Below are 68,437 nucleotides of genomic sequence, written 5' to 3'. Positions count from 1 at the left end.
AGCACCACCCACGTCCCTGTTGTTACAATACACCTGTTGATACAATACACATATAAGGCTCGGTCTGGGAATGGGTGAGCACTTATGAGGAAGATGGAACAGCACAGAACTGAAACGTTTTTGTCGCAAGCACAAAACACGAAGTGTCAGGCAGCGAACTTAACTCTGCTGACCTGCACTATTTGCCACCAACAGACCAATCTGGCAACCGGTTCACCAGAAATGTGATCCTCCGCTGCACACAATAGTCATGCGACATCAGTCTTTGGATGAGTCATACTGGCCTCATTCCATTTTGCTCCAGAGCAATATCCTCCAGTACAGCTATTCTGCAGTAAATGGTTTGAAACACATAGTATGATTTCCCCAACCTAATTTAAAAACAAAAACACAACTCAGAGTGAACTATGCAGTCAGGAGAAACAGAGGATCCAGATGTGCACTCCTAGATACTGGACTGGCCTTCAAACACAAAGTAATCTCAGATTTGATTTATTACAGTAACTTATATCACACCTTACTGTATTTCCATATGCTCCAAGCCAGGGGTAGGGAATTGGATCCAGCTAGAGGAACGGACCCAGAAGTGGCCAGCCCTCTGTGGGCAATTTTGATGGGTGGACAAGGCCATCCACCTGTCAGGCACCTGATGTGTCAGGTGATTTTAACTTCATTTTTTTTAAAATAATTTTTATTAAAGTTTTAAACAACAAAGAAAGAAAAGAAAAGCATACACAGTACATATAACAAAAACACACAAAAAAACCAAGATTCAACAATAAAAGAACAGAAAACATAACAATTAAAAACAATATCTCTTTTCCATTTCCGTTTTTTAGTTACTTATTTTCTGGACTTCCTCATACCTCCCTCTTTTGTATTCCAATCCAAATTACTTGTCCAGCAATTTCTTTTCCACTTTTTTAATCCCAATCTTTAGCTTTAATAAGATATTGAAATATATAACTTCAACTTCTTTAAACCTGATCTTTGGTCTTAGTATCATATAACGTTAAAATTTTCCCTCTTAATGTCAAATTTCCATTTCTTTAAACATCTTTAATCCTAATTTTTAATCTTAGTCTATCATTAACTTTAACCTGTACAGCTGGAAACCGCTTATTTTCAGTCCAACATCACTCTAACATTCTTTAATTTTGCAATGTTTCTGAAGATAGTCTTTGAATTTCTTCCAATCTTCCTCCATCGACTCTTCTCCCTGGTCACGGATTCTACCAGTCATTTCCACCAGTTCCATATAGTCCATTAATTTCATCTGCCATTCCTCCAGCGTGGGAAGTTCTTGTGTCTTCCAATACTTTGCGATGAGTGTTCTTGCTGCTGTTGTTGCATACATAAAGAAAGTTCTATCCTTTTTTAACACCATTTGGCCGACTATGCCCAGGAGAAAGGCCTCTGGTTTCTTAGGGAAGGTATATTTAAATACCTTTTTTAATTCATTATATATCATTTCCCAGAAAGCCTTAATCTTTGGGCACGTCCACCAAAGGTGAAAAAATGTACCTTCAATTTCTTTACATTTCCAACATTTGTTATCGGGCAAATGATAAATTTTTGCAAGCTTGACTGGGGTTATGTACCACCTGTATATCATTTTCATAATATTCTCTCTTAAGGCATTACATGCCGTAAATTTCATACCTGTGGTCCACAACTGTTCCCAGTCAGCAAACATAATGTTATGTCCAACGTCCTGTGCCCATTTAATCATAGCCGATTTTACCGTTTCATCCTGAGTATTCCATTTCAGCAGCAAGTTATACATTCTTGACAAATTCTTAGTTTTGGGTTCTAACAGTTCTGTTTCTAATTTGGATCTTTCCACCTGGAAGCCAATTTTCCTGTCCAATTTAAATGCCTCCATTATCTGATAATAATGAAGCCAGTCTCGCACTTTGTTTTTTAGTTTTTCAAAACTCTGCAATTTCAGTCTATCTCCGTCTTGTTCCAAAATTTCCCAATATTTCGGCCATTTGACCTCCATATTGACCTTTTTCAAGGCTTTCGCTTCCATTGGTGACAGCCACCTTGGGGTTTTGTTTTCTAGCAAATCCTTATATCTTAACCAAACATTAAATAACGCTTTCCTGACAATGTGGTTTCTAAATGCTTTATGTGCTTTGACCTTATCATACCATAGATATGCATGCCATCCAAATACATTATTAAAACCTTCCAAGTCCAAAATGTCAGTGTTTTCAAGAAGTAGCCATTCTTTCAACCAGCAAAAAGCTGCTGATTCATAGTAAAGTTTGAGGTCTGGCAGGGCAAATCCACCTCTTTCCTTTGCATCTGTTAGTATTTTAAATTTTATTCTGGGCTTCTTGCCCTGCCAGACAAATTTAGAAATATCTTTCTGCCACCTCTTGAAACAATCCATTTTGTCCACAATCTGCAAAGTTTGGAACAAAAACAACATTCTAGGCAATGCATTCATTTTTATCGCAGCAATACGGCCCAGCAGTGAAAGCTACAAATTTGACCAAATTTCTAAATCTTTTTTCACTTCAGACCAGCATTTTTCATAATTATCTTTAAATAAGTTCCCATTTTTTGCTGTCATGTTAATCCCCAAATATTTAACTTTCTTAACCACTGTTAAACCTGTCTCATTCTGAAACCTCTCTCTTTCAATCGGTGTTAAATTTTTCTCTAAAACCTTGGTTTTTGACTTATTCAATTTAAATCCTGCCACTTGACCAAATTCTTGAATCAGTTCTAAAACCCTTTTAGTACTAGATTCTGGCTCCTGTAACCTCAATACTAAGTCATCTGCAAATGCTCTCAATTTGTACTGTTTAGTTCCGACCTGTATACCTTTAACCAACTGGTCCCTTCTAATCATATTCAGCAAAACCTCCAGGACCGAAATAAAAAGAAGTGGGGAAATTGGGCAACCTTGTCGTGTCCCTTTTTCAATTTTAAGTTCTTCCGTCACAACATTATTTACAATTAGTTTAGCCTTTTGTTCTGAATAAATTGCACTTATACCATTCTCAAAACCTTGGCCTACCCCCATACCCTGTAGATTCTTCTTCATAAAATTCCAAGAAATGTTGTCAAAGGCTTTCTCCGCGTCTACAAATATCAACACTGCTTTAGTGTTTATATTCACTTCTAATTTTTCCAAGATATCAATTATATTCCTCAAATTGTCAGATAAATGTCTTCCTGGGAGAAAGCCCGCTTGGTCTTTGTGAATCTCTTCCATCAACATCTCTTAACCAAAATATCTGCAAAAATTTTGTAATCCACATTAAGTAATGATATAGGGCGGTAGTTCTTAAGCTGTGTCTTTTCAGTCTCTGTTTTTGTACAAGTGTAATATATGCTTCTTTCCACGACTCTGGTGCTCTCTTCCCCTCCATTATTTCGTTGCAGACCTCTTTCAATGGTTGAATTAACCATTCTTTTAAAGATCTATAGTATCTAGAGGTCAAGCCATCTGGTCCTGGAGATTTACCCAATTGCATGTTTTGAATGGCACCTTCTATTTCCTGTTCGGTTATTCTATGATTCAAAATTAGTTTATTTTCTTGAGATACTTTTTGTAATCCATTTGTTTTCAAAAATTGGTCTAGATCTGTTTCTTTCAATGGCCCTTGAGTATATAATCGTTTAAAGTACCTCTGGAAACAACTTCTGATCTCTGCAGGGTTCTGTATATTTCTTCCTTCCACTTCTAAGTTCGTAATCGTATTTAGTTTTTGTCTCTTTTTCATTTGCCATGCCAACAATTTGCCACATTTATTGGCCGACTCAAAAGTCTTTTGTCTCATTTGTTTAATTTTCCATTCTATTTCCTGATTCATCATTTTCATATATTGTACTTGATATAACTTTAACTCTCTCAAAATCTCTTGAGATTTGGAGTTTACTCTCAGTCTTTGTTCACATTCCTTTATTTTGTCCATTATTTTATCCTTCTTCTCATTTTGAGTTCTTTTCTTTATTGCATTCTGTTGTATTAAGAACCCTCTCATAACCGCTTTACTTGCGTCCCAGATTACTCTTTTCTCCACGTTGGTACTGAGGTGATTTTAACTTCAGTCCATGGCAGCAAAGGAAGAATCCTGTTCTTCCTTTGCTGCAGCTTGAACCTTTCTGGGACTCATGCCATCAATGACATCAGGTGCGGGGAAGGTGGGCGTGGCTTGGCAGGTCCAATTAGGTCCATGGGCTAGAGGTGCTTTAAGCTGCTCACAACAAAGCAACAAACAGTAATGCAGCATAAACAGTATGCCGGGGGTTAGAATGGATGGCCCTCAAGGTCTCTTTCACCTCCACAGTTCTGATTAAAGTGATGGTTTGACTGTGGACTAATAAGCAGAGGCTTAATCCAGACAATGGTCAACAGAAGAGTTGGTCCTGGCTTGGAAATTTGACATGTGTCAGCTGGGGCTGTACTCCCCTTAGGATCAGGTGGGCTGTTTGAGAGTGTTCCTGGACCCAGCCTTGTTCCTAGAAGTCCAGATGTGGCCAGGAGTGTCTTTGCACAGCCTTGGCTTGTGGACCAGTTATGCCCTTTCCTAGACCATGTAGATCCAGTCTTGCACTGGTTGCATCCAGATTTCATTCCTGGAACATGTTCTATGGGGAGTCACCCTTGAAAAGTGTTCAGAAACTCTTACCAGGTGTAAAATGCAGCTGACAGAGTGGTTTCTGGCGGTGCTTGCTTTTCAGAACACATTGCAGCAGTTCTTTTTCATCTGTGCTGGCTCCCATTTAACTTCCTAGTACAATTCAATAGTGCGGGTTATTTTCTATAAAGTCCTTAATAGCTTGTAACCTTGTCATCTGAATGACCACCTCCTCCCACGTGAAACTGCTCAGACATTGCATTCAATATACAATGCCTTGCTCCATGTTTCACCACATGTTCAGTATTTGGGGTGCATAAAAGAGGTAAGAAGGGGCTTGTGGTACGGAACAACTGCAAGGTTAAAGATCTTCAGCCCCGTAAGATGAAGGACAGTACTTCACATATTTCTGAAAGGAAAGCTTCCCCACCTTTCTATCTGTAAAGAAAGAAAAGCAGAGGGGTAGCTATCCATCTTTCCTAGTCAGAGGTATGGAAAGATTAAAGGGGATACCATATATCCAGCTTCTGAAAATATCTAGTTTATCAGAGACTGCAGATCTGATTTTATTTTATTTATTTATTTTTTCATCATATGGTTACTGCTACCATTTCAAAACTATTGAGGTTAAAAGCCCCACCCAGGGGAGCAAAGAACAACTAGAATATTAGCCTACCTTCAGAATAAAAATAGCTTTGTTCAAAGTGTCCCTAGGCAAATATCCATTTTTGAAAGCAATTTGTCTCATTTTACCCTTGAAGAGCAGCTCTGATAAAAGGCAACAGTCTGCCAAGGACAGTTTCTTATTTGGAACTACCACTGCAGATGTTTGAGTAGTCTTCCTTTTTTAAATGCACTTTAAAAGCTTCTGCATACTCATATATGTACAAGGTATCTGTGTGCAGCAATCAGTGGCCCATTGCTCGTTCTAATCAGGAATCATCTGGGCAGAAGCTAATGTCATGCAGGCTGGCATCTTTGTAAGTCAACCCAATAAGCCCCAGCCCAATTGCTTAGCTCTGGATTTCATCAGTGTACGAGAGGCATACAAATCTATGCCTTCACACAATGCCTTATAAGTTACTTAAAACATGTTAAACACCAGAAATGGTCATAATCAAGCCCTCTTCCAACCAAATAAAATCAGGCACGGGGAGAATTGCAGATACCCACCCAGCCAACATTACATTCTATTCCAAAGCCACTTCTGCAATTACCCCTGAAGCTGCATATACTGTAACCATCACATAAAAGGACACCACTGATATATTTGATCACATAAAGACAGTAGGCCAGATTCAACTAACCGGTCTCCCTAGCAGAAACCTATCCAAGGACAGCCAGCACAATGGGGTTTCCCCACCCCGCCCCTCCCAAATTGGCTGGTGGAGTTCAGGGGACCCCCATAACAGCATGTGGAGAGGGGAGGTTGTTCCATCAAGCAAGCAGAAATCTAAGCACTACATTACATTCCTCCTAATGGTCATAGTTACTATCCAGTGAAAACAAGCTGGTGGTGTAATAGTAAATTTAGAACTTCAGGAGTACAGAGGTATTGTTGGTTAGGAAGTCTAGGGTTAGCGTCACCTTCCTTCACCTGCACTCTTGAGCTGCCAAAAAAGTTTCCACTGCGCGAGGTTCTCTCTGTTTTCGTTGTAGGTATGCAATAACTTTTCCTTCTTTCCAAATCTATGGTTAACAAAGAGATACATTTCCCTCAGGCTCATTTCCATCGTTGCCTACTTATGCTAAGCGTTAAAGAGGAGATTAATTTTGTGAGGCAGCATGGCATGGGGAGCACAAAGATGATGGTTGACTTAAAAATAACAAATAGGGGTTGGTAGAAGAAAGCTCTTCGTTTCAGTTTCTGAGCATGCCAACTATCTTTTCCATTCTATAATAAAATCACCCCATCTATTCAGACCTCTTGATAGTACAGGGAAGAATCACAGCACCTTCCCTTCTGGTAGGTTCAATCATAACCCTGCATCCCTTCACAGCAATGCTCACCTCTAGCTCTACATCTTTTAGAAACAAGTTAAAAAGCACAGGTCCCAAAGTAATCCTTGGGGGACTTCACTATTGACATCTCTCCCTTCGGAGAACTATCCATTTATTCCTGCTCTCTGCTTGCTGCTACAGTAGTACCTCGGGTTACAGACGCTTCAGGTTACAGACTCCACTAACCCAGAAATAGTGCTTCAGGTTAAGAACTTTGCTTCAGGATGAGAACAGAAATCGTGCTGTGGTGGCGCAGCGGCAGCGGGAGGCCCCATTAGCTAAAGTGGTACCTCAGGTTAAGAACAGTTTCAGGTTGAGAACAGACCTCCGGAACAAGTTAAGTTCTTAACCCGAGGTACCACTGTACTTAAGCAATTTCTGATCCACAGGAGGATCCGTATGATTCCTTTTAGCCAATTCGGGCCCTGTTGAAAACATGGAAATGTTAATATGACATCGTACTCATCAGGGTCTCCTTTCGTACTAGCCAGTGGCGTAGCGTGGGGGGTGCAGGGGGGGCCGGCCGCACCGGGCGCAACATCTGGGGGTTAGGGTTAGGGGGCGCAAATCCACGGGTTAGGGGGCGCAAATTACTTGCCTTGCCCTGGGTGCTGACAACCCACGCTACGCCACTGGTACTAGCAAGAGGCACAGAGGTTATAAACCCTGGTCCAAATAATCTGTAGCGAAGGCTTGTTCTTGGCTTACTGATTATGATTCAAACAAACCGTGGTTCCCAGTTTGAATGCTAATATTAAGTCAGGGAGCATGGCTTCTTTCTTCCATATGGTAGCAGAGAGCAGCAAAGTAGGTGCCATCAACACATTCATAGTAGGTTAGTAACAATGGCTTATATTGAGATCCAAATGTACCAATATGGGAAGGAGTCCTTAAGGAGGCTCATTGGGGCAGAGGCTAATAACCCCTGGAAAACAGCCAAGGAGATTGTTCCAGCTTCTCTTTGTGTGGTAGCGCCCCTTAATGGCCACATCCTACTGCTATGGTCTTGAAAAGTGGTGTGAGCATTTTCCAAGTCAATTTCTTCTGTTACAATATGAAATTTTTTAAAATAATAATAGTTAGGATGGATTAGATTCAAGTAGTCCTCAACTTCTTCACAACTTCAGCTACCAGAAATTGGAATTTATCCCTCAGAAACACTGATTTCAGATTGTTAGCAAGTCTTGTGCTCATGTACTGCCTCATCCCTTTGACTGCTCCATTTCAATTAGTTACTACCTTTTCAGTTCAAACCTCAGTTTGTCATTACGCTTGAAGCAGAAAACTGGCTTGCACTTGCCTTCCAAGCTAATACTACCATGGTTTAGTGCTGAAATCCTATTGGGGGGTCTAAGCTCAAACTACAGCTCGCCAGTTCTAGCCCCAAAGTACCGGTAACTATAGCCTAAGGTTATAGGCTCACGACAGCTAAACCTCAAGACCTGCTTCTCCCCATATGAACTGACCTGAATCCTGCAATCATCAACAGAGGCTCTTCTTTGTGTGCCTCTTCTGCAAGAAGTCCAGAGGGCAGTAGCATGAGAACAGGCCTTTTCTGTGGTGGCTCCCTGTTTGTGGAATGCTCTCCCCAAGGGAGGCTCGCTTGGCACCTTCATTACATATCTTTAGGCACCAGTCAAAAACATTCCTCTTCTCCTAAGCCGATGGCTAATTAAACAAACCTATGGCCTTTTAAATTGGGGAGGGGTATTGTTTGTTTCTGTGCTATATTTTTGTAAACTGCCCTGTGATCCTCAGAAGGGCAGCACAGAAATTAAATTAAATTAATTAATTAATAATAATAATAATAATAATAATAATAATAATAATAATTCCTAGCAACCAGGATGCATCTTTCCTAAGATAAGTTGATCCGCTATCAAGATCTCCCTAGAAGTTAATTTCTGCAAATACTACTACACAATAAACGTGACTTACTTCTAGCTAAGTGGATATAGGATTATTCTATAACATATTAAAAGGCTGTTGGTTATCTTAGTAGTTTTGTCACTGGGGCAGAACATTGGAAAGGGAGAGCAGTTTTTATTTTTTTCACTGCTCAGTTAGGAAAAATAATGATGGTATGCTTTTCCTTACTATTTTACCTATTAAATGGGGGGTTTTTTGAAGTCACTTGTAAAATGAAATATTACTTTGTTATCTTAGGCTACAGGCCTAAGATAACTCCTCTTAGGAATCAATCACTTATGCACACTAACCTGGAAGTAGACTCAATGGAACTTAAGTGGAATTTATGCATCTAAAACACGCAATAATCAGGTCAAATGAAGATTGGTGGAAGCCTTGGAGCTGTGCTAATTTGCTGGGGAAATGCAGAAAAACATGGTCCTTTATACTACAAAGATGCTTTATTCTGGTTAAAGGAACCACGCTTTTATGCCTATGATACAAGCACTTAATCCCCTTTGGCAGCTATTGTATACTGCCTCCTATAGCCTCTGAACAGCCATGTGAGCTAGTTTAGGCTGAGAGTTGGTGACTGGAACAAGGTAGAAACTGAGCAAAAGCAAGGATGAATTAAGCAAGTTTATAATGTGAAACTCCACATGCTCAGAGCATATTTATTTATTATTTATCAAAGCTGGCAATATATATATTTTTTTGCAAACAAAAGAGTTATAAAACTACACATGCTCAAAACCTTTCTCGTGCCATAACAGATTGCTTTATTTAGTGGTATCTTATTTGATCCTTTTGAGGGGAAGGTGGTTCCAATTTTGGGAACTGCACCAGGGGTCCTCAACCACCTTAATCTGGCCTTGAGTACTGGGTGGAAAGAAAACCCATCTAGGCTGTTGATGTCAGCTGACAAACAAGTATATAGCATCTTATGTAGCTGCACTGTCAAAAAGGGCATGCTATATACTGTGCTTTCTGCAACACTGCCTGGTACCACAGCATTTCCTAGTTTCAGCAGCTACCATGTGCTCTGCTTCACACATTATAAGTGACCAATGTCCTGGCCAATCGTGGCTCTCTTGCAGCCATGGTACATGTATTTTACAACACTGTATAATTGTAAAACAACTCATGTTTGTAACATGCACAGACAAAACACTTAGTACAAGCAGCAGCCCCGTGTTAGAATAGTACTCACAGAAGATTTCAATAGCAAGTGTCACTTTGTATGAGCACTTGCAATCCTGAAATCTGTGCTGATGCTGGCAAGATAGATGGTATTATCCCCAGTTTGCCAGTGAATAGTACTGCAATAGACCATAAGAGGAAGCAAAGTCATCTCCCCCGAACTGGCACATTTTATAAACATTTCAGATGGCATATTACTTCCTGAAGTCACACCGTTCCAAGGCAGCGAGTTCCCAGTTCACCTGTGCCGATTTTCATCCTGGGCTTCTGCAGCTTGTTTCTGCGAGCTACAAGGATCTTCAGCAGCCCTTGCTGGCTTGGCTGCCTCCTCAGCGCAGCTTCTTTTGTGGGATTCCATCTGGCTGTGTTCAGTGCCAAGTGCCCAGATGCATTCCCCTGCCTCCTCCCCAATGCAGGCATCCTGGGCATATGGCAGAAAGTAAGCAGAAGGAATCAGTTATCAAACCACAAGATGATAACATAATGTCAGCAAACCTTTGGCTGGCCCCACAGGAGAAAAGGGAGGGAGGGTAGGCGGGAGAGAAAAGATCATTACTGAACCACAAAAAAGGCTACTATTAAAAACATCACTGGAAACTAAGCAGAATGAATGAACAGAAATCCTGGCATCAGAACTGGCAATATTGGGAAAACCAGCAAGAGCACATTTCAGTCTCCCGGGACACTCCATAATTGACCTTAAGGTGGCTATACAGTGGTACCTCAGGTTAAGTACTTAATTCGTTCCGGAGGTCCGTTCTTAACCTGAAACTGTTCTTAACCTGAAGCACCACTTTAGCTAATGGGGCCTCCTGCTGCTGCCGCACCGCCAGAGCACGATTTCTGTTCTCATCCTGAAGCAAAGTTCTTAACCCAAGGTACTATTTCTGGGTTAGCAGAGTCTGTAACCTGAAGCGTATGTAACCTGAAGCATATGTAACCCGAGGAACCACTGTATTGGAACTTCAAAGGGAGAATGCTACATGAAACAGATAAATTATGCCTCATCAGTAAGTTAGGTGCTATCACTTGTGGATAGAATGGACACAATGGATTTTTATCACACAATACAGTGGTACCTCAGGTTACATATGCTTCAGGTTACAGACTCCGCTAACCCAGAAATAGTGCTTCAGGTTAAGAACTTTGCTTCAGGATGAGAACAGAAATCATGCTCCGGCGGCGCGGCAGCAGCGGGAGGCCCCATTAGCTAAAGTGGTGCTTCAGGTTAAGAACAGTTTCAGGTTAAGTATGGACCTCCGGAACGAATTAAGTACTTAACCTGAGGTACCACTGTATATGCTAATTGATTTACCAATGCCAGAGCTTCTGTTAGCAACACAACTGTTAATAAGGTAATTATCACCATCTCTACTTTTCACATTTTATTTCCTTCTGACCTCACTGTTTACAACCCACACCAACTGTCTCTGCAACTAAGAGCAACACTGAATACACCTGATTATGTGAACTGTAATCTACGAAAAATTATGCCACAATAAATCTGTTAGTTTTTAAGGTGCCACAATAATTTGTTGTTTTTAGTAGAGATAGTAACCCAACAGAATCGGAGTTGATCCCAAGAAGCATGAAGATTCTATGGCACAGGACAGGAGGGTTCTATGTGATTTCTGCTTCATGGTTTCTGAAACCTATTCACAAACAAAACATAAAAGGGGTCTTATTTCTGAATAATTCATAACCATAACATTAGCTCGTATGGCTGACTGGTAGCTCTGGAACTCCTTCCACCTGGATGCTCAAAGTCCAAACCGGAAGCATTAAAAAACTTTACATAGGCTGGAAGTTCTGTTGACTGAGCCAATAGAGACGAAGCTTTCTTTCTTTTTACCTATATATTATGGGTCGAATTTGCACAGCAAACTGTGAAAATACACTCATACACAGAGGTTTTCACAGTATATGCTGCTAAGAGCCATGGGCGTAGCCAGGATTTTTGTTAGGGGGGCAGGACCGACTGTCAGTTAAGTATTTCTATTGTTTTACTTGATCTGGGGAAGGCAGCTGCCCCTCTGCCCCCGCTAGGCCATCGCCCGTGCTAAGAGCCAGAGCAAAATAGGTACCCCAAACTCCTGCTATCTCACAGTTTGTTATTACGGGATATAGGCTTTCATTCGACACGCTTATTAAATTCTAGAGAAAGAGAGGTCCAAGATTAAAGCGAAGCAACACACACCTCGCAAATATAATCGAAGCATAATCGAAGGCCACCAAAGCGCAAGCCTTGGGGCGGAGCAAGACAAGCAGCCGCATTTATACAGAGCATAGCGCCACCTGCAGGGTTCGTAAAGAGTGGGCGCAAAACAAGGCTCCGTTCTAACGACAACATGATCGAATTACGCTAAACTGCTGCTGGGAATGGAAAGGAGGGTGGCCTCTCTTCCTGGTTTCCTGTGCTGCATCATGCACGAACATCTCGCCTGTCAAAAAATTCATAGCGGTCAAGTCAAAAGCAGCCCTGGTGAGGGAACAGAGAAAACGGCAAATGCAGAAGGACTGGGGGTTTATCCGGCATTACTTGCAAGTTTATCACCGTCCCTAAAATTCATTGGTCTCTCTCTCTCTGTGCAGACAACCGGTTGAGAGATGCGTGTCTGGAATCAACTCTCACCCTTTCTTCTGTTCATAGCAGCCAACTCCTAGGGGCAGAGGTCCCTTCGCCCCCCCTAAAATATTTGAGCCCCCCCACCAAAGTTAATAGGCATTGCCATTCAAATAGAGTGCGTGTGGTCGATTACGCAGGGCGGGGCTTACCTGCCCCCCCAAAAATAATTATTCCAATTGGCACCCCTGCTTTTGTTATCCATTAAGCAAGAACGAGCGAGCCGCAGACACGAGTGTGTGAACGAGGGAGGGGACCCCTCCACTAACGACTCCGGTTGTGTGGAGCCACACGAGCGTGTCAGCTGCCCTCGTTCGCCAAAACAACAACAACAACAACAACAACAACGCCTGGCTGTTTATCTCGGCGGAGGCCCCGGCGGGGAGGCGGGCAGCAGCCTCCTTCGCTTGGGAAACTCCTGGCAGGGCCGTGCGGGGAGAGAGGGCGGGCCAGGCAGGCGGGCAGGCAGGCAGGCAGGCGGCAAGCGGGGCGGGGGGCAGAGCTGGGCGGCTTTCCAAGTGTCGCGAGCGAGGCAGGCGAGGAGGGAAGCAGGGCACTCGGGCAGTGGCCGCGGGGGAGCCGGGGGACGCGAAGCAGCCGAGGCCTTGCAGCGGAGGGCGCGAGCGGCACGCCAGGCCGGGGGAAGCCCCACGAAGGGCCTGCAGAGCAGCCAGCATGCCCGCCTCCGGAGGGGAGTAAGTTCGCCTCGCGCGGCAGGACCCAACTTCGCCTCCGCCGAGAGGACGGCGCGCGGCGAAGGGGCGGCTCGAGCTCGGCACTCCTCCCAACTCGCCGCAGCCGGGCGGGGGGGGGGGCTTCCACCTCTGGCCCGAGCGGGGCAGGACTCGGGGGGAGGCAGGCGGGAGAAGCCTCTCCTTGGGCCTCGCACTTGGAGGAAACTTCCCCCCAAGTTCGGAGCTCGCTCCCTCGCTTGAGCAGGTGCTGAAGGCCTTGGGCGCGTTTGTTTTGGTGTTGCTAATGCCTGTCTCTCCCTACTCTCGTGTCGTGTGAATAGCGGGGTCCCCCCCCCCCCCGTCCCCGAAGCCTAGCAGGAGCGGGCCCTTCGGTCTTCTCGTATTTCCCAAGTTGGTTGTTTTGGGAAGCCGGACTAGGGGGCAGCTGATGTTTATATCCGACAATGATCGCACCACATGGGCATGGCTGGACGGGGAGGGGAGCGTTGCTAGGGTATTTATAGGTTGTGGAATCCGACCGCGACGCGAGGCTGGAGGGGAAAACATGACCCCCCCTCCCCTCCCCTCCCCTCCCCTCTCCCTTCCTGGCCCTGCCTAGGTATTTGCGTTTCTGCTCTGTCGCTCAGCATCAGCTGTGCCGACAGAATGCAACAAAGAGTCTGGTGGCACCTTAGAGGCCTAGGGTTGCCATAGTTCAAAAAGTACAATTCCTGACACCAGCAGATTTGTTGTTGAGCTTTAGTTAGGAAGACCCCAAAATTGTTGAGCTTTTTGGGGGGAACCTCCCCTCAAAATAGTGATTTTTAAAAAAAGCTTTTGGAGCAGTTTCCGCTGCTTTTTCCGTTGCGTTGCCATACAACCGGGTTTTCCCAGACATTTTGCCAAAATTCCCCTTCACACCATTTTTACACCCGAAAACCAGGACAAGTCAGGAATTTTCTTGTCGTATGGCAAGCCTATAGAGGCCACAGTGTTTATTGTGGCATGAGCTTTTTGGGGGCGAGAGAGCTCACTTTGTCAGATGCATTGCTGAGAGGATTTTTGTCTGGATTCTCGTGATACAATAAATACAGGACACAAGATTCGGGTTGGTTTTGCTGCATCAGACTCAGTAACTGCTGTACCACCTCCACTACCCTGAATTTGCCACGGAAATGTTGTGTCTACTAGAGGACAATGGTGTAAGTTGATGAAGGCTGTTGTCCTGTCCATGCTTATCTGGGAGTAAGTTCCACTGAAGTTGACAGGGCATGTTTCTGAGTAGGCAACTTGCAGGAATTGCAGTGTGTATGAAGGAAGTTGCTCCCCCTAAAAACAAAAGAAACATCCAACAAAAATGTGCAAAAAAATTATTACTGTACTCATTTGTTGCAAAGGATTCAGATGTCTTTCCTCCAGATAGCTAATTTCTCCAGCCTTCAGGCCACCTATCCAAATACAGCTTCCAGTGCAATAAATAAGTGTTTCGTCTTGTGTCATGCCTACAATATCAGCAACAAGGATGTCATTTAGAGAGGGAAGCTCAGTTTTCTTCCTCAACAATTTCAGGGTGCCTTCATTGATGTAAAATAATTGCCAATTGTTATTCTTCAGGAAAAACTATATATTTATTATTATGAGATATAAAAACTATCCACAATAAATGCTCTTAAAATAATATTGTTTTGATGTTTTTTGTATTTATTTTAATAATTCCATCTGGAATGTATCCAAGACCAGGCCCTTGAAGTTTGCTGTGACTCGTGACTTGAAAGAGCACACCTTCTTCCACCAGTTCCCATTTAATTTTAAACGAGGGATGGGGAATGTCTCCAGCTGTTGTGCAACTGCATCTCGCACCATCCCTGATTATTGGCCATACTGCTTGGGGTTGATGGCAGTCAAAGTCCCAACAACTTCTAGATCCATTTGAGTCTGACTGAAGGCCTGGTTTTCAGGGTGAAAACAACCTTGGTCACCCTGACTGATGACTTAACAGGAGAGAGGGAGAACTGCAACCCTGTTGCTAGAAAAAAAGCTAGTAGCACACAGCCTGGGTTTCTGGTAGAAATGGAAACCTGCAAATGGCCATGATTCTCAGTGGATGTGGAGCTGCATTCCTGAATCTGGTGCCCTGCACATGTTTTGGACTACAACTCCTATCAACCCAACAAGGACTGATGGGAGCTGCATCCCAAAACATGGATTGCACCAAAGGCTGGTGTAAAGTGACATTACTGTATCTTCCTGCAATATCTACGATGAAACCCCTATACATTGTAGTCCTCCTCTCTTCTCTGAATCTTATCTCTATGTGAGCATCCACGCACCTGAGAGACCTCTTTGATGTTCTGTCCTGTAGCCCCAAGGGAGAGGATTATTCCACAGCCATCCTGCGCCAGAAACATCGTCCCAACCGCCTCATTGTAGATGAAGCGGCCAATGAAGACAACAGCATTGTGAGCCTGTCTCAGGTAACTATAAATCTACTGCTCACCTTTCCTGTCCATAGTGTCCTTTGCCCCACATTCCACAGTCAATTTAGCCGTTGTCACTGCTGCTTTATTCTAGACCATTGCCCTCTGCTCCTTAGCTAGTCTGGCCAGTCCATCTTCTCAAATCTTGCACCCAGTGAATATAATGACCCCATCTCACCATATAATGGCCAAGAACCAGTGCAGTACAGCATGGGGAGAAAGATAGTTCTACCATATAGTGGTGGGGAGGGGAAGTGGAATCAAGAGGAGGCTGTTGGGGTCAAGGGGTGCATGCGTCATGGTGCACATCCCCTGATCATAATCCTTTCTTGAATATAATCTTAGCTGTTAGGGGCTCGAGCAGGTCAATCCCCCAGCCCCTGCCACATTCCCCCTCACCCCCCCCCCGTGTCCCATGGCTCTTGGAAGGCAGTGAGCGCACTCAGTCTATGTTGGGCCATCCTTCCCCTTTCTTTTTAGCTTACAAACTAAATTTATGGGGAAACTTCTAAATATGTCAAGCCACTCTGTGTGTGTCTAACTTTTTGGGAAGAAGGGCAAGATATAAAATTCCAAATAACCAGTGGTAGTTTGGGGTTAGGTCATGTGTGTGTATTTATTTTTTTGTTATAACTGTTAATTATTTGGTTGGGTTAACTGATTTTAACCTATAAGATAAAGAAATATTGCTTATGTCCGTTAGACTAAAAAATGATTGCTCGTCTGCCTTTCCTAATCTATAGCTGAGAACTGCACGCATATATTTTGTGTCACAAACATGATGTGATTTGAATATTAACATAAAGAGCACACAGAGACTGTTGAGAAATATACATAAGCAACCCATGTGTGCAGAATTTTGCCAAGGCTGATGTGAGCAAATGATTTGAATTCAAACATATCTTAGATTTGCCAATATGCAACAGAGGTACCTAAGCGATGTTTTATTCTGTTTGATGTTTTATTCTATTTTTTAATCTGTTGGGAGCTGCCCAGCCAGAAGGGCAGGGTATGTATAAATAAATAAATAAATAAATACTAAAAAAAACACCCCATAGATTTGATTTTCTCCAGAGAGACAGGCAATAACACACACAATGGATATGCAAAAGTATACAATTTCCGTTCTCACAATGCCTTACAAAACACACATTGCAAATGCATCACAGGCATCCCACCTGCACAAACAGATGTGCCACATTTGACCCCGCAAGAACCACATCATGAAAACACACACAGCTGCATGTCATCTATTGGAAAGTGACCTTGCCTCATTCCCATTCTTGGTTCATCGCAGGCCAAGATGGAAGAGCTGCACTTGTTCCGGGGGGACACGGTGCTGCTGAAGGGGAAGAAGCGCCGGGAGACAGTCTGCATCGTCCTCACGGATGACTCCTGCCAGAACGAGAAGATCCGCATGAACCGCGTTACCCGCAACAACCTCCGTGTGCGCCTCGGAGACGTGGTCAGGTGAGGCCTGTCCAAATGGAACTAGGGGCAGGAAGGAAGCATAGGAAAGGGAGTTGTGCTGTGAGTGTGCTAGGGTGAGTGTGCGCTGCTACAGGGAGCACCAGAGGGCAAACTGTGCCACACAGTCAGCAAAGGCTCATAGTGGAGCTATTTTAAGCTTTTGGAGGGAATCAGCCCTTGTTATTGGTAATTTGCATGTGCACATCCATCTATATGTATACTTATTTGAAGTTGTCCAGCATGGAATCTGTTAAATTGGAATCTATTAAAATTGGGGGCAATGCTAGAGCTTGGGAACTGCTGCTGTGTTGCACACCCAGTATGTTGCATACCCAGTAGATCCAGCTTGTTCCTGAAGAGTGTGTTTGTGCATGTGTGCGCGCGCTCTGCTACATTACGGAAGCTAGCTGAGCCTTCCCTTGTCTAGTGTGCAGGCTTGTCCGGATGTGAAGTACGGAAAGCGGATCCACGTCCTGCCCATTGACGACACCATTGCAGGCTTGACTGGGAACCTCTTTGAAGTTTACCTCAAACCCTATTTCCTCGAGGCCTATCGACCTGTGCACAAAGGTGAGGAGGGGCAACACTAGGCCTGTCATAAGGAACAAGGCTAAATGGGAGGGAGGCAGTGCTGGAAAGAGGGGCCTTCGACCTGGAGGTGAAGGGGGCTGCAGTGAAGACAGCATCAGCACCCAGCGTGGTGGGGTAAATGCCAGGTTCCATGGGCCCCAGAGACCCCACCACAGCTGATGCCGACCTCTCTTTGTGCTCTTGCTCTCTCCCACAATTTCATTACAGTGGTACCTCGGGTTACATACGCTTCAGGTTACATACGCTTCAGGTTACAGACTCTGCTAACCCAGAAATATTACCTCAGGTTAAGAACTTTGCTTCAGGATGAGAACAGAAATCGTTCAGTGGCTGCACAGCGGCAGCAGGAGGCCCCATTACCTAAACTGGTGCTTCAGATTAAGAACAGTTTCAGGTTAAGAACAGACCTCAGGAATGAATTAAGTTCTTAACCTGAGGTACCACTGTATTGCTGTAAGATAAAGCGCTGGGCTAAGTAGCCGAGAGGATGCGGGTGGCGCTGTGGGTTAAACCACAGAGCCTAGGATTTGCTGATCAGAAGGTCGGCGGTTCGAATCCCCGTGACGGGGTGAGCTCCCGTTGCTCGGTCCCTGCTCCTGCCAACCTAGCAGTTCGAAAGCACGTCATGTGCAAGTAGATAAATAGGGACCGCTCCGGCGGGAAGGTAAATGGCGTTTCCGTGTGCTGCTCTGGTTTGCTAGAAGCGGCTTAGTCATGCTGGCCACATGACCCGGAAGTTGTCTGCGGACAAACGCCGGTTCCCTCGGCCTATAGAGCGAGATGAGCGCGCAACCCCAGAGTCAGTCACGACTGGACCTAATGGTCAGGGTTCCCTTTACCTTTACCTTTAAGTAGCCGAAGCCACTGCTACCTTGGTGATTTGTGTTTTATTTATTACTATCCTTATATCCCACTTTTCCTCCATGCAGCTCTAGGTGGCACCCATGGTTTTCTCCCTCCTCATTTTATCCTCAAAACAACCCTATAGGCTGAGAGTGAGTGAGTGGCCCAACGTCTCCCAGTAAGCTTTGTGGCTGAGTGGGAATCTGAACCCCCGTCTCCCAGGTCCTAGGAGTTTAGCTGCTGCACCACACTCACCTCCTCCACACTTCTGGGCCCCACCTTTGGCATGTGCCACTACAGGAGTGGAGCCTAGAGGCATTAGAGATAATAAAGATGGTGGCTGCTGCAGCTGCCTCACCCAAAGCTTATCTTTACAGCACCGAGCTGAGGGAGACCTGGCCAGCTGGACTAGTGCCACTGCCCATCCCTTCTGCCCCCGGAAAACTTTGGGGAGGGCTGACAGGAAGATGCCGGGGAGAGGAGCTTCTGGAGGGCACCATGCCAAGGGACTAACTTGGCACTGGTTCTACTTCTAAGCACCGGGGAGATTGTTTTCTCAGTCTGAGCACAGTTTGGGGCTGGGTTTGGCAACCCCACTGGGATTTATATTCCCAGTTCTCTTGTTTACTTGCAGGTGTTGCCTTTTCCTATTTTGCCCCAGAACTGTCACTTTCCAGCCTTTGTTGTGGGTCCTCAGGTTAGCATACCAAATTCGAAACCTTTGGAGCTAGCAAGGTGCTTCCTCTTGTCTTCCCAGGTGACATTTTCCTTGTGCGAGGCGGGATGAGGGCTGTGGAGTTCAAGGTGGTTGAGGTTGACCCCAGCCCCCACTGCATCGTTGCTCCTGACACCATCATCCACTGCGAGGGGGAGCCCATCAAGCGAGAGGTATGTATGGTCTGAAGAGATGCACCTCAGGGATGGGAGAGCAGGCAGCTGGATTATGGTTGGGCGATTATTACTAGAAGCCATTCAAGCCATTTGGATAGTGTAGAGGCACAGGATTTTGAGGGTGGGATATGCTGTACAAGATCAGCACTGTCCAGTTTGTTTGGTACATGCAAATAACTGTGGTCCTCAGTAAAATTTTATTTTTTAGAAAATAATTCTGTGGAAGATGCACCTCAACAAAATTGAAGAGAGGCGTAAGGGAAGCCTTCTGACCTCTCAATGTTGTTGGACTGCTACCTCCTATCACCTCTAACCAGCATGGCCAATGGTTGAGGTTGACAAGAGTTTGTAGTCCAGCAACATCTGGCAGGGCCCACAGAAGAGTTAAGGCACGAATCCTGCCTCCTCAGTTTACTCAGCATGTTAACTATGTCATATAAGCTTTGTGGGACAGGGTGCTCTGTTGTTGAGATACTTTCCTGCTCACCCCTCCGCTCTGTCAGGATGAAGAGGAAAGCCTCAATGATGTCGGCTATGATGACATTGGGGGCTGCCGTAAACAGCTGGCTCAGATCAAGGAGATGGTGGAGCTGCCCCTGAGACACCCAGCGCTCTTCAAAGCTATTGGTGTGAAGGTACGGCAGGGGAAGTGGGAAGGCCAGGGCGTAATAGCTTCCAGAGGACCATTCTTCACTGTTGTTCATGAAATGTATTACAACAGGGGAAGCTGATGTTGTGCCCTCTAGGAACTGGAGGCTTCAACTCCCATGCTGGCTGGGACTGGTGGGAGTTGTAGTTCACAACACCATACTAGCTATCCCTGTGTTGCAAAATTCTTCCATAGGTTGCAATACAATAATCAATACGACAATCTTTATTGTCACTGTCCCTTACAGAACAACAAAATTGAAAAAATCTACATCAGACATTCAAAAACGTGGACGAGTATTCCTTCTGCTTTGTTCCCACCACCTTTCTCTCTAAGCAGAATTTTCTGTGTCATTCATACTTCCACTCCTAAAATAAGCAAGAACCCTTTTCCTGCCTCCCACATTGTAGGCTCTCTTGGCTTCATTGGCCAAAGCATCTTTTCTGGCCCATTGACCTCTCACCAGGGATGGACTGAGACATTTTGACACCATGGGGGGGGGGTGGCTCATGAGGCTCTGCAAGGGCTTCCCTTCAAGGAAAAGCCTTTGTGAAGCATCACCACCAGGGGCAGGGCGGGGGGACGTGCAAACTCTGCAAGGGCTTAGCTGGGGTGTAACACTGTGCACTGGAATGCCTCCCTCTTGACAAGACTCTTGGCAAGCAGGAATGTTCCACAAGGCTTTGCTGCTGGTCTGTTTCTGCCCCTAGGGGCAAGGGAGACCAGCAAGCAACACACTGCCGCTCTCCTGCCGCAGAAGCCTCCTTTACATGGTTTGTGGTGGGAGCAGTGTGGCAAGGCAGGGTGTCTGTGAGGGCACCACCCTCACCGCTTCCATTGCCTGAGGCGACTGCTTCACCCGCCTCATGGGTGGGCCAGCTCTGCCTCTGTCACTGTTGGAGGACCTAATTATTTTGCACAGACTCTCCTTATAGGACTCCTCTGCCTTCCCTCCTTTCTTTCCCTAGCCTCCACGAGGGATTCTTCTTTATGGTCCCCCTGGCACTGGGAAAACACTTGTTGCCCGTGCTGTTGCAAATGAAACCGGAGCCTTCTTCTTCCTTATCAACGGTGAGAAATACTGTGTGAAATGGAGGGAGGGAAGTTGTGTGGGGGATCTTAGCAAAACCTATCCATCCATTCTTCATCCATTGAGGACAACCACTCTAATCCTTCTTGCCACCCAGAAATAAATGATAGTTATGATTAAAGTGAAGCCGGTGTACAGGAGATGTATAAACTCTGGGCTGTGTCCAAAGCAGGCACAGCAGAACTGGCAATAGTATTTTTGATGCCATGCCATTTCATTCTCCAACTGTCCTCTATAGCTACTCTGAAGTATAGAAGAGGCTGTTTTATAATCTTAGACTAAGTATTGTCTTCTGTTCTTCTACAGGCCCAGAGATCATGAGCAAACTGGCTGGGGAATCGGAGAGCAACTTGCGCAAAGCCTTTGAAGAGGCAGAGAAGAATGCTCCAGCCATTATCTTTATTGATGAGCTGGATGCCATTGCCCCTAAGAGGGAGAAGGTGAGAGATGGCGTTATTGGGAGCAGATAGTGAAGTTATCCTACTTTGCTGAAAGACAGCTGCCTGTTCAAACTGGGATCCTTCTATGATTGGCTGCTCCCATCTCAGATGTGTTGGGAAGGTATCCTCAATGCAATAAACTGCCTCCAGAAATGTCAAAAGCAACTATATCTCACCATTAGGTGAAATATTAGTTTAAACGAAGCCTGTGTGTTTTCCCTCAACACACACACACACACATGCACAGAGAGAGAGAGAGAGAGAGAGAGAGAGAGAGAGAGAGAGAGGCTAAATTTAGCCAGAGGTATGCTGGTCTTTCCCCAGTTGTGTTACTTGGGAAATGCTGGTGTGTGATATTCTTTGGGGCTGTTGATAGCACTGGCACATTCTGTAAAGCTGTTCAGCGTGAAATGAGAGAAGATATGGCAGAATGGAATAAACCCGGTTCTGGATGTGCTTAATGCTGTGATGGAACAGAAATCATTAAGTTTTGTACAGTACCAGGAATAGTGACTCTCTCCCAGCCTGACACTAGCAGGAGCCATGCTGAGAGAGCCCAGTTCTATTCCCATCACAGTTATCTTCAGCTTGGCGGTAAGTTTGTGTAATGTAGAATACAGTAATCCTTTCTTGGCATTATACTGCTGGTGGAGGAAAAGGTGCTGCCAAATACCTTCCCCCTTGCTCTTGCTTCTCAGAATGCTGCAAAATCCTGTCCTATGGATCCAAGTACAAGAGATGCTGCAAGGGATGCAATTCAATCTTTTGCCCTGTTATGGTGCTCACCTTGGGCCCCTCCTCCAGATGTTTGCATGTCTTCCCTTTAATCATTCATCCCATACTTTTCAATGCATGTTACTTTCCAAACTGCAGAAAGCCCTTTTTAAAAATAAAGTGGATTTTGATGGGCTAGGGCAATAAACTGCTCTAATCCACTCTAACTGCGCAAACTTGAAATTCCTGTGAGGTCTTGAATCTTTCCACAAAATCCTGACCACCTGGAGGCAGCCATACATTGCTGTACAGTGGAACCTCTACTTACAGACATAATCCGTTCCGGAGGTCCATCCGCTGGTCTAAACAGTACGCTAGAAGAGGCTTCTTGTGCGCATGCACATTCGGCAGTAACACACTTCTGCACATGCACAGATGGCAGAAGCCGCTTCCATGCATGCGCGAATCGCGGCAAACCTGGTGTTTACTTCCGGGTTTGCCGTGGATGCAACTTGGAATGTCCACGAGATGAGGCGTATGTAAGTCAAGGTTCCACTGTGTCTCCCAAGTTTGCTCTTGTGCACATCTACCACCACTAGGGGTAGCAGTGTCCAAAATTTTAGTCCTAGGATGGATTTGTTTGACTTCTAAGCTAAGGTATGAGAGCCAGTTGTTGTTCCAGCGTTTCTTTCAACTTTGGGCTCCCATTTCAGACACATGGAGAAGTGGAACGCCGCATTGTGTCCCAGCTGCTCACACTCATGGATGGCCTGAAGCAGCGCTCACATGTGATAGTCATGGCGGCTACAAATCGGCCCAACAGCATCGATCCTGCACTGCGCCGGTTTGGTAGGAGACTGTCCTGCATTCTCATCCATCTGCCCTAGGAACTCTCCTCCTTCTCCTCCCTTGGGTGTGAGCCTTAAATCCATTGAGGAAAATGCCAGAGTCCCATTGTCACAAGTTGCTCCTAAAGGTGCTGGCTGTAACAAGAGACAAGTTTCTAGCTCTCTTGTTTAATCCATGGGGGCCTTAACCTTCCCAGATGCCAACCCATCTCCAGGGACACATCCTAACTACTTAGACCCACTTCCCATTCATTGTTCCCTCATCTGCAAGATATGATAGTTATGAGGATGAAAACAGCACACTCAAGGCTAAGGAGTGTCATTTTTGGTAGTTCTGGGCTCAGTGCTCCTTTACCCTCTGCAGGGCGCTTTGACCGAGAAATTGACATTGGGATCCCAGATTCTGTGGGAAGGCTGGAAATCCTGCAGATACACACCAAGAACATGAAACTGGCTGATGATGTGGACCTGGAGAGGGTGAGGAACAGGCAGTGGAGGCCCATGGGGAGGCAGGGTGGATCCAAGGGACACTTGGAGATGCATGGGCTCTTTAGAGCTTGGTAAGGGCTGCATTAGGCAGGAACACTTATCTCTTGATTTCTGCTACATGTCTTAATGAGCTGTCATAGGTCACACACAATAGGTGGAACACTCCATCTCACACTCCTCAAGCCATGCCTTTCAAGGATGCCACTTCCCACACTGACCAAGAGGTTCAACATCAAGTGACGCACCTCATATGTGACCCAGGTTGGGTGGGAGGATGCAGGTTAAGAGCCATGGCCCTAGGTGCAAAGATGTGGTGCACATGAATTATTGTAGCTCTCAGGCTACTAGTGGATAACAGGGTATGCAGGAAACCTAAGGAGACAGCAGCATGCTTTGGGGATTGCCTGTGTGTGCTTGTCAGGGCGTGCTTATCCTTGCTCAGAGACTGGGTATGAAGAGTAGAATGACAGTTCCAGAAAGTACCCTGTATAAAATGCAGGGTGCTCTACATTTGCCTGAGGTCAACTGAGGACTCATCCACATTTCCATTTGCCCCACTGCTTTCCCCTTGGGGAAACCTGCAGTTTAGCGCTGAAATAGAGCAGACAGCAAACGTGTTTTCTGCAGATTGGCGTTTGTTCAGTGCTAAAAGAGCAAGTTTGTCAGCAGTCTATTGTTTGGGACAGCTGATTACACCTCTAGCTGCAAGGAAAGGCTCTTTGCATCATTAGGAGAGGCTCACTTTCCTTAGAAGCTGCTTCAGGAACCCTTAAGGAACTGTCCTAGGGAATGACACCCCATGCAAAGCCCCCTCCAACACACAGTTTGTGATTACAGGTGGCCAATGAAACGCATGGGCACGTGGGTGCTGACCTGGCAGCTCTGTGTTCTGAGGCAGCGCTCCAAGCTATCCGCAAGAAGATGAGCGTCATTGACCTGGAGGACGACACGATTGATGCTGACATCCTCAATTCCATGGCTGTCACTATGGATGACTTCCAGGTGGGCCAGCTCTTGGCAATCCAATAGCAAGAGCTCTTAAGCTAAATATATGTAGCTATCACCCTTGTTCACTTTGTTCGCCAACCCCAGTGGCCCTACCAAACCCACTTCCCCCTTGCTAACCCCCCTCCCTTTACACCCCCAGTCTTCCTGTTGATCCCACTGTTGCTGCTGCTGCTTGAGACAGGAGGAAAAAGCCAGCGTTGAAAATGTGGGCTTCTTTCTTGTGCTTTCTTCAGCTGCAGCAGGTTTTGTGTATGTTTGTGTGTGAGAAAGTGAGTGAGTGTCAGAGCACAGCTTCTTTCTCCACTTTGTCCTCTCCCCCTCTTCCCTCCATCACTGCTGGTGTGCTGGGAAGCCAGAAAAGGAAGACGGCACTTCAAAATGCAGGCTTTTTCCCTCCTCTCTTCCACAATGCAGAGTGACTTAGACCTTCCCTTTTCCACTGTGCCTTCCTGCCTTCGTGCACCTCTGGTTCCCTCCTCCTCTCTGGCTTTGGTCGCCCACATACTTGCTCACTTGGCCAAAGTGCCCTGGTGTTCCTGGGTTGCTCTTGGGGGATTCTATGGGAAGCAAGGAAGGAACCTGCTGCCTCTGTCCAGGGAGGCGCAGAACTTCAATGCTTCATGTTCTCTTCTGCTTTGTAGTGGGCCCTTGGACAGAGCAACCCGTCAGCACTTCGCGAGACTGTAGTGGAGGTTCCACAGGTCTGCTGGGAAGATATTGGAGGCCTGCAGGAAGTCAAGCGTGAGCTACAAGAGTTGGTGCAGGTCAGTAGCAGCATGCTGTGGTTCGGCCCCCAGATAGCAAAGAGAAGCATTAATGTGCTGCTTCAAAACTGGTACAGCAGAAGAGTGTCCTGACTACATGGTCAGTAAGGGGGAACAGTCCCAGTTCTCTAACACACACCCCACTCCCTCTCACCCTCAACAGTTCCCAGTGGAGTATCCCGACAAGTTCCTGAAATTTGGAATGACGCCATCACGAGGTGTGCTTTTCTATGGACCTCCTGGCTGTGGCAAGACCCTCCTGGCCAAGGCCATTGCGAACGAGTGCCAGGCCAATTTTGTCTCCATCAAGGGGCCTGAGCTGCTCACCATGTGGTTTGGAGAAAGTGAGGCCAACGTCCGCGACGTTTTTGACAAGGTACAAAGTGGATGCAGGGTGGGACAGATGAACACTCACTTGAAATCAGGTGGGCTCTGACACTGGATAGCTTTCAGCTTCAGATAAAGGCATTTCTCTCTTACCAGGCCTTTGAGAAACAGCAGCAAGCCATTTTTTAGTGTTGTCAAATGAATGGGGATGTATATTGAATTCTAAATGCGGTATTCTATAGCTTTGTAAGTAGTTTTTGGATTGTTTTATGTATCTTAGTTGCAACTGGTCCTGAGGCCATGTAACAAAGCACAGGATATACATTTTATGGCTGAATGAAGAAGCAAATAAGTAATGAGAGGGCAGCAACTGGAAGTTCCAACTGCTTTCCAGTAGCCCATATGAAGAACTAAAAGCAAAGGAGATTGTAGCAAACCTCCAGACTTTATTATCATTTTTTAAAACAACAACAATTGTTGTTGTTGTTGTTAAGGGAGGCCCCTGGTGGTATGTTCAATAAAGATTTGCCTATCAGTCTTCCACAGGGAGCAGATATCTATATAGTTTCTATATGGTCTTTGTGGAATACAGTTTCTGTGCTGCATTCTTATTGGCAGCCTGAAGATCTGCCCACTAAGCACCCAGTGTTAACTAGGTCCTTCCTAACATATTACTTGGGAACCACTGAGCTAAGAGCCTCCAGCTCTTCGTTGCCATTAGGTGTGGGTGGCTACCATGCAGCCCTCAGTTCACCACCTTCACCCTATAAATAGGGACAGGCAGCTGGTGTACCTACTGTTGGGGATGCACTACACAGGGTAGACGTGGAGCCTTTGAGCTCTAGATCACACTGGTACCTTGCATCCCCCAGGCCAGGCAGGCTGCTCCCTGCATCCTCTTCTTTGATGAACTGGACTCCATTGCCAAGTCCCGTGGTGGCGGTGCAGGAGACGGCGGAGGCGCAGCTGACCGTGTCATCAACCAGATCCTCACAGAGATGGATGGCATGACCAACAAGAAGACAGTTTTCATCATAGGTGCCACCAACAGGTAAAGAGGGTGGGGAAGGGAGGGTACAGTTGGGTGGCCAAGTCGTGCATAAGAACTGTGCTGGGTCTCCTCTCAAAGAAAGCTGCTCTGTTGACATATGATCAACACCAGACTGTTTGTCCCAGTGCAAACTCAGCCACTTGGCCCCCAGATACTATTCCGTTTTACCCTCATTGGGAGGGAATGCAAGGAGGACTTTTTTGGAAAAGAGTTAAATCAGAACCAGGTCATTAGAGGTGAGTCCTTAGGGCAGTGGGGAGGGACCTCTTGACTGGATCTCGATCTCAAGGCTTCCAAATGCAGACTGCAGTTATATCTCCAGGCACACAGCCTTCCTCAGGCCATGTCACCACCTGATGACACTCCAAGTAGTGTCTCTGTCTCTCACTAAGGAATGAGAGGGAGGCTTCATTTCCCTGCTTCATGCTGAGAAAGGGAACCCTCTTCTCAGGTTGGCATGGGAGGTATTCACTTAAACTGTTGTTTCTTGATTCGCTGTGGCAAGGACATGTGGCTTGAAGTTTCGTATAGCCTCTACTCACTCACACTTCATTTTAGTTTTCACCCAAGTCAGACATATTTTCTTTTATCGCTTCCTCTTATCATTTTCCTTATCTCTTCCACTTTTCTGCCTTTGTGCTCAGGTTTATTTTTAGTATTCTGCCTGCCTTTATGTCAATTCACCTTTCCACACAGGCTGCATGAATTAACCCTACACTCCTTTTAACCTCACCCTCAACACCCCAGAGAGTGTACCTGGCATAAACTGGATGCTAGAAAGGCATGGAAAACTTAAATTCAAAGGATGGAGACTTGTAGAAACCCCAACAGTCTTTTGTCTTGTTCCATCAAACTTCACTAGGTGAGGAGAATGGGTCCCACCAGTGCCCAGTAGATCAAAGCCTACATAGTCCTAGCTTATGAATCTCAACATTTCCCCACTCATTTACAGATCATGGCACATTCCAGTAGGCCATCAGCAGCCCTTTTCACTAATGCTAGCAATACTACATTCTTTATGTGGCCATGTGCTCACCAGTGTGTACATTTGCCAAGCACTGAAAGTTAGAGCTCCATGCATCCATAGAAGCAGCCTTTGGAAGGAGGGTTCTTTGGAAGGAGAATGTTCTGCCTCACAGCTTCCCTTCATGCAAAGTTACACCTCCTTCCTTGCTAATTCTTATCCGTCACTACTATAGAATCTGCTCTTTGCTTTAAGCTTGGTTACCGATGAAACTAAGAGCTTGAGTGAGGAGAGTCATGTGTCGCTGCCTTGGGGTAATCAAGAAACACAGTTCTGTAAGGGGATGGCTCTCTATTCCCGTTGACCATAGTGAATCCATATTCCTTTTTCAGCACACAGAAGGGAAGCTAAGCGAGGAAACCTTTGTTGGTATGCAGACCCTGACTGCTTTGCTCCAAAGGAATGTGTATCTCTGGGTGAAAAATATTCCCTTTCCCTGCCTTGACACCTGTGAATGGATACCCCCGTCTGTGCTGTTGCTGAGCTGAGCTGAGATGTGGAGTGCCTTATCTAGGGTGAAGCAGCCAATATACCTTGAATATATTCTCTGTCTCTTTGGCCTCCAGACCAGACATCATTGACCCAGCCATCCTTCGTCCAGGACGCCTTGATCAGCTCATCTACATCCCCTTGCCCGATGACAAGTCTCGCATAGCTATTCTCCAAGCCAACTTGCGAAAGTCACCTATCGCCAAGGTCAGTGAAAGCCAGGACTGAACACAGGGGAGGGGAGGTGAAACAGCATGGGAAGTAGATAGTAGAAATGGGGATAGGATTCTGAGACCACATCCTGGCCTCCACCACCACTGTCTTCCAACAGAGGAGGATGTATTGCACGAAAGGTATGTTTATCTTCTTCAAACAGGGAATGTTTTTTCTGTGTTGGCAGGACCTTTCCAGTAAGCTCATGTTATCTTTCTCCAACAGGATGTGGATTTAAATTACTTGGCCAAGATCACACATGGCTTCTCAGGTGCTGACCTCACTGAAATATGCCAGCGTGCCTGCAAACTGGCCATCCGTGAGGCCATCGAGATGGAGATCAAGGCAGAACGGGAGCGTCAGCGTCATAAATGTGCTGCCATGGTATGGTAGTGAGACTTCCCCACATCCCAACAGGGCCAGGCAGGATTCCTTCCATTGCCTCATGCCCTGTTCTTCCCCATAGTAACATATTCTGCATAGTATTCTGGGAACTTTATGGCCACCCCCCATCGTGGGGCCACAGTGTCCTTGATTGCATTGATCTCACAGGGCTTTGGAGCTTGTAAGGATGCAGCTCTACAACATTTCCCCCCCCCCTGCCCTTTTGTGATAGGATGACGATTATGACCCCGTGCCAGAGATCCGACGCGATCACTTTGAGGAAGCAATGCGCTTTGCACGCCGCTCTGTCAGTGATAATGACATACGCAAGTATGAGATGTTTGCCCAAACATTACAGCAAAGCCGTGGCTTTGGCAACTTCAGGTAATGTTGGAGAACTTTTTGCTTCCTCTGCCCCAAGCTAGAGTTTCACTTCAGTGCAGTGGACAGGGCCTGGGTGAGGAACTTGGCCCCACAGATGTTGTTTGACCAGAACTCCCATGGCTGGGATTAGTGAAGGCTGAAGTTCAACAACATTCCTAGGTTCCCCTTTCCTAGGATAGGGGGAAATTTGTTCTTTGAAACAAGATACAGGAACCTCAGCTTGACTCTACTATGTAGCCTGACTCTCTACTATCTACCTTGTCACTCTGCTAACTTTTCTAAGTTGCTTTGGGTTGCCTTGGGCAGGATAAAGTGACTAACAAATTAAATAAATTAAATAATAACAGTACTATCAAGATTTCCGAGGGTTGCATTCCATCATCCCAACCAACTGAAAATAATACTTTTTATTATTAAGTGTATGACCCAGTGAGGGCTCTCAAGTTAGTTTAAGATGTTAAATTCCATATACAAAATAAAGGGTACCATTCAAAATAAGTGCAATAGAATTAAACACACACACACTAGCTAAAATAAACAAAAGACCATTCAAAAACAGCATTGCCCTGACCCAGCTATGGAGATCCACAGGCGGTACCTGCAGACTCTGAATTGCAGGTATAAATTAGAAGTGCATTCAGATGCACATTAGAATTAGCACCCGAGTGAGGATACAGTCCCTCCATATTGCATTACTTTAAACGGGATGGGTTTTTATGTGCATTGGGATGTGCATCACATCCACATTATTTTAACACCTTGTTTATGTAGAGTACAACCAGATCAGTGCCCACATTCATAAAACAGAATAACCCAACTTTCTCTTGCATGAAACCAAGGCCATTCTTTATCTCCACAGGTTTCCATCTGGAAAGCAGAGCACCAGTGGAGAGGGAAACAGTGGAAGCAGCAGTGGCCAAGGAAGCCTCTTCCAAGAGGAGGGCGATGATGATCTTTACAACTGAATGTGCAGGAAATGCCTCCTTTTTGCTGGCATCATTTACCCTGTATTCTCATAGTTATTGTGCTCTTTAATGTCAGGGCTGGTGCTTGAGCCCCAACTCCTACCCTCATCCTTGTATGTGGAATCTGAGCTACCAGAGGCAAACTCCTCGTCCCTGATTTGGGGGCCAGATGCCTCTTTCAGTGTTTGTGCCTGTCTCGGCCACTACCAGGAACCTCATGGCACCGACAGCCCTTGCATTTGTTGGGTGTCCAAGGCAATACCCATGGAAGTCACCAGGGGGCAGCAAAAGCCTAAGCAGCTGCTGGATCAGAGGCAAAGGTCCATCTAGTCTGGCATTCTGTTTCCGCCAACCAGCCAGATGCCTCACAGGGTGCAAAGCTGCCCACTTATCCCTTGATCTCATCTCAAACTGTCCCAAGCTGGTGCCTGCACCTTGTAGCATATGTATTGATGGCTCCCACTTTTTTTAGAAACCAGGGAACAGGAGGATCCTTTTGCAAGCCGACCCAGCCTGCTCCCATTAGTCCTTTCTTAGTCCACAGCAAAGACAGCTTTTGAAGTCTGCAGTTATGCATGAAGCCAATGAACTCCAGTTTGTGATACCAGTTGACAGAGATTTCTGAATGTCTTAATAAACTGAAAGTGCATGCCCCTTATACTGGGAGGAATTTTATAAAAGCCTGAAGTGTAATGTCTTGTGTGTGCAGACTTCACATCTGCAGGGGCTGGAATGGCTTGGGGCAGCAAGCTCCAGAATTGAACAGGCAGGGCATGTTGGCAGACAGAGAGAGACCTATGATTCTGCTACTAATTCCCATCTATGCTGGGAAAACGTTAAACTTTCCCTTCTGTTGTGCACATTTGCCATATTTCAGCCAGGTTTCCAGAGGCCCAATCACACATGCCCCATAGTCATCAAGTAGTTCTAGGAAGAGGCAAGGACAGGCAGAGCAGAGAAATCACAGAGTGGGAAAAGAGTAAACACACTATGAGATAAATGGAGAACTCTGCCTACCAGATTAGTAGGGCTGACAGAGCCAGCTGACAGCAGGAATGCTGGGATTTAGTCAGTGGCATGAAGACAATAAAGTGCAATAGGACAGAATGCTCCACAAAAATACTTTATTGTAGAATAGTCAGCGCCAATCAACAGCTCTCTCAGGCCAGAGCACCAACAAGCAGTGGCCTAGATCCCCTGCCTGCATGATCCCTGCAGAACAAGCTTCTCAGGATTTTCCCACTGTCCCCTGAAAGTCCCCGGAGGACCATTATCCTAAGTCCAGAGCATAACAGCAGCTGGAGGCACCCCACTTATGGTCTGTTGGCTAGTCCCACCTACCTCTCCAGTACAGTAGACTACACTGCAGGGCCTTTGGCAGCCTCCCATCTAATTGGAATTCATGGTAAGCCAGATAGGCTTCCATCTGCCTGGTGCTCCGCCAACTCTTTCCTGTCTATGGAAGTAGCTCACTTATAAGTGCTCAGTTCCAGGAGGAGCTTCCTCGTTTCCCATTGAGGGTGGGAAGCTGTGTGGAAGAGCTTTTGGTTATCACATTTCCAACCCTCTCACCCCATTGAGCATCCCCATTTGCATGCAGGGGTTCCCTGGAATGACCAAGTTTATATCTAAATTAAATGCTGTCCTGAGTCATCATTACCCTGTGCCCTAGTTCTGCTCTCCTGTTTTAGGAAAGGACATTATGCAGGGATTATGTTTTTTCTTGGACAGATATGCTGCTGCCTCTGAGGAAGGGTGCCGATTTATGTATGTGTTCCTTTGCACGGCACTGAACTGCAGCAGCCTCTAGAGTGGGATGTGGAAAGAACATTGTGGGCCCAGAGTGTCCAGGTCACCGCGGATTAAACATAATGCTGTATATCAACTGCAGCTGGATAATAAAATGCCTAAACCAAATTATCCAAGAAAGGATGCCAAAGGTCTCCCCCTCTATTTTTATCATCGCAGAAGTTGTCTCCTTGCCTAGTAATGAATCCACAAGCAAGCTTTATGCCGCTGAGAGGTTATCATTGAAATATGGAATGGGGGGGGGGCATTCATGGATGCCATTGTGCTCTGAAGCACTGACAACTCACCACTTTGGACTAGAACACTAATAACAAGTCAAGGTTTCCATTCATACTACATAGCTTGTACCAAGAAAGTGTTGGGTACACTCAGAACGCACTTAATCATGGCTTTCCTCCCTGTCATCAACAAAATTACCAGAACATATGAAGCTGTTTTATACTGAGTCAGACCATTGGTTCATCTAGCCTTGAGTACTGGAAACTCCTGGATCTGAGCCACAGTTCTTCAGCCCTGCAGAACGGGTGGTGCCAGGAACTGAACCCAAGACACTTTTGTAAACACTGCTGTGGGGCACACACACAAACACACACCCCGCCAAGAAAAGATGATCACAATTCCTTCACAAATCTCCAAAAAAAGATGCAGTGCCCCTTGTCCACCGTAAAGTCCCAACTAGGTAGGGAACTGGGCCCAGCAGCATGCTCTTCTCCACAATCTTGAATCCCATCGCTCTTTTGGCCAAGAGGGTAAACTGAGAATGCCATATCTGCTCCTTGCATATAGCACTACCATCCAAGAGCCCTGGATGCTGGCTGAATCCCAGGGGAGATAATTCTGCAAACAACGGAGAATGTGCAAAACGTGCTCCTTAGGGGGTCTTCAGAGTAGAGGTTCTCCTGCTTGCTCCTGCCAGCCCTATACTGCGCTCAGAGCTTTGGAAGGAGCTGGCTTCCCAGCGGTCAAAGCGGACTCCCTTGAAATAAGGGCGCCGAATAACTAGAGCAAGGAGCTTGCGTAGCACAGCACGCCGAAGCAGGATATATACCCAGGGGTCTAGGATCTGGTTCCAGGAGGCTAGTCGCACACCCAGGAATAGCAGCTCCTTATAATTAAGGTCTCCATGGGAGTTGGTCACTGACAAGATGACAAAGACCTGGGAACAGAAAGAGGCAAGAATAGCAGTTAAGAGGACAGTAATTCCGCTGCGGCCTTTTAACTTACTCTCTCAGTGATCCTAACGAAAATTGGAAACAGAGAAATAGGAACTATGCACACACCAAACTGTCAGTATAGTCATTGCACCATCCTCACTCAACCTGCCTACATTTGTTCCCTGATAAGAGCTTCCCAGTCTCCATAGACTCATTAAGGGGACAGCTGCTTAGTTTGCTGCCTGGATATTAAGAGAAGAAAGGACCTACCAAATCTGCTTCATGGAGGCCCATGCACCATAATAGTTTGATTAGCTGATGCTTTGGCCTCCTGGTGGTATTGATCTCCAGAAATCTTCCAATTATAATTTTCCCCAGGAAGGCACCTCTGTGGATCACAGTCACATTACTTCAGTGCAAATATCAGTGCCGTTAGAACTTTGGTGAAGGGCCATAGCTTTAGATGTGAAAGGTTCCAAGCTCAACCTCTGCTATCTTTAAATAGGGCTGGAAAAGTCCCCTGTCCAACACGCCACTGCCATGCAGTTTGGGCACGCTAAATCCCGTTCCTCATCAAGGCGCTGCACGCCCCCTGCAAGATTCTATCCACCCATGCTGGAGACTTCACTGATGCTCACCAGCACACGAAAGTCCTACTTTCATTCTATTGCTGCTACTCCTCCCTCCCAGCTGCCTCTTAGACATTCCAGCATTTCAGATGGTCCCAATGGTCCACCTAGACCAGGATCCTGTTCTCACAATGACAAGTCGGATGCAAAGGCAGGACTATGATTTCCACTAATCTCCCCTCCCACCCCACCCCACTCACCAGTAAGGGGCTCCAGCAGATGCAGGAAACCACCATGATCCCCACCAGCTGCACAACCATCTCAATGTCATGGGCTTTGGCCCGCCGGTGCCCACACTTGCGCTGACTGCGGAGCCGAGCCCGCACCAGGTTGAGTCCACTGAAGGTGTTGCAAAAGAGGGAGGCCACCAGCGAGGCCAAGCCCAGTGTGGAGAAGAGCAGGGCAAAGCCCACGTCAGGCCAAGCTTCTGCCTCTCGCACCTTGATGAAGCACCAGGTGCCTGGGGCCTGGACGACATAGCTCCCGAAGCTGCAGAGAGGCAGCAGGGCAATGGCAAGGGCAGTGCCCCACAGTCCCAGCAAGGAAAGTTTAGTCCGGCCCGGCGTCACCAAGGAAGCATGCAACAAAGGACGAGTGATGCCCACACAGCGCTCCACTGCCATGATGCAGCCCAGGAAGAGCGGGCACAGTCCGAAGAATACCATTGAGGCTCCAAAGAACTGGCAGAGGGATTTGGAAGGGTCCATCTTTTCCCAGTTGCTCTGTGTGGCATAAAGACGCAGCACGAAGGAGCCTGGAATGACGTGGCCTGCGAGGTCGGTGATAACCAGGCTGCTAGCGTACAGCAGAAAGGTGGCCTTGGAGCGGCGCCGGAAGCGGGTGTAAGACTGCACCAGGATAGCCAAAGCCACCACATTGGAGACAGCACCCAAGGTCATAGAGAAAATGGGGGCGGCAGGTGAAGATGCCCTTGCAGAGCTCTGGATCTTTGTGGGCTCTGTGCAGCATGAGGAGTGGTTCACAGGTGAAGCCTGTGAAGCATTGGGAGACTGGATGCCGGACATCATGTCAATGGCTACCTCCAGGTGCAGGCATCTGCAAGGGGAAAAAAGGTGTCAGAAACTAATCTGAGGAGGTCCTTAAAAGGTAAGAAGTCTCCCTAAAAGCATTTGTTTAGGGAACCCAGCACATTTCCCTAAAAAAAAATCTCCTTTGCCCTGGATTCTGCTCTGGAGCAGAGGGAAGAAGCATGCCTGAGGAGGTTGAAAGTGCACTTCCTACTTCCGGGTTGGCGCCATCGGTAATGGCGGACTCCCTCTGAGTTTCTGAGGGACCAGCTCTGCGGGATCGGGTCTGACCGCTGCGGCATGCATTTGGATGGCATGCATATCTGTGGTATGATAAGGTCAAAGCACATAAAGCATTTAAAAACCATATTGTCAGGAAAGCATTGTTTAATGTCTGGATAAGATACAAGGACTTATTGGAAAATAGAACCCCAAGGTGGTTGTCACCGATGGAAGTAAAAGCTCTGAAAAAGCTCAATATGGAGGCCAAATGGCCGAAATATTGGGAAATTCTGGAACAAGATGGAGATAGACTGAAATTGCAGAGTTTTGAGAAATTAAAAAACAAAGTGCGAGACTGGCTTCATTATTATCAGATAATGGAGGCATACAATTTGGACAAGAAAATTGGCTTCCAGGTGGAAAAATCAAAATTAGAAACAGAACTGTTAGAACCCAAAACTAAGATTTTGTCAAAAATGTATAACTTGCTGTTGAAATGGAATACTCAGGATGAAACGGTGAAATCTGCTATGATTAAATGGGCACAAGACGTTGGACATAACATAATGATGGCTGACTGGGAACAGTTATGGACCACAGGTATGAAGTTTATGGCATGCAATGCCTTAAGAGAGAATATTATGAAAATGATATACAGGTGGTACATGACCCCAGTCAAGCTTGCAAAAATCTATCATTTGCCCGATAATAAATGCTGGAAATGTAAAGAAACTGAAGGTACATTCTTTCACCTTTGGTGGACGTGCCCAAGGATTAAGGCTTTCTGGGAAATGATATATAATGAATTGAAAAAGGTATTTAAATATACCTTCTTGAAGAAACCAGAGGCCTTTCTCCTAGGCATAGTCGGCCAATTGGTGCCAAAGAAGGACAGAACTTTTTTTATGTACGCCACAACAGCAGCAAGAATACTCATTGCAAAGTATTGGAAAACACAAGATCTACCCACTCTGGAAGAATGGCAGATGAAGCTGATGGACTATATGGAACTGGCAGAAATGACTGGCAGAATCCGAGACCAGGGAGAAGAGTTGGTGGAAGAAGATTGGAAGAAATTCAAAGACTACCTACAGAAATATTGTAAAATTAATGAATGTTAGAATGATGTTGGATAGAAATTAAGTGGTTTCCAGCTGTAATGCTTCAAGGGAATATGAAAAATGGGTTGTTAATAGGTAAAAATCTAATGTTACTATTTTAAGACCAAAGATTAGGATAAATAAAGAGGGTAAGGATTTGCTGAACCAACAAATTGAACTGGAATACAAAAAAGGGAGGTATGAGGAGGTCCGGGAAACAAGCTAAGGAAAAATAAGTAATGGAAAAATTGAGTGGTTTTTTAATCATTCTTATTTTGTATTTTGTATTTTTTCTTTTTTGTCATTTTTATATTGTAACATTTGGAAAATCTCAATAAATATCTTATAAAATAAAAAAAAAAGAAAGTGCACTTCCTGCCCACCAGAATCTTCCGTTGGGAGCTACAAATCCAGCAGATGAGAATTGCTGTTCCTTCCCAGCTCCTGCGGAATCCAAAGCAAGAAGAAGCCGGTTTTTATCCTGTCCCCTCAGTAATTACTTTTCTGACTATCAAATTGATTCTCCTTAAATCCTCTTTCGTCTTGCCATATAATCTGATGGATTTTCCCTGACTTTCCACCTTCCCATTCCTTGTGTTTCATGTCCTCAAATTTGCAAGGAAATGCTGTACAGAACTATGTGCATTTTAGATACTTTAATTAAATGGTGATGGTGGTGATAAGGAAGGAGCCTGGGGGAGGGAGGGAGAGACCTTGAAAGACTTTAGCAACTGAAAGTCAAGGTGCTGCTCCTACAGTGCTGAGGAACTAGAGCACTCTTGGCCTTTTTGTAAAGAAATACACTTGGTTGGTCCTTCCCCTAGCAGTTTTGGATCAGGGATTGTACAGAATGGAGACCCACACATGAGAGAAAATTGGGGAATACTAATTGGGAGAATTATAATACTGTGTCTCATTTTAACTAACATTTTTTGAATTGTCATTTAAAGTTACTGTTTCTCCCACCACATTTTTGCCAGCTAAGAAATATAAATGGAATGCTGGTTAGTTTGTTATATTATCATTTTACATGTAAACATGTTTAGCTTAATATAACAAACACAAAGCCTGCGACACATTCTTTATCAAGTTTTTGGATTGTACGTCATCACAAAATTAAACAAAAAAGCAAAACATGATGCGGACAAGTTGGGTCTGTTCCTGGGAACTGGCATCTACTCTCTCAACGGTCATCAGATCTCAAACTTTCTGAAAACAAAACAGAAAAGCCTGTAATTTGTAATAAGGAATCCGGGGTGGAAACCTGGGGACTGCAGGCCAGTTAATTTAATGTCTGCCCTGGGAAAACTGGTAGAAAGTATTATTAAAGTAACCAAGCACATAGAAGAACAAGCCTTGTTGAAGCAGAGCCAGCATGGCTTCTGCAAACGCAAGTCCTGTCTCATAAACCTATTAGAATTCTTTGAGAGTTTCAGCAAGCATATAAATAAAGGTGATCTGGATGACATAGTGTGTTTGGACTTTCAAAAAGCTATCATCAAAGACTCCTGAGTAAGTTTAGCAGTCATGGCATCAGACGAGAGTTCCACTTCTTGAACAGGAATTAGTTAAGTAGCATAAAGCAGAGAGTAGGAATAAACAGACAGTTCTTCCACTGGAGGGATGTAGAAAGGACCCCCCAAGGACCTGTGATTTTTAACCTGGTCATGAACGATCTAGAGGTAGGGGTGAACAGTGAGGTGGCTGATTATATTAAATTGTCCAGAGTAATTAAAAACAAAAAGAGATCATGAAGACCTCCCAAAAGACCTATACAAATGCAGTGAATGGGTGGTAAAATAGCAGATGCAATTCAGTGGAAACAAGCATAAAGTGATGAATGGTGGGACAAAAAAAACTTCATTTCTTGTATACGTTCATGGGGTTTGCAGCATTAGTGACTGTCCAGGAATGACACCTTGGTCTCAAAAGTATATAGCTCAATTAAGATGTCAACCCAGTGTGTAGCAGCAGTGAAAATGGCATATTCCATGTTAGGAATCAATAGGAAAGTAAAGGGAAAATGTCAGGGATCAATAGAAAAGGAAAATAAAACTGCTAACATCATAACGTCGTTATACAAATCTATGGTGCGACAGCATTTGGAATGCTGTGTACAGTTCTGATCACTTCACCTCAAAAAGGATATTGTAGAGTTGGAAAAGGTTCACAGAAAGGCAACCAGAGTAATCAAACTCCCCTATGAGGAAAGGTTGTGGTATTTGGGATTTCTTAGTTTAGGGGGAAAGCAAGTAAGAGGTGACATGATAGACATTTTATAACATTACAGTATGCATGGCATGGATGCATAATTTATCCTTGTCTCATAACAGAAGAACTCGTGGACATTCAATAAAGCTGAACATTGGAAGATTCAGGACAGGTAAAAGAAAGTGCTGATTCCTGCAGGAGGCAGTGATGGTCACCAACTTGGAGCATTAAACTATTTAATGGGGGATAAGTCTATAAATGGCTACTAGCCACAATGGAGGCTATGCTCTGCCTTCATGTACCATGGATACAGAGGACGGTCAGAGGCATTATGCATCTGAATACTAGTTGCTGGAAACCACAGGAGGGGAGAGTGTTTTGTGCTCAGATGCTGTCTGCTGATTTCTCACAGGCATCTGATTGGTCATTGTGAGAACAGGATGATGGATAAGGTGGGCCAGATTGGCCTGATACAGCAGGGCTCTTCTGATGTTATATAACCGTCTTAAAATGGGGTGTGTCTCTGTGTGTGTATGTAACTGAAAATGAGTTTATCACCTAGCACAGCATTGAGTTGAACTTTCTCATAAGTAAGTATGTGTAGGACTGCACATCAACTGCAGACTTCAAGTCTTCAACAGAAGAGCTTTCTCTTTGACTCCCCTCTCACCATTTACATCTAGCCTGAGAAAAAATTACTGGGAACTAGGAAGCTTGCTCACTTTTTGCGATACTTTAGTTGGTTCTAATAAAAGTATTGTGCAGCTGTGGATTTTAGATATTTACTAATAGTTCAACACATGTACCTAACATTTGCATACAGTCTGAAAGAGAAACATGCTTTTCTTATGATGGATGGGGCGTAGCGGTATAAAATAATATACTAGTACCAGAAGCAAGTTTTATTATTAAGCTATAGCCATCATTGCCACTTACAGCAGAGGGGTGTGTGTGTGTTTAAATCAAGAGCTCTCTGTAGTAATCATATGTAGCATAACTGAATCACTCTGCTTTATTTTTGTTTTATTCCTATTGTCTGGCTCAACTAACCTAGGGCTATATTCAGAACCGGATGATTGAGTGAGTCATAACTTCTAATATACTATAGCTCCCATTTGTCTCTGTGAATGAGAAACAGCATCCAGAGAGGTACACTTAATGAGAAATTGTTTTGCTTACCCCTCCCTTAACATCCTTTAACTGCCCAGTAGTATTAACAGGAGGGTAATGTTAGTAAAAGGGAGGTAATATATTAATTCTTTCAATAAACATTTGAGGGGCACAATCACTATCAGGGGGAAAATGAGTTCTATTTATTTACTACATTAGAAATAGTTAATTAATGTGGGGCATAAAATATTAGGGCTGTAAAGTTTGATTAATTGGTTAATCCATTAGAAGACTATTTCATTGACTAAAAAGCTGTCCTGGATTAATCAAATAGTGGATGTTGATGGGTCCATATTTAGTCATGCTTAGAGCAGACCCCTTGGAATCAAGGGTACTCATATTAGCCACAACTAAAAAGTTCCACTGTTTTCAATAGGTCGATTCTGAACATAACTGAGTTTGACTCCATCCCCCGATATCTAATATAAGTTGATAAGTGTCTCTGTAAAAGAGGCATTCAACCTTTTCTTTCAGAAGGCTGGTAGAGAAAGGAGTGCCCCTTCTAAATTGATGACTGTCATCCAAAGTGTGCACATTATCTGAAAACTGAGGATGCATCTTGCTTCAGAAATATTGCTTTTAGCTGTATGCAACTTATGCAAATTTAATCAATCAACTAAGACTCATATAAATAATCATCTATGATCGTGTACAGTAGTCAATATGTGGTACCAGGATCCTGGTACCCTTTATCTAATGCAAACACTCCGCTTTGGAACACAGAAGAGAATCCAATAGTCCATTCATTTTTATCCCTTCCATGGTGGAGGATGAAGACCTCTTCCACATTTAGACAGGCCCTCTTCAGAGCCAGCTGCCTCCCAAGGCGCTATTGTCAGACGCAGGAGAGTAAGACCACCACCACACCCTTTTGCTCCGAAATCAATTAATTATTGAATACTAACTACCAGCATTCACAACTGTCTACAAGGGTTAGGATCCCCACTCCAAGCCCCCATCAGCAAGCATGCCAAACAGGGGTGAAAATCCCATCCCAAGTGTGACTATAACAGAGCAGTTTAAGCTGTGTTTACCGGGAAATAACAGGCGCTCAGTTATTTTGTGTAGGCGAGCCAAGCTGTATTTGCCTCTGGTGCAAGATCCTTATTCACGATCACGCTATTTTCCTTACCCCAAATAATTTGCCAGCTGCTGGTTGTTACTCCCATATTCTTGTTACTCCCTACTCCTTACGTCTAAATTTACACACAGAAGAAGTCGATAATACCCCAACACACCCTGGTGCTGTCTGCAGCCGTTCTGGCTGTCAGTGCACCAGAGTGGTTGCATAGCGCAGCAAATCTGTGTATAGAGATGTTGGGAGTGCTACCCCTTGAGAGAGCCCCTTCTCAACACATCGGAGTCCTCCCGAGATTCGCTTATCTCAAGTCGGGAGGGGACACGTGCAGTCCCAGATTTCTCCCCAGCAGCCCCTGATGGTCTTCAGCCTGCACACCTTCCCCTTGCTCCCCTCTCTCTCCACCTCTGCGCCCTCTTCCCGTCCCGTCGAAGTTGGCGGGATTAAGTAAGAGTTTGGAGCTGCGCAGGAGACTCACCTTCTTCAGGGCTGCGCGCTTCCGACGCGTCCGAGTCTCACCTGCGGTTGCGTCCGGCGACACGGAAGAGCCCGGCGCCGAGGCTGCCCTGACTTCAGTCCGAAGTACACTTCATTCGCCTCGCTTTTGCCTCGCCCTTCCCCGCTCATGTGCGAGTTTATAGGACGGGCACCGCCCTCTTCTGCCACTAGGGGACGCTATGAACTACTTCTGCTGCTCCTCCTCCTCCTCCGTCGCCTTCCAAAGAAGGATTTGTTCCGCACGGGCCGCCGCAGCAAAACTCTCCTGCATGAAAAAAAAAAGTTATGTTTTGTAGCTCTATACACAAGTTCACAATCATAAGAAACTGACAAATCCTCTATTGCTGATGCAGTATGAGACTCTCAACGTGCATGGAAAAGTTCGGAGGATAATCCGCTGTTTAAATACTCTTTAATCATCATCATTGTGAATAGAACTTACTGGCACAGGGATTCATGATTCCTCTTAAGTATTCTTACATGCACACATCACCCTTCCAGCACCTGTGGGGTGGGGTACCAAAAACTTTCTGCCATGTCTACCCTGGTGCCGACCACACTCACCTGGGACAGCCATCCTGATTTGTGGTCATGATGTTATTGGGCCGGTTAGATGTGGTTGCAATTTCAATACCACTTGCACCTACAAAAGTTTCAAGGCAGACATACGGCTTCATTTCTAATGGGTGCCTGTACCGTAACTTTCTGCAACTTTTTGAGGTGAGTGAGACGGGGTTTGTGCTGCTTGTCCTCCCAGATGGCAATAATGTGGTGACAATGGGGAAGCATCTCAGAACTAATAAAGCAGAATTGATGTGTGGGCAGTCCAGTATAAATCCACCACTATTACTGTAGTGGTGACATGCGGCTGAATACACTCACAAAAAGCACCATTAGTCTGGAAGGGCCCCAAGACAGGACCATTGTGACGAAACTCAACTCCCCTTCCCCTCCTCTCTGACTCTTCCATAGCTGACCATCTACTCTTCCAATCAATTAGCCTTGTAGGCCTGCTGTCAGCCAAATCACAGCAACACCCATAGTGACTCTACGATGGCCAGCTTCAAACCAGGCACTCTGAGCACTTCCTTAGATTCAGATGGAAGGTGGTTGTGTGGGCAATGACAGAACAAAGCTGCCTGTCTGGGAACCCTGTCCTGGCGCCTGAAGACAGCGATGGATGAAGGACTATCTTGCCTTGACTTAGCAAAGTGTCACATTGTTTGGAGCCTAAGGGCTGCATTACACAAAATGATGTTTTCAACAGAGAAGTTATGGACGTCTCCTGCAATATACATGTTACATGCAGCAAACATTCACAGACATATATGTGTTTGTCCCTGAGCGAACTAGATGCTGGATTCCTGCAAGGTCTGACTTCCATGTAGGAAATCTAATTCATGCACAGAGGCCATAAGAGGGCCCACAGCTGGCCCAAGACAATTTGGCGCCTGAGGCAAGCCACCAAAGGGTGCTCCTTCCCACTATGGAAGAAGGGGTGAGTGAAGATCTACACCAGGAACAAAGGAATAATGAATATCTACATCAGGATCTGCTGCCCCCATAGAGCCTGCCACCTGAGAGGGCCCCTGCTGAGGCTTCATTGCCGCTTTTTCTTCACCAAGAAATTATGAAACCCTCAGAATGTTGAAAGGGGACGTTGTGTTCCACGCAGCACTTCTGAGAAGGTTACCCAATGGCTCAGCAGCCTCTAACATGCTGTATGGGAAGAGGGTTGAAAAAGGCTGAGTGGGTTTAAAAAGCACACACCAACAAGTTTAGCCTTTGCTTTCTGAGGGGGGGGGGTACTACTAGGTCCCCCAAGAAAGCAAGAACCACAGAAGAGCCTGTTATCTCATTTCAGCTTGTGCACAGAAAGTTGGACTCAGGCTGTGAGATCATGTAAGTGCATTAGAACGGGCAGAGAGAATCTCTTCGTTTCATCCAGCATATTGTGTGTGCCAGGGACACAGTTAATCTGCGCCACCCAGCAAAAATAATAGATTTAACATCCAGAGTTCCTCATGGGAATTGAGATGCAGACAGGAATTAGCTGAATATCACAGCCAGGAATAGACTCTACCCAGCTCTTTGCCCACCAGTGGGAAGTGGTACAGCAAGACAATAGGCAGATACCACACCCTCGTAAGGAAGAAAGGCAGGTGGTGATGGGGACCTTCTTTTTCCATGTGACATCGCCTGGCTAGCTGCCCAACTATGAGTTGCATGTGGAGCAGGAGAGGAAGTCTCTAGCAGCCACGATACCCCAGTGTTTTCTGTTTTGCCTTGTTCCTATTGAGTAGTTAAGAGGATTGCGAGAGCAGGGAGAGAGATCTGATAAGGAGGCAAGGTTATGGTAAATAAAAACATGAGCATGAGCAGGACAGGAAGGGCCTAGAACAAGTTTCCTGCTCTGGCAATGCTCAGTGCTCACCGGAGGAACTTGGCGACCGCTAACCTGGCATTCTCCAAGACGGCACTGGTGTTGGCATATGGCTCTCTCATCTACTGGCTGAAACGCCATGACCTTTCTTTGAAGTGCAGCTTCAAGTGTTTACATATCCCAGAATTTCATATCCCAGAAAAGCAGCAGGACTGTTGGGGAGGGTGAAGAGATACGACAGGGAACGGAAGAGAAAACATTTCCTCCCATCTGCACAGCGTAGCTACTAGACAAATTCATGAAGAGTAAAGTTATTAATGGCTACTAGTTGTGATGGCTCTGTACTCCCTCCTCCAGTATCAGAGGTTGTATGTCTCCGGATTCCAGCTTCTGGGAAGCAACAGCAGGAGAGGGTGATGGGCACTCACATCCAAATTAGGGGCTTCCCAGAGGCATCTGGCTGGCTGCTGTGGGAAAGGGGATGTTGGACTAGAGGGGCCTTTGGCCTGATCCAGCAGGGCTATTTTTATGTTCTTACAGTCATGCTCTTAGAACAAAATCCACCTTGTGGGCCTCCCTTCCAAGCTCAAAGCAAAGCTGGTGACAAGGTTTGAGGGATGGGCAGGAGATTCAGTTGGAATCCAGAGGAGAAAGGCAATGGGAACACATTGTCAGGGTGGTCAGGACAAGAAGGCTCCTTGCTAGCTTCCTCTACTTAGGAGCATTCAGCACAAACAAAACAAGTCATGAAATACGTATGTTCAAACCACATTATAGATAGAACACAATGCTCCAGCTAGCTCCAAGCCACACTCCTGGTGGAGGGTGTAACTAATGCAGGAAAGCCTTCCTGCTTGGGCGTGGGTAGAGATAGCTATGCTGCTGATCACAGTTTTAAATAAAGAATTGAGTTTTGTCAATTCTAGCTTTGTGCAGGGTTGGGGACCTTGCAGCCATAAATGAAATAAAAACTTGTAATAATAAATCTAAGTAGAGTGACACCCTGATTCAAATCTCACCTCTGCCATTAAGTCACTGCATGGCCTTTGGAAAATCTCTCCGTCTCATGACTTATCCTACAGGGTTGCTGTAAGGATTAAAACAACACGTGAATTTATATCACTGTATATGTTTGTGCTATATCTTCCTTTGCCTACATTTCTTCTTTGCTGCACTTCTTGCTTTGGCTTTTGTTTCCTTGTGGGGCCTAGTTTAAGCTACTATAGTTTTTGTTTACAAATCTCTTTGTCCTTCCCTTTATCTACATCTTCTTCTCTTTCTGTCTATTTACTCTCTCCATCACCTCTGCCCCAGTTTGCTTCCTCTATGTCACACTCTTCTTGTTCTTTCTCTCTGGCTGCCCCTTTTCTCTGACACTCACTGCCTCCCTCACATCTGCCATTTTCCTTTCTTGTTCTTGTTTACACTACATATGAAAATGCACCTCTTCCCTTGAGCCTTTGTCCTTCAGTCTCTGCCTCTCCTTTCCTCTCCCCCGTCATTCCTTTTCTGTTCTTTCACCTGTCCTCAAGGTGTTGTGACATGTAGATAATAAGCTTGATAGCAGGCAGAGCCCATTTCTTTCATACTGGGCAGGACCTAGCTTGTTGATGGACTTTATATACAATAAACATTATTAGTATTACATGAAAGGTGTGCCAACTCGGAAGCAGAACCTTTTTTTGAAGACAGAAAAAGAATACTCAGACAGCTGATGGACCTCCTGCCCTTTCCCACCACCTGTCCATGGCCATAAAACAATAGAAATACTTAACTAACTGACCAATCACATTGGTTCTGCCCCCCCAAAAGTCCTGCCCCCCCAACAAAAATCCTGGCTACGCCCATGCACCTGTCTTTTAATCTTTGCCCATATCCTCACTGGTCCTCTGTCACCCTGGTGTGGTGTTGTGGTCCAATTACTTAGACATGAAGTTTGCTAAGTGATCTTGGGCCACCCATAGGCTGTGTACACACTACTGTTTACTCTGCATCCAGTGTGCCCCCCACCAGGAAGCATGGTACACATTAGCCATAATCCATATCTATCCCGAAATTACTTAGTAAATACTTTGATGCATTTCCCCCCAAACTAGCTTCGATCTGAATTGAGATAAAGAATGACCTAGCTGCGTTTTAAGCCCGTAACGTGTACACAGCCATTGTCTCTCAGCCTAACCTACCTCACAGGGTTTTGCAAGGATAAAACGGACAGGGGTGAGAACTACGCATGGCACCTTGAGCTCCTTGGAGAAACAGTGGGGTATGAATGTTGTTATTGCTGGGAAGAGAGGGGGTGGGGGAATTGATTAGTGTAGCAATGGGACAGATGGCAGAGCCCTCTCTTGCCCAAGGTTGGAGACCTCCACTTCCAAGTCACGACCAGACAGCCCTTGTTATAGAGCCACAGGCTCCAGGTAGTATGGGATTCTTGCCTAAGAATCACAATGGAGGAAGATGAGCTTCCATGCAGCAGCACATTAGAAACACACTCCTAGCTCAGCAGTGCTGATACATATCTACCCTGCCAAAGGTCATTGCGGGAAGGGAAACTCAACTACTCTCTGGTGAAGGAACTTTTGGCTGCTTGAACTGCTCAGCATATGCAACTACCTCTCCTGCTCAGTTGAGAATTAACTCCAGCTCTTCCCACCCCCACTTTACCACCAGAACCCAGTCCTTTGCGGCACCATTAGCGATAATGGCTCCATAGCTGCTGAGTGCTTTAATAATGGGATTGTGGTTGACTGTGGAAGGCCTCTAGGGTATGTTCCCAGCACCCACCCCTCCGCTCTCTGAAGAGGAAGCAGGATAAAATTTGCCAGTTCTTCAAATGCCCCTCAGCTCTGCCTCTTACTCCACATATACTGCAGCCTGAGCCATACAAAAAAATCTCAAAGTGACTTCTAGATCAATAAAAAACTCCATGTACAAATATTTAAAAATAAATACATACATAAAGAAAATACATAAATAACATACAATTTAAGAAGTTGTATTACACTTGTGGTTTAATATACTTGTGGTTGTGTTATTTTTTGTGACGATAGACTGCTCTGCTGTGATGATAGACTGCTCTGCCTCCTTTCTTTTAGCAAATGTTTTGTGCCACTGGGGAAGTGGTAATTCTGTATTGATTTGTTTGGATGTTGTATGTGATGCCAATAAAAGGTTTGATGATGGTGATGTGTTATTTTTGTGCTTTGGCAATGAAGTCTCTCCATCAACAGTTCTCCATCAAGAACATGACAGGGTTTTGGGGAGTGCAGCTCTCTGGCCTTGTTCCCCCTAGCAGCAGGAGAGCAATGGCGAGCTTCCCAGGAGTTGTTAAAGGCTTTCCTGGAACTCAGAGTGACAGAAATTGGGCAAGCCCTTTCTCTCAATGACTCCTGCCTTCCTTCAATGGCACAAGGATTCCCTATGGCCATTGAGGAAGGGAAACAGGATAAGGCAAGAGGACATGTCTCCCACTTTCTCCACTTGTAGAACAAGTCCTAGTCTATAGATGGAGATTGTAGACTGAATTTAGTCTTCTAGGTGCTTGTAGGTATTAGGTTACTTCTAGGATTCTGGGATGAAGAAGCAATAAAAAGTTACTGTAAATACAAAAAGTGCCTCATTCTGAATTTCAATTTAAATTTTTTTTAAATAGAGCATTTTTCCTCTCCAGATGAAGCAGTTTGGATTCAGAGTACAGCATCCCATGAAAAATGAAGCATTTCCCCTTCTGCAGATGCTTCCAAGGGGTTCTCTGTAGCCACAGATCAGTTACAACAAGCCTCTTAAAGACGAATGCCTCCAGTCAGCTGACTAATGCTGAAAGTGCATCTTCAAAGGAGGTTGTTGTAACCTCCAGTTAGCTGCTCAGCAGTTACAGTTACCTCCTTTGAACTTTGACAAGTGTCACTAACCTGATCTCTGGTGATTAACAAGTGGGTGGTCCTGACCATCTGTCAAAGCTGACCCATGTGGGTGAGGGATTTTTGAATTCACCCTGCGAACAGGATCCCATTCATTCCTGCCTTAAAGCAAGATAGAAAAAAGGTGCCATTTTATTTGGGAGCTTTTTCTCTTTACATCCATTTTAAGAAGATGCAATATGACACAGACTTCAAACCATATAAATCCTTTGCAATGGTATATGTGTTTATAAATGCCGTACATTTTTGTATTTTTTGCATTGTTACTGTATTTCACAATCTGTAACTATTGAAAATAACTAGTTTTACCAGCAAAATAGAAACATAACGAAAAACTAGTTATGTCTATTTGGATGAGGGCTTGCCTTCATTCTAAACTTACAGATTTAATACAAAAGCAGCATAATACTCCAGTACTTTCTTCTAACAAAGAATTGTCCCTCATAGGAGTGCCTATGGAGCTTCCCACTGCAGGAGTGGGGAACCTGTGGCCTTCTTGATGCCATTGGATTCCAACTTCCATCAGCCCCTGTCAGCATGGCCAGTGGTCGGAGGTGATGGGTCTTATAATCTGGCAACATCGGGGTGGGGGGATGGCAAATTCCCGACTCCTGGCCTATCTCTTGAGGAAGGGGGGAGCAGTGAGGAGTTGCTGCCTCCAGTCTAGTGCTACTGAGTACCATTTCTTCATGACCCAAAGAGAGCGCCATTTGCCTGGTCAGGAACACCAGTTTGAGAATAGTTCCTTTTTCCGAGACCTTGGCCTCCAGCTAAGTACACCAGCTAAGCACTCCTTAAGGCCCGCTCTCCTCTTGGCCCTCACCCTCTTGTTTTTTTCCTGGCCTTTTATTCATCTCCAGACAAAACACTCCTCCGCTTAGCAACTAAGGTTGCAGGCAGAATTGGTTTGTTTATATTATTAATAATAAACTGCCTCAGACACAAACCAAACAACATAATATGGTATTGGGTTCCAGGCCAGACCTCTATCACTACAGAATCAAAGTGGAAAGCAAATGCATTGGGGCGGGCAGGCAGTGATACTTTGCTTCATGAATCATTAAATCTTTACATTCCTGATGTTTAACCATTTCTCTCAAAACTGCTTGTGCTAAAGATTTGCCATGTAAGAGATTATTTACAACTACCACCAACCCCCACAGATTCTTGGCATACAGGTATTCCAAGAGGTAAGAACAAAACACAGACCCAGTTTACAGAGCTTCCCCACTAGGTTGCAAGACTGGCCCTATTGTTAGGCAGAGTGAGGTCAGGCAGCAGATGCTGAGAGGCAGGCAGCAGCAGTGAGATGTGGGGAGGTAGATTGGTGTGTGCCACCCCCTAAGCTAGCCCATCAGATGCTGTGGACAATGCTGTTCCATTACCAGTGTTGAATTAAGATTCAAATGCTAATCCAGTTCAATTCCATCCATGGATTGATGGGTGCCCTCCTTTACTACTGGAAGCAAAATATTTTGGGCTAGGTACCCTTGAAGAAATTCCTGCTAACCACAGGTGACTTCTATTACCATGCCTTTCTTACAACGTCCAGAGGCATATATTATTGTCTCTTTTCACTGTTCATCAAACATGGTGACTTCTCTGATACCGAAAGCAAGTGCAATAGAGCAGGCACAACAAACCAAAGTGGGGGAAACCGTATTACCCACTCCCTCTTAAGACATCTCTTACACAGGGCTCATACACACAAACGTGGGTGTGTGTGGGTGTGTGTGTGTGTGTGTGTGAGAGAGAGAGAGAGAGAGAGAGAGAGAGAGAGAGAGCGCTCACTGGTATGGAGTACTAGCACATCCATAAGCACTGCTTACACATATTTAACTGAATTACTCAAGATTAGATAACACAGCTGCTTGTATGAAGTTATTCTGCTGAAAGGCAAAGTGTGATATAAGGTGAAAATAAAGTTCTAGCTGTGGTATTAGGCAAGTCACCACTTGATGCTGCAATCCTCCAGGGGTGACCATGCATGCAGAAACCAGCTGGTTTCCAAAGTGGTCAATACTGACCCATTGGGATTGATGGGACTGTGCAGGGAGTGAATAAAGACCTGGGAATCAAAGCAGGCCTTGGGTGGAAAATAAATTTACAAGGTATAGTGCAAAAACACACACCAACAACTAGGAACTAGGAACCTTAGAAATAAAAGGCATGAACATGTACAGATGTGTATGGTATCATTATTATTTTCTCTTGGTTTTCTTCCTTGCTTTTTACATGTTATGGTTCCTAGGAATGGTAGTTGCTAATTAATAAATGCAGATTATATATTCCTGTTTATTGACTTTATTTCATTTACATTCCTAAGAATTTGGGTTGGGGTCAATTACAACTTTAAATAAACTCAGAAGTTTGGGAAACTTGAGCATACACACACAAATTTTGTCCCTATATTCCCAGTTCTATAGTAATCAGATAAACTGATTATAACAAATTTGCGTGTTTATAGTAAGAGGAGTCCATTGTTAGTAGCAATCAGCCCACAGTTTATAGATTCAGAATTTGCACAAACTAGGGTTGCCATATATCTGGAATTTCCCAGACATAGCTGGTATTCAGCCCTTGTAAACAGCATCCGGGCAGAAATTGAGTTTTTCTGAGATTTTGCAAAAAAAGTTCAACAACTTTGGGAATCCCCACCCCCTTTTTAGGAATATGGCAACCTTAGCGCGTGCACACACATACACACAGAGCACTTTTATCCTCAGTTGACATCCAGTAGGAAAGTGACAAGTGGGGGGGAGACATCTGCACTCCTCACCCATGGATCCCTTCAGCAGTTAAGAGTTGACTCCCTGCCCCGGTTTCTATTAGGAACAACCTGCCAATTTCCTTACGGGGTACAGATTAGAAAGTGTGAGAGAGGATAAGATACTGCAATATATTTGGGTGTTTCAGCTAAAGGTATCAGTATATGCAAACGTTTGCAGTTATATTCAACACAAGTCCTAAGAACTGAAATTCAGGACCAGATTTAAACAACAGTGGATTAAAAAGAGATTCTTAGCTTCATGAATCATTAAAACAATAGCAAGCACCCGATGTTTAACTTTTTCCAAACTGTTTGCTCTAAGGATGTACTTATGTGTGGAAATATTTGCATATATTTTGTATCTTCCCTAGTAATCAAGCACTGTGGTTTTGTATATAGACTGCAGTGAATTTTTGCTAAGTGTGATTATGCATGGATGATTAAACGTGTATCGTTACATAGCTGCAGCACAGTGTAATTATTTACTGTGACACCTGAAAAATGAAGGGTTTGATGTAACTTGAAACCTCATATTGTTGTATTCCAACAGCAGTAGGTCAAGATTTGAAAGAAACCAGAGCAGCTCATTCCTTTATACCCTTTATATTTTGGCGCCTGTTCAGGGATAATCTTGTCGTGCCAATAAAATATTTTGTGTGTTTTTGTTCAGTAATGTGAAGGAGAATCAGGGGAAAGAGGTGGGTTATAGATTGGGAGCTCTCAGTTTTGCCTGTTCTGCTTCTCACAACATGAATAAAATAATATTAACCTAACCCTCTTTTCACTACATGCAGATAAAACAAGCTCTCTATTGCACAATTTCATTGTTTGCTAGCAGAGAAGACCTAATGCTTCCTTCTAGTACAGGGTTTGCCAACTGTTTGGGGCCAGTGGGTACTTTTGGAATGTTGGGTGGCAGTCACAAAATGGCTGCCATGACATAACACAAAATGGCTGCCACTTATAAAAGAACAGAAAAAGAGGCAGGAACAGGAACACTAACTAGTGAATGTAGGGCCGCCATACATCAGACACAGCTGGGATTTGGCCATCAGAAACAGGGCAGAATTGCTTTTAAAATGTGTGGGTGAATCCAGATGTATGGCAGCCCATGTTGGAAGTGTAGATTTTGGTGAATCTCCTAAAAAAATAGCTTACAAACTAAATCCCCCCCTCAAGATTTTGCAAAGAAAAGCTCAACTTTTGTGCCCAGATTTTCACTTCTTGAAATATGGCAACCCTAAGTGCAGACATCAGTGGGGGAAGGCACCTACACCAGCCATGTTCACTCACAGAGAGAAGCTCTTTTCACCTCTTGGTTCAGAACTGATGCATGGGTGGGTATTCAGTCCTGGCATCCAGTCAAATGTGGGCATGTTGAAGAGGGCATGTTTAATGTAGAAGAAACTGAGCCAGTGCAAACAGGAGCTGAGTAGGAAAACAGTTTCTCATACACTGTGGATTTTTCATGGAATGTTTACTAAGACTTTCACGGGCACCATAGCAGGTACCGTTGGACACACGTACACCTGCATGTGCCACGTTGCTGACCCCTATTTTATTGGATTAGCAATAATACTGATCTTCAGCACTTTTCAAATGCCCCCCTCCCCAGCCATCCCAGGGACCTCAATGTGGAACTGGTTCCTCTCTGAAAAGACTCAAGAAACTTTGCTGCCTGAGGTAGATTAACAAATGGGGCTTCCCTCCCTAAGGCAAAGAGCATAGTATACAAGGCTGGCCAAGTTATTTTGGCACCTGAAGTAGAAAAGCTCACAAGCACTTCTCCCTGGGAGTAAAAATACAATAATCATTCAAACACCTCACATTTTGCTGCCCTTTCATGACAACCGTAGCTGCCTGAGGCAGCCACCTCACTCTTCCTATTGGTAGTAAAGGGAGATGGGAAAAGGTTTCTCTCAATATTTTCTGTGCTTAGAACTCTGTACCTAAGAAAGGTTGCTCTCAAATACTATCTGCAGTAAATTCCTGTGCTAATCCTGTGCTAATCTTACTTCTGCAAATTTTGGCCAGACAGTTAGCACACCGCCAGTGACTGCTTGCAAAATTTGGCTGACAGGTCAAAAGTTCGTTTCCTGCCTAGCCAGCTAGCAAGAAACCGCTGCTGTTAGCAATAACTAACCAGACCTACTAAATTTGGCTGGCGGGTCAAAAGTGCAGATTTAACCAGGCCTGCTAAAGAAGCCCCTTTTCCTGTCTTATGCTTACTAATGCAAAGATGAGAAAAGACACGTGTACAAAGGAGAGGGGAAGGAATGTTTAGCAAGCAATAAAATGTGTTTAGCAAGCAATATAGATGTGCCACGTAAGGGAATAATTTGAGAAGGTATGGGAGGGGGGGAGAGTGCTCAGAAAGTATAAGAAAGTTTGCTGAAGTGTCTTGCTTTACAGCCAGTATATTTTCAGGAGCTATCCAGCTGGTTGTCTCTGTGTACAGATATTGTCTCTGTGCACAGATTTCAATAAACTTTTTCTCCAAAGAAGATTTTGCTTTCCTGGTACTTTTGTTCCCTCCAAGGTCCGGGGATGGCGTGGCTGATGGATCCCTAGGTAAATAAGGCTTCATTTCTTTGGGGGCTCGTCCGGGATAAGCCCTCTCCCCAATACGGACCGGAGGGCCAGGCTCAACCAAGGTGAACAGCTCAGCAGCGTTTGCAGGCTCCCGTGCGCACCCCACCTGTTTCGTGGGGGGAGCCAGCCACACTGTCCTGCAGTGGAGACATCTTGTTGAGGGAGAAAAACAAAGAGGACGGCGCCGAGGGGACAGGTCCGCAGCGGAAAAAGGTAAGCCCAAGGGAAAGGGCGTGGGCCCCCAAGGAAAAGGGGGGCGAGGTCTGATCAGCCTCACCTGGTTGTGCAGTAGAGTGCCAGCCACCAGGAATAAGGGGATTGGTTGTGCAGTAGAGTGCCAGCCACCAGGAATAAGGGGATTGGTTGCGCAGTAGAGTGCCAGCCACCAGGAATAAAGGGAACTGGTTGTGCAGGAGAGTGCCACCAGCAAAAATTTGGAACAGAAGAAGGAGGGAAAATTATTTTGGTGTGTTTTGTGTATTGCATGCTGAAATTATTTTGGTGTGTTTAGTGTGTTACATGTTGAAATTATATTGGTGTGTTTTGTATGTTGTATGTTGCATGTCAAGATACTCTAGTGGCTGAATTGTCAAGTGTGGGCCAGGGCTTAGTGTCCCCCTTGGCCGAGCGATTGTAGGTCTGTTGTGTGTGAAGTATCTGGAAGAAATGGGTTCTGGCCAAAGTAAAAGTACCCCTTTGAAATGCTTTTGGGGATTCAAGCTGATGAGAGGGGAGGATGAGGACATTGTGTAAATTAGATTGGCCCACCCCAAAATAACAAATTGGCCGTCCATCAGGACCCTTGATTTGCAACTCATTAATCCATTATATCAGAACATTTTGAATGTCCACCCTGATCAAATCCCCTACATTTCCACATGGAAGACCAATGTGGAACAGAACCCCCCCCCCTCCTGGCTGAAGTCATGCTGCCAAAAAGTCTCAGGCAGCCGTATCTGCTCAGTCAGGAAGACAGGAGGACAACCCCCCAGTCCTCCAGGATTCAGAGAGGGAAGAAGATAAAAGTTTTGATGCCCCACCACCTCATGCCCCGGCAACAGCCCTGGCACCACCCCCGCCACAGGGAACAGATGGCCCAGCCCCCAATCCCGTGGACAATGCATTGGTAGACCTGGGCGAGGATGGAGAAAGGGAGGAACGAGAAGAGGATGGTGAGGATGAGGAATTTGTAAAAAGATTAGTTAAGTTGATAGGTGATAATAAGAACAGGCAGAACGTTTGAGAAAGTATGTGGAACCTTATGCAGGAGAAGTGGACGTCAGTCCCCATATGTTAAAAACAGCGGGATGTGTAGGGGAACAGAGAAGAAAGTGGCAGAAAGAGTGGGGAAGGCAGTGAAAAGAGTGACCCTCCATAGGGCACATAAAGCACAGGAGGAGGGCGCGGCCAGAGTGATGCCTCTCCATAGAGTGTATGACCCTCCGGCCCCCACGGGACCTAACGGGGTGGTGCCCAATAGAACTTATACAGTTCAACATGTCCCCTCCTCTAGTGCAGATGTTTGTAATTGGAGGAACCAAAACCCTTCATTTGAGGAAAACCCAGCAAAAATAATTAAGCTGTTTGAGGGAATTTTTAAAAACATACAACCCCACTTTTTATGATGTGCAATATTTGATGGATGCCCTGCTAGCTACAGAGGAGGATAGGCGAATTCATGCTGAAGCCCGAGCACACATGAGAGCGCAGGGGGCAGGAGATCAAGCTGTTGCAACTGGATATCCTGAAACTACACTGAATTGGGATTATCAGACCATTGAAGGGCAAAGTACCCTCACCACTTATCGCCAGAATGTCTTAAATGGCATGAGGAGGGCAGCCAGAAAACTCACCAACTTTGTGGAGGCCAGAGAAATAGTGCAAGGAACAGAGGAGGCCCCTGGAGCCTACTTAAAGAAGCTGAAGGAAGCCTACCGCCAGTATATCCATGCCCCTATCATAAAAACTGCCTTTGTAGCCCAAGCAGCGCCCGATATTTGCCGAAAAATCCAGATGGGCCACACCCTGAAATGGATGTTAGAAAATAGCCCAAACCACTTATAATCAGAGAGAGGAAGAGGCCCAGAAGAAAAAAGGAGAAGTACCAGGCAGAGAAGTTGATGGCCCTGAAGACGGGAGGTCCACCGTTAGAAGAAGAAGAGGAGGGCGAGGCCGCTTAGGAAAGAGTCAGCGTGCCATCTGCCGAAAGGCACCTATTTCCTCTCCCAGGCTAAAATGAGGAAATGTCAGATGCTACTACATCCGCGTTAGAAATTCCAAGTCACCACAACCCTCAACCCAGCTGCCCTATTACCGGTAGGAGTAGGTGAGGAGCCCACGCATGATTGCATTGAAGTAATGGATGAGGTGTATTCTAGCAGGCCTGACCTTAAAGATGAAGCAGACCCCCAGTGGCCATCATGGTTTATGGATGGAAGCAGCTTCATTGAGGCTGGACACCGGAAGGCAGGTTATGCAGTGGTAGCCCTGGAAGACCAGGTGATCGAAGCAAAGTCACTCCCGCCTGGAACATCGGCCCAGCTGGCAGAGCTAACTGCGCTTACCAGAGCCCTGAGCCTGGCAAAGGGACAGAAGATAAACATTTATACAGATTCTAAGTATGCATTCCTGACTTTACATGCCCATGGAGCCTTATGGAAAGAAAGAGGTTTGCTTACCTCCAGAGGAAGCCAGGTGGCCCACCCACAAGCCTTGTTGAACCTTCTGGATGCTGTATGGGAGCCCGAGGCAGTGGCAGTTATCCATTGTTATGGACACAAGACTGGACCAGGAGAAGTGGCCAGAGGAAACCGATTGGCAGACAGAGTGGCCAAGGAAGCAGCCCAAGAACTGGCCCCCGCCTCGGTTATTGGAGCACTGGTCCCAGAAGAAATTTTAAGCACCACTGACAAGCCAGCTTATACGAAGCAGGAAAGGGACACTGCAGACGCTCAGGAGCTGACATTGTCCAAAGAAGGATGGTACCTTACCCCTGATGACAGGATATGGATTCCAGAGTCCCTTTCTCGGCAGGTTACTCAGAGATACCATGATTCAACCCACATAGGACCAGATGCTACAACCAAGCAGCTGGAGAAATGCTTCTATATAGCCCACCTCTACCAACTGGCAGCCCAGATTTCCAGGAAATGCCTGCTGTGTCAAAAGAATAATCCCAGAGCCGGACCACTGGCTCCCCCAGGGATTCAGCATAGTGGAACTGCACCTATGGAAGATCTTGTCGTGGACTTTACTGAATTACCCCGTTGTGGACTACACCGCTACCTGCTGGTGGCAGTGTGCACCTACACCGGATGGGCCGAAGCATGGCCAACAAAGACTGAAAAGGCATTTGAAGTAACCAGGTGCCTGCTTAGGGAAATCATCCCTCGCTATGGATTGCCAAGGTCCATAGGATCTGACAATGGACCAGCATTTGTTCATGCAGTCCTACAGGGACTGGCAAAAGCGCTCCAGATCAACTGGAAGCTGCATACTGCTTATAGACCCCAGAGTTCTGGAAAGGTAGAGAGAATGAACAGGACTCTAAAGAATCAGCTGTCCAAGCTGACACAGGAAACCGGGTCTAATTGGGTGACCATGTTGCCCTTGGCATTACTCAGGGTCCGCAGTCTCCCGTCAAAGCGAACCCACCTGTCACCCTTTGAAATTGTGCTTGGGAGACCGGTCCCATATGTCAGAATGTTGTCCCCACATGCTGGTCAGGATATGCAATTGAATAATTAAGTCCAGATATTCTTCCGAGTTTTCTTTTGTCTCGACAGGTGGACCCAGGCTCGCAACCCCTGTGTGTTGGCTGCATCAGTTCGAGCCAGGTGATGAAGTGTGGGTAAACGATTGGGCACGGACGCAGCTACAACCGTGCTGGAACCTTATACCGTCCTGCTCTCCACACCCACCGCCGTGAAATTCGCCGGCATCACCCCTTGGGTCCACCACACCAGAGTGACCACTATAGATTGAACTGTGCAGTTAAATCCTGATTAACCCCTTCGGCTGACCATCTCCAGACCCTCCGCTGATGACCGCTCTGCTGATATCACACCGGAAGCTGATATCTCAACGCACAGCTGAAGAAATGGATGGGAGGGACGCCCGCGGGCAGCGTCCCCAACGTGAAAACCCGTGCCGGGACTGATCCAGGAAGTCCACCAGGACATTTAATACTTTCATAAGGACTTTCTCTTTTCCTTTTTTTTCTGTTATATTCTGTATTGATTTGCTCTATGCCCCACAGCCCTGACCCTACCGAGCCATACCGCCCTTACTGGCCTGCTGGCCTCTGCTACGACTGGTTCGTCTTGCCGGTGGTAAGAGATGGCGTGCTCATTGACTACTGGAAACAGGGGTTTGATGAGGTTACTATACCAACCTCATCTGATGGACCAGGTTCTAATCTTAATCCAGGCGTTAGATGGGACGGAACCTATCTTAATGCAAGTATTGCAGGGGTGGGAGCCTTAACCAGGTGTGCATTGAAATTGCTAAACAAGTGCCAGTAAGAATTGCCACCCCAGGATTTCAGCTTCCATATGCTCTGGTCAGTAGGGAGGCAGCACGAGAGTTCAATCCACCCAACAGGGTTAGTATGGTGATAGGCCCAATAATGCTTCTATTGCTTTTTTGCTTTTGTATTCCCTGCTTGATGCAATGCTTGCAGAATATGATGGGAAAGATGATGTCTCGCATGATGGGACCTCGCGTGATTGCTGTAATGAGAGAATATAGACCCCTACCCCAGAACGAATCTAAGTAATAGATTGTTCAAAAGAAGAGGAGGGAGTAAAGGGAGATGGGAAAAGGTTTCTCTCAATATTTTCTGTGCTTAGAACTCTGTACCTAAGAAAGGTTGCTCTCAAATACTATCTGCAGTAAATTCCTGTGCTAATCCTGTGCTAATCTTACTTCTGCAAATTTTGGCCAGACAGTTAGCACACCGCCAGTGACTGCTTGCAAAATTTGGCTGACAGGTCAAAAGTTCGTTTCCTGCCTAGCCAGCTAGCAAGAAACCGCTGCTGTTAGCAATAACTAACCAGACCTACTAAATTTGGCTGGCGGGTCAAAAGTGCAGATTTAACCAGGCCTGCTAAAGAAGCCCCTTTTCCTGTCTTATGCTTACTAATGCAAAGATGAGAAAAGACACGTGTACGAAGGAGAGGGGAAGGAATGTTTAGCAAGCAATAAAATGTGTTTAGCAAGCAATATAGATGTGCCACGTAAGGGAATAATTTGAGAAGGTATGGGAGGGGGGGAGAGTGCTCAGAAAGTATAAGAAAGTTTGCTGAAGTGTCTTGCTTTACAGCCAGTATATTTTCAGGAGCTATCCAGCTGGTTGTCTCTGTGTACAGATATTGTCTCTGTGCACAGATTTCAATAAACTTTTTCTCCAAAGAAGATTTTGCTTTCCTGGTACTTTTGTTCCCTCCAAGGTCCGGGGATGGCGTGGCTGATGGATCCCTAGGTAAATAAGGCTTCAGTAGGACTGGGCCTGACACCTCTTGGGGCCCTTTGTGTTTGATATTCTTCATTACTGCTTTGTCCCAGAGGATCCTTGTTTTTTGTTTTTTTTAAAGGTCTAGGTATTTATGTAGCCCAGAGCTGTTAGGTTCTGCCAGTTCACTTGCCTATATTGAAACCCAAAGCGCTACTACCTGTGTACCAAGATATTGCCAGGCCAATATCATGCACAGCCACAAAAACGTTCCCCCCACCTTCAACGCCCATTCTGTGGAGGACTGGTTAATGCTAGTTAATATTTGGTTTGGTCTTCTAATATTATAGTAAAGCGATAGCCTGGGCACCACCAACTCAAAAATCTGCTGTATTTCAATCCTTCCCTTCCTTCAACGTCCATTCAGAGGAGCTAACCAAAGGATTGTTTTGTTTCTGTTGGGTCTGTGAGGCAATTTGCAACGAAAGAGGCTTATACATTGCTTAACAAGAGGCTTGTGCAAACACTTTCTCTTGTGCCCCTGTTGTGTTGACAGGACAGTGAGAAAGCATCATGCTTCTTCCAAGGGAACGAAGCAGCTAAAATCCTGCTAGAGACAGCATACCTCTTCCTGGGCCTGAGGAATTGTGTTGGCACGTGGAACAAACACAGGGAACAGAGAGCATGTAAAAGCAGGGGAAAACATGAGGCCCTTTTCTGATTTCACACAGCCTTTGCTACCACCAGCCAGCTATTCTGAAGAGGGTTGTTTCTGTGTTCTTACAGCAGCAGGCCAGACAGTGCGGTGGGAAGGTTTGAAAAGGATTAGATAAAGGGAATATTCACAAATTCATCATGGCCTTCCAATACTGTGAGAATAACTCAGGGCAGGAACAGGAACAGGAACAGCACATTCCATTTCGCTGCTCCTGCTCCCCCGCTGCTGGCGCCACAGCTCTCTTACCTGCATGACGCAGCAGCGCCCACAAAGCACCAGCAGTGGTGCCAGCTTCTGGCAAGATCTCATCAGAAACCAGTGCCACTTTTCCACTGGCAGCAGATGCAGCAGGGAGCGGGAAGGTGCAGCAGAGGCAATGTGGGTGCTGCTTCTTGGGCTTCTGCTGCTTGAGGCAGCACCTTGCCTCTTCAGAGGGCCAGGCCTAGGCAGGAATTCCATTTCTCTCAGGACCCAGCATAGGGCAAAATTTGCCTTTCTGCTTCTGCATCTTGGCAGTGATTTGTATTGTGTTTCATTCCAACAAAACTCCTTGGTCCCTCTGGCAATTGAGGACAGTGATTATTTGGGAGGTTGTGGAAGCAGGATAGGATTCCCAGCACAACGGAATAAAAATCCTCCTTCTACATTATAGGTTTTCCTGAGCAGGCTTCATGCTGTTTTCTCTTCCGTGCAGTACTTGAATCCCATCCAGGAATGAGGCAAAATTATTCTGTAATTTACTTTTGTGCCAAGAGTGCCAGCTCTGAACGTATTCCAGGGGTCCATTAATGCAAGCTTTATTTGCTTCTGTCAAGGGCACTTCAGAGCTGATGCCACATAAACATTGTGCTGCAGGCAATCCCTGGCCCCATCATGAAATCTGGCTCGGAAGAGAGGAAGGAATTAGAGTAAAGGCCAGGCACCTTTCTTTCTTTCTTTTCTTTTCTTTTTTGTACAGGAATCCTTTGCTAAGAGAAGTTTTTACCACTGGTGCAGCAATCCTTCATTTAGCCCCCAACTAAAATAACATAAGGACATAGAAAAGAGCCTGCCGGCCCATCTAAGTCCAGCATCCTGTTCTCACAGTAGCTAACCAGATGCCTCTGGGAATCCTCTAGACTAGAGACTTTTAACCTCTTGATCTCTATAGATGTTTGCTTTGATTTCTTGATTGCTGTTAGTATCTACTCACTATAGCACTAATATAGCCTAGGGTGGCCATGTGTCCTCCTTTACAAAAGACAGTCCACTATTTGAAAGACAGACAGAGGGCAGTCCTCTGTGGAACAGTGTCCTCTATTTGAAGTGCTGTCCAGTCCAAGAACCCTAGGAAGGGAGAGCACCAGGGGACATGAAATTGCCCATCAAGCCCCTCAGACAGCAGACTAATCACGCACACGGGTCTTTCTCACAGCCTTCCCCACTATGATCAGATATATTGTGTTATATTTAATTTATAGCAATTATTTCTAAATTTGCATCTATAAAAATTTTATGCAAATCGCCACCTCTTTTGTCTTGTTTTCTGGTGATTTATAAATGGCCACCCCTTATGCAGCACCCAAAAGTGGGAATGAGTAGGGTTGCTGCAGCAAGGCTTGATGAAGTTATAGGGTAATCAATTACAACTTTTTTTAAAAAAAGAATGAGTATATCAAGATTAATCAAGACCTTAAAAACTGAGAGAAAGTGAAAACAGCAAAAGGCGGAAGGATGGGCAACTAATGGTGAAATGGAATTGGAGGCAGCAGGAAATCACAGCCACCCCCATTATAAGATATTGATCTTCATGGAAACTCGGACAAACGGTGGTTAGGAAAGATCATTCCATCCATTACATTCCAGAGTAAAGTTCTGTTCGCAGCAGCAGCACTCCCTGTTACAATCTTTAACTATCTGTTTCTTTGCACATTGTTGACCTGTGGTGGAGCATGCTTTCAGAGATTTGCTTACGTAGGTACTTCCTCCTCTCAAGGTTATGGGGTTGTTCCTTGAGTTTCTGAGTAGAGCTATATTTGATTGCACACAATCAGCCGCTGAAGGGTGCACATTAAAAAAGAGAGAGAGAGGAAGAAACTGAACTTCCTTTATGCTGTTGCAAAGTAGCCAATTGCCTTAAAGGAGAATATCCGTATCCTGGGAGGCTCAGGGCCTTCTTGGCATGACAGTATAAGTCCAGCAGGTCCCTGGCAGGGCCTCTTAGCCAGCTTAGCCCTCCAAGGCCCATGGCAAGTGTACCCAGCTGCCTCCCACCTCTGCATGGGCCTGTCCATAGCCTTGTTGTATGTAGTTCCCTAAGGAAAGGAAAACCTCTGGCCTTCCACATATTGCTGGACTGACTACAACTCCCATAATCCCAGATCATTGGCTAGGTCTGTCCTCCAAGACCAGCTCTCCAAATAATAGGGCAAATGCATAGCTCCATCCTGAGGCAGATGTGAATGCGCAGAGCTATTTTGTACAGAGGATTTTTTGACTGAGCCATACATAGTTACTGAGGATCCAGAGCCTTATCAAACATACCACATATGCATAGCATATATACAGTTTTATACCAGGAGTGGGAACCTGTGGCCTTCTAGACATTGCTGGACCCCAACTGCCATAACTCCAGCTGAAAAGACCACCAGCTCCTTATTCTTAATTTATATATTAGTTCTGAAAACTAATACTACTGAACAGACGTGATGCTCAACAGTGCAAATCTTTGCTCAAACTTTCATTTCCCCATAAACAGCCCTTCCTCTGTTTCCTTCCCAACTCCACAGCTTAATCCTCGCAGCTTCATTTAGTACATACTAGAAATGTTGATGTTTCCCTGTGGATTTCAAGAATTAATACATAGTTAATGTCTTTTCTGGCTGTGTTAGCAGCTTGATAGACAGCAGGTGAATTATATACTGTTTGGAAGAGTGAGAATCACAGAAGGGTTTGAGATACCCTAGACAGGCTTCCTTATCACATTTGTGTAGAATAGAGAATAAAGCAATGCCTAGCATGAAAGAGAGTGTAAACATGACAATACACTCTTGGTAAGTCATGTGGTTCCATGTAATCATTTCTTAAATGTCTTATAAAGGGCTGCACTGGCTGTTGTTTGTCTTCATTCAGTGCATCACTGCAAGACCTACCTGATTCCTTGTGCTGCTCTGTCCTAAGTGGATCATCTAATATATTTTAAAGACAGATTTGACAGTTGTAGCAAGGGTAGGAGCTGTAGCTCAGCAACAGAGCCTATGTGTTGCATGTAGAAGACCTCTGGAGCAAGCCCCAGCATTCCCTGTTACAGACAAGGAAAGATATTTGCCAAGATCCCGGCGAGCTAGCACTAGGAGTAATAGCAGGACTCTGTGTAAGGCAACAGCTTTATATATCCATGCTATAGCTAACCTTCTACATCAGGAATGAGGAGCTGCCCAGTGAATCATCACCAACTTCACCTGCTCGTCTTTCGTTTCCCATTCTAATAACAATTTATACATTCTGGAACTTACTTTGTTGTTATTCCCTAGTAATTCTCAAATTGCGAGGTTTGATATGGAAAAATTGATCCTTTTTATCTTCCTTAAAGACTTCATTGAGTTGAAAATATTGTAACCACTCTGTTATTTGTTGACCTAACTCTTCAAACCTCTTTAATATAAGTTCACGGTCTTTTTCTTTTAATAAATCCTTATATGTCACCCAGCCCCCTCTCACCTTCTTTCCCCCCACTGATATTGCTTCAAGTGGGGAAAGCCACCATGTTTTTGCCTAGCACCTAAATTTGGAACAAGGGGGTTGCTAATATCTTCTATGGGGAACCTATTAAAAAAATAGTTGTGACTTGCTTGAGAACCTCAGTGTCAGGGCAAAGTCCTGGACAGTGGTATTTGGCAAGTAAATGTGTTTATGGAACCATGGGATTGGAAGGAAACAAAAATATGACCACCCCCATGTAATCCACAATTCCGTGTACCAGAAGCAGAGAGCAGGTACATTGCAGAAAGATGCGTTCTGACCTTATAGTTTCAGATGGGGGTAGGAGAGAGTTTTAAGCAACGCAGGAATCTGCCTTACACTAAATCAAACTATTTATCCATCTATGTCACTATTGGCCACTTTGACTGGTAACAGCTCTGCAGGACTCCAGCAAAGGGACCCCACATCACATGCTGTCTGCTCCTTCTAGCTGAAGATGCCAGGGATTGAACCTGGAACCTTCTTCATGAAAACCTATGGTCCCTCTAAAGTTTTGGCTATGTTCCAGGCCATTTTAATCATCAAGATTGCATGGAGTGTGGTGCGTTGCATGGTGAAGGGGATTCCTGAGGTCTTATCAGGCTCAGTCACAGACTTCCAGTGTGAGTTTAGGTGAGTTTCTTTCAATGCATCTTTTTCTCTCTCACTCATTACAAGGAATAACGGAATAATCCACACCATGGGGCCAGTCTCAGGTCCTTGTCCTGCCAACAAATTTTGTCATTTTCTATAGGAGCTCTGGGTAAAGTGTCCGAAGCAGGGATACCCAGATATGTAGAGAAAGGGAAACAATACAGACGCCAAGAACAAGAAGCCAGTGTCGATTTCTGGAAACAGAGTGATAATCCTGGGAGTTGTGCCGCCACAGGACGAACCTCCTGTTCATTGCCTTTTTGCCAGGAAGAAAGGAACACATTCAGAATTTTTATAACTCCATCACAAGAATACCAATTTGGTGCAGTAGGCCCTGTTTCTTTCATATGAGTGAAGCAGCCTGAATGACAGGGAAAGGAAGCAGTGTACAGGGTTTTTCCTTTGGAATGGATCCAGGGTTCTTCCTTCCTTCCCTCCCTCAAAAATAACAGATGCCAGACGTGTCTGCCTGGGCAACAGCCAACCCCTGAGGCATGGGACCTATCAACAGGGTGGTGAAGGTTTATGGATCTCAACACAAAAGGCTGGCAGCCACCACAGTGTCCACGCACCTTGCTCTGGAGCAGCCACTCTCTAGTATAGTCCAGAGCTCCACCAGACCAGAAAAAGGTGGTCTCTCTTCAACAAAAAGAAAGGGACAGCATTTATAAACAATGGCTGAATACCTGAGCCCAGTGCTATTTTTCTAGAAAAAGAGGTGCTGGAATTCAGCATGAACACTTCCCTCGGTCTCTTAGAATGGCAATGGCCCCACCTGAGAGGTGCCAGAACTGAGTTGGGCAAGTTCCGGCTGAAAAAAAGCCCAGGCTGGACCACTCAAAATCCTCTTTCAGATGTGGGACAAATGTGCACATTATTGGCAAGGGTTATGAGTCATCCTTGAAGCAGTAAGACTGGCACAAAAAACGGTGTCTGTAAATGACTGATGGGGTTGTGGTATGAATCTTCAGTAGTAATACCTCATAGGTGCATTTCATGGTATTTTGGCCAGAAATGTGTAGATTTCTGAAGGAACAGCTTGATGGCTAAAATCCTAACGCAACATACCTGGGAGTAAGCCCTGTTGAATTCATAGGACTGGCTTCTGAGAATACATGATTAGGGTTGTGCTATATGGTTGCTATCTAACCCCAGATACCATTTGTTTAAAACAAATGCGCTCCTTCACATTACTATTTCTTTGTCTGTCCTTTTGATATTGTCAAAATTATGAGGACAATTGGGCCACTCAGTTCCAATGGTCATGTTCACCACCTCACACGATTCTATTATGGGTTGTATGAAATATATGTCACACTTTGGTTACTTACCACTCAGCAATATCTAGCACCTCAGCTGATTGTCAAAATAGGCTTGATTCTGATGGAGGGCAGAATAGAGGATACATTGGAATTTACCCAATGTTAATAACTCAATATCCAACAAAGTTGCCCCACAAGCACAAGGACATCTGCCTGCACAATGAGACTTCTTCTCCTCTTCCTGCATGCTCCCCCAATACCCCTCACATATGTTCTGGGGTTCCCCAACCCGCTGGAGCAGATTTGGGGGGGGGGGACAAGGAGAGAGGAAAGGGAGTCCTATCAAACAGATTTGCAGTATCAGGATAACTGCTGGATAAAACTGAAAGTTTATTTGAGCAACAGTGGAAACAAATTTGCAATAAACTGAAATGAATGGGTGCCAAACTCATGCGTAATCTCCTAAATGCATTAGCCTGCATGCGCCAATTCCACTTCAGATCTTTCCATGCTAAGAAGGAAGTTCTGAAGGGGTGTTCTAAGCACATCAGGATGTGTGTGTGCCTAGTTCCTTTTGCAATCAGGAACTCTTGATAAGACAGAGTTCCTGATAATAGAATCTGAAGCCAGCTTGTGTGGGGATGTTGGGGTGTGCCCCCTCCCCATTTTTACCTGCATGTATCCTGGCGTGCTCTGGTCCATGGGGTCACGAAGTGTGGGACATGACTCAACGACTAAACAACAACATCCTGACAAATGCCGGCATCAGGCTTTTCCCGCTCAGCTAATCCTCAGTTGTCACCTTCAAAAAACACACACCCCAACGGTCATTCCACACCTGCTTCAACTTCCACTAACCTTAACATTCTATACTCCAAGCGATCCTCGCCCCTCCAAATGCAAGAGCTAAGCTTGGGAGCAAAAGGAGACTGGCCAGAGCCTGTTTTTAATTTAACGTGATATTCTTGGGAAAAACACAGACAGGATTTGTGCTAAAAATAAACCTAGGAAACGTGTACGATAAAGCGTTGATTTGAAGGAAATGCACCACAAACCTTGGAATCATGATTCCTTGGAAATGTATGGAAACACCAGTAGGGAATTCTACTGGAAAAACTAGTAGGAAGAACTGTGGGTCACAAGAGCTGTGGTAAGGGAATGGGAAAATATGTTCATCTTTCACTTGGAGAGGCTTTGGCATGGAATACTGCCACCCTTGTGAACCCTCACAAGTCAGGCTTTGTACTGGCTTAAACAAAACTGGCTTTATTGCAGTAGTTGTATATATAGTACATCAAAGGAAAATAAACAGAAACACATTCTCTCAACCTAAGGTTTATGCTGTGTGGTGTCCTCTGGAGATTAGAGAACCAGGCTATATTGCTTATGAGCAGAGGCACTTGCTCTCAGTGAACCAAGAAACCAAGAGCTAGAGAAGCTGTCAGTACAACTAGCTTGCCTGCTACAAGAATTGTTAGTGCAGGTAGTCTAGTCTGCTCACAAGATGCCGGTTTTCTAACCCTGGAGGAGGTACGGTCTTTCAAGACTTCTCTCTGACCACATTACACTATTTGCTTGAGTAGACTGATCGTACAGTGATGTCTGCTCCATCTCAAAAATCCTATAGCCTAAAAACCCAAATTCTGTAATTTGACTGTAAACACAACAAACTATGCAGGGTGAGGACCAATGTAATGTAAGACTACCCAGCTGCTTCCTTCCAGCTTCACAACAGAACTCATCATCTGCATGAATTATGGCAGAACTGTTGATCATTGGTCCATTGTCTGCAGAATGCACACACCAGAAGTGAGATGTAATGTAGACATGGAATCTGGCAAACACCACAACAGCTACCACTGCTGAAGAGGTTTGCTACTGTTCAGTTGTTTAAAAGCAGATTGCCTCTTTGGGGCAGATGTTTCAGTGCAAGATCTCGTGTGGTATATGTTGTTTGTCCACACCCAGGTACGTAGCACCTATAATAATATGGCTTTGCCACTGTCCAATCTCTGCCTTACACAGGGGTTGAGTGAGATCCAAATGGAGCGAGGGTGAAATGGCTTATGTTCATTCCCCTGCTTATTATATTTCCACACTGCATATTTAACATTTTCATCTTTACCCATGATGGGCTTGAAAATGCTGGCCTGGCCCAGACCTGTGCTATTCTACAGTTGCACTCTAGTGCATGCTTACTTAAGAATCTCATTGAACACAGTGGGATTTCTAAAGTGTGGCTATATTCCAAGACTTTATTCTATTTTATTGTATTTTTACTTCTGTGATTGGTGAAGACTATGCAGTTCAGATACCCACAAAGGTTTTAATTACTAATTAGTCAAATAAATGTTCCTGTTTCCCTCGTTCTCTCCAAATTACCTCCTTCTATCATAAAAGTTTATGCATGAATATATCCCAAGATGTAATTTTATTGCATTTTTATTCCTGTGACTGATGAAGACTATGTAGTTAAAATGGCCACAAAGGTTTTTAATACAAGCTTGCGTTTTCCCCGCTCTCTCCAAATTACCTCCTTCTATCATATGCGCTTAAGCTTATATGAGCTCTAAATATTTTGGAAGCATTTTGGGCCATTGAAATAAAGCTCTCTGAATAATAGCATTGCCAATATTGTCCAGGCGTTTTGTTTGTGAGCAATGTCCTAATGCACAGGTGCCCTCCAGATGTTGTAGACTACAACTACACCCAGCATGGCCAGAGGTCAAGGATGAAGGGAGTTGTAGTCCACACCATTTGGAGGACACCATGTTGGCTACTCCTTAGAATGATTCTTTCTGGCAAGGAGTCTCTTGCAACCTCTGGAGATACCTCAGCACAAGCCATATAGTCAGAATCTTTTGCAATGCAAGGAAATGGTGGTTCGCCAATAAGCAAAAGGTCAGCTATAGACGGGGCTTCTGTGTTATGCTGAGCAAGTTCAAAGGTTTGAGAACTGAGCAGAATCAGGAGTATCAGCCGACGAAAGACAGTAACTCAGTTTGTATATTTTGTTTATAGACACCCCGCAAGCAATCTGTACCTGGAAGCAGAAGTAGGCAAAAGGTGGCCATGTGCCAGATTAGATTCTGGGGTACCACCCTTCTCTGACTCCCTCCCTGCTTTCTTCACATTCAATTTCACACCATCAAGTAAATCCATATAAATGCAGTCTGTTGGATTGCCAGCATGTTTTCCTCTCTGGGTAGAGCTAGGAAGCAGGAAATCCAAACAAAACACACACACACACACACACACACACACACGGAACATAATCCACTAGGGAGCTCTCTTGTGCAAGCTTTGTAGAAATGAGCAGGATCTATGCTAGAACTTTTTGGTTAGCTCCCATTGATTTCAGTGGTTCTTTCAGTCTGAGAGAACGTCTGGGTTGCTGTCTCCTGCCATTAAGAGAGTCCCAGATTCACCATTTGGAGACCACTGCCTCACCTTAACCTCCCGGCAAGCCACATCAGTTGCCTGGGTATGTTAATTCAGAAGTAAATCCCACTGTGTTCAGCACGGCATGTTCCTAGATAAGTGTGAATAAAATTGTAGCTATAGAATTCAGGAAAAAGAATTAATTGAAAAAAATGTACGCGGTACATAAAATGGATCTAGGCTGGCTGCAGGCATAATTTTGTGAGGAGTGATAAACTGTGGAAGAATACAGCATGAGAGAGAGAGAGAGAGAGAGAGAGAGATTATCTGGGAGAGTTCCAGCTAAGGCATACTCAGAATTAATAGACTTTTAAAAAGTTACATTGGCTATCACCCTCTGTATTTGATAACAATAATCTGTTTTTCTGTATATTTATTCAATACAGATTCCTACCTTATATTCATTTGGTCTTCTATTTATTGTTCGGGTAACCCCCACTTAGGCACAATCTAGCTCGGGCATAGGCAAACTTGGCCCTCCAGATGTTTTGGGACTACAACTCCCATC

The 68,437-nt window shown here is 45.2% G+C and overlaps 2 protein-coding genes and 1 long non-coding RNA gene across 12 annotated transcripts; 1 reads left to right on the top strand and 2 right to left on the bottom strand.

The window, feature by feature from the left end:
- Nucleotides 1–9,149: 9,149 nt before the first annotated feature.
- On the bottom strand, nucleotides 9,150–12,048 carry LOC308470810. Its single transcript, XR_013982662.1, has 2 exons — nucleotides 11,908–12,048; nucleotides 9,150–10,131 (listed from the first exon to the last, which is right to left on the bottom strand). It is a non-coding gene; the product is annotated as an uncharacterized lncRNA (long non-coding RNA).
- Nucleotides 12,049–12,172: 124 nt separating this feature from the next.
- LOC308470808 (transitional endoplasmic reticulum ATPase-like) lies at nucleotides 12,173–30,798 on the top strand. 2 transcript variants are annotated; one of them, XM_080994267.1, is made up of 18 exons: nucleotides 12,173–12,192; nucleotides 15,370–15,481; nucleotides 16,782–16,954; nucleotides 17,382–17,524; nucleotides 19,146–19,276; nucleotides 19,783–19,914; nucleotides 20,897–20,999; nucleotides 21,325–21,458; nucleotides 22,886–23,021; nucleotides 23,385–23,497; nucleotides 24,347–24,511; nucleotides 25,159–25,281; nucleotides 25,445–25,657; nucleotides 26,481–26,659; nucleotides 28,250–28,379; nucleotides 28,611–28,769; nucleotides 29,002–29,153; nucleotides 30,013–30,798. In XM_080994267.1, exons 3-18 carry the CDS (start codon nucleotides 16,788–16,790, stop codon nucleotides 30,116–30,118), a joined length of 2,286 nt encoding a protein of 761 aa, XP_080850393.1. In that variant the 5' UTR covers nucleotides 12,173–12,192; nucleotides 15,370–15,481; nucleotides 16,782–16,787; the 3' UTR covers nucleotides 30,119–30,798. The 2 variants fall into 2 exon arrangements, with proteins under 2 accessions (XP_080850393.1, XP_080850392.1); XM_080994266.1 differs by lacking the exon at nucleotides 12,173–12,192 and adding an exon at nucleotides 12,849–13,028.
- A 430-nt stretch (nucleotides 30,799–31,228) lies between these two features.
- PTGER1 (prostaglandin E receptor 1) lies at nucleotides 31,229–51,871 on the bottom strand. Of its 9 annotated transcripts, XM_080994271.1 has the most exons (7): nucleotides 51,403–51,871; nucleotides 47,312–47,422; nucleotides 44,420–44,487; nucleotides 43,476–43,612; nucleotides 40,998–41,282; nucleotides 33,911–34,766; nucleotides 31,229–33,083 (listed from the first exon to the last, which is right to left on the bottom strand). In XM_080994271.1, exons 6-7 carry the CDS (start codon nucleotides 34,736–34,738, stop codon nucleotides 32,799–32,801), a joined length of 1,113 nt encoding a protein of 370 aa, XP_080850397.1. In that variant the 5' UTR covers nucleotides 34,739–34,766; nucleotides 40,998–41,282; nucleotides 43,476–43,612; nucleotides 44,420–44,487; nucleotides 47,312–47,422; nucleotides 51,403–51,871; the 3' UTR covers nucleotides 31,229–32,798. The 9 variants fall into 9 exon arrangements, with proteins under 9 accessions (XP_080850397.1, XP_080850398.1, XP_080850399.1 ...); XM_080994272.1 differs by lacking the exon at nucleotides 43,476–43,612; XM_080994273.1 differs by lacking the exons at nucleotides 47,312–47,422; nucleotides 51,403–51,871 and adding an exon at nucleotides 44,845–45,681.
- Between the last annotated feature and the right edge of the window lie 16,566 nt (nucleotides 51,872–68,437).

The sequence above is a fragment of the Podarcis pityusensis genome, assembly GCF_964106645.2.
Source record: "Podarcis pityusensis genome assembly, chromosome: 2".
Taxonomy (NCBI): Eukaryota; Metazoa; Chordata; class Lepidosauria; order Squamata; family Lacertidae; genus Podarcis; species Podarcis pityusensis.
The sequence above is the reverse complement of the archived record's forward strand: the minus strand, read 5'-3'. Positions and strand labels throughout refer to the sequence as shown.

Coding starts and splice junctions, on each gene's coding strand:
- LOC308470808 (XM_080994266.1), top strand. CDS start 13,009: ATGCCCGCCTCCGGAGGGGA. Junction 13,029..15,369: donor ATGCCCGCCTCCGGAGGGGA/GTAAGTTCGCCT, acceptor TCTGTCCTGTAG/CCCCAAGGGAGAGGATTATT. Junction 28,380..28,610: donor GAAAGTCACCTATCGCCAAG/GTCAGTGAAAGC, acceptor TTTCTCCAACAG/GATGTGGATTTAAATTACTT.
- PTGER1 (XM_080994271.1), bottom strand. CDS start 34,738: ATGATGTCCGGCATCCAGTCTCCCAATGCTTCACAGGCTTCACCTGTG. Junction 33,084..33,910: donor TCTGCTGGAGCCCCTTACTG/GTGAGTGGGGTG, acceptor TTCTGTTCCCAG/GTCTTTGTCATCTTGTCAGT.